The following is a 52,241-nucleotide window of genomic DNA, read 5'->3' as shown; positions in this document are numbered from 1 at the left end:
CTTCTCTGATGATATACTAAGAGGCATTGAATTTTATACTTTACAATGATGAATAGTGTGTGAATTATATCTCTAGAGATATTTTTAAAAGGCCATCTCTTTATGACTCCGATACTATCATGTTATCTAACATATAACTATCATCTAACATATTAACATGTCAGGTTGCCCTCCTATGAGGGATATTGAGGATGACCCTGGCTTAAGGCGGTGATAGTCCGATTCCTTCATTATAAGGCTATTTTCTACCCTTGCAAATGCTAATTTCCTAATTCTGTCATCCCTTTCTGTCTATAAATATTCACTGGAATTCTCCAGTAAAAAAGAGCATCCTTTATCTTCTGAAGCTACGTAGTTACCCTCAAATATAATTTGTACGAGAAAATCAAGACTAGAGTTTCATTTTCTTCCTTTTAATGACCAGTTTTAAGAATATGGAGTTCAGTAAGAATGTCATCTGCCACTGAAAGGAACCAGGGTCTTTGGAGATCTGGCAGGTCTAAGGTCCCAAGCAAGGACGGACAACACAAGCCAGGAAACCCTGTGTCAGCTCTTTCCAAGGCAAGGAGAGAGGACTATGTCTGCAGGATCAGGGAGCTGGCTTAAAGTGGTTGCTGCTGCTGCTGCTAAGTCACTTCAGTTGTGTCTGACTCTGTGCGACCCCATAGACAACAGCTCCTCTATCCTGGGATTCTGCAGGCAAGAATACTGGAGTGGGTGGCCATTGTCTTCTCCATTAAAGTGGTTCCTCTCATCAAAGGTGCGACCGTGTGAACAGCAAAAAGTCATGGAAGGATAATGGGCTGAAATACACAAAGTATCTAAAAATTAACAAGTCCAGAATAATAGGCAATAAAATGAAAACCAGAACAAAACAGAATAGAAGTCAATCTCACTAGGACCCAAGGAAGGTGAATGTTAAACTAACTCCTTTCCATGAAAATTGCGTCATTAGAGAGTTTGCATTCTTGAGAGGAAGGGTGAAGGTAGAATTAGCTGATTTCTTGGATAATTACATATAATCTGATGCTGCCCAGGGGAACCTCTTTTCATGTAGGTTGGATCAGTCACTTCTGGAAATTAGATCAAAGATAAAGACTTCGGTGCCCTCACTGATCTAAGAGAGCTGGATATGGCATACATAATTCAAGTAGTGGAGTCCAGCAAGTTAAGCAGCACAGGAATTCCCGACCAGGCATAGATGGGAGTGTGAAGAAGTTTAATAATGGCAGCGCAGAGGTTCTTCAAGCGGATAGAGGGTTTTCAGGGTGGTGAGAAGGTAGGGGAGCTTTCTGATGAGAGGAGCAACACAAAGTCAATTAAACTGAATTGAGTTTCATTTTACTGTGAGCCAAACAGATAGAGAAGGGAAAGGTCTAAACTAAGTAAGGACCAAAAAAGCAAGTTGTTGCAAACCCTTTCTAGAATAAGGTAGTCATTGAGATAAGGAATAATATCACACATACATACAGCCAGTACTTTGGCCACCTGATGCAAAGAACTGACCCGTTGGAAAAGACCCTAATGCTAGGAAAGATTGAAGACAGGAGGAGAAGGGGACAACAGAGGATGAGATGGTTGGATGGCATCACTGACTCAATGGACATGAGTTTGAGTAAGCTCCAGGAGTTGTGTATGGACAGGAGGCCTGGCGTGCTGCAGTCCATGGGATCACAAACATTTGGACATGACTGAGCAACTGAACTGACATAGCACTTGCTACATGGCAGGCCTTCACCTCAACCCTAATGAGGTTGGTCTTATAACTCTCATCTCCATTTCACAGGCAAAGAAACTGGGAAACAGAGAGGTTAGGTAACTTGCCCAAGGTCCCACAGTTATGTAGTGAGTCAGGAAGCTTTTACTACTGTACCACTGCCTCTTACATCACTGCATCATGTCAGTAGGAGAAACTGAAGAAGGCTTTCCATTTTAGATCAACGTGATGTACAAGAAACATACTTCTTCCTTATGATATTATTTCCTGCTTCTAAAGAAATCACAGTAACACAATTTTGATAAAGATGATCCTGCCACCCAAATTTCTTGAGATGTTGTTGGAATGACTTGGCCTGCCTTGTCTCCTTTGATCTTTCTATAAGCTCTCTTTACCATCATCCAAGCCCGTGGTGACCTGGAAATCCTGATGATTTTACATGTTCACATCTCCAGCTCAGACCTCTCTCCTGAGGGCTAGGTGTGAACATCCAACTCTATAATGGTGGGCAAACCAAGGCCAAATGCTGTTCATAGTCTGTTTTGTTAATTAAGCTTTACACATTCACATACAGATGAAAATGGTCATTGACATGTTGTCTATGGCTGCTTTGTGCCACAAGAAGAGATTTGAAGAGATGTGTGGCAGAGATCATGTGAATTTAAGGCCTCAATATTCACTATATTTACAGAAAAAGCTGGGCCTCTTTGATAAGAAGTCTTATTCCCACCCCCCGCACCCCAGCTTTATCTCTCTTGCAATGGTACTCCACTCCAGTACTCTTGCCTGGAAAATCCCATGGGCAGAGGAGCCTGGTAGGCTGCAGTCCATGGGGTCACTAAGAGTCGGACACGACTGAGTGACTTCACTTTCACTTTTCACTTTCATACATTGGAGAAGGAAATGGCAACCCACTCCAGTGTTCTTGCCTGGAGAATCCCAGGGACGGGGGAGCCTGGTGGGCTGCCATCTATGGGATCACCCAGAGTCAGACATGACTGAAGTGACTGAGAAGTAGCAGTAGCAGTAGCAGCAGTATATTCATAGAAGTATACATCCATCTCCATAATCAATTTTAGAACATTTTCCTGACTCCCAAAGAAACCCCACAAGCCTTAGCCATCACCCCCTAGTCCCTCCATCCTCCCATGCCCCAGCCCTATGTAACCTTTAATGTACTTGTCTATAGATTTGCCTGTTCTAGGCATGGAATCATGCAATATGTGGTACTTTGTGACTGGCTTCTTTCACTTAGCATACTATTTTCAAGGTTCATCCATGTCACCACATGGATCAGAACTTCACTCCTTTTTATGGCTGAATCAATATCCCATTGTATGGAAAGATCATGTTTTGTTTATCCCACTCATCAGTTGATGGACATCTGGATTGTTTTCACCTTTTAGCTCTTATGAATAGTGCTTTTATAACATAAGAGTCCCTTGGACTGCAAGGAGATCCAACCAGTCCATTCTAAAGGAGATCAGTCCTGGATGTTCATTGGAAGGACTGATGCTAAAGCTGAAACTCCAATACTTTGGCCACCTCATGTGAAGAGTTGACTCATTGGAAAAGACTCTGATGCTGGGAGGGATTGGGGGCAGGAGGAGAAGGGGACAACAGAGGATGAGATGGCTGGATGGCATCACTGACTCGATGGACATGAGTTTGAGTGAACTCCGGGAGTTGGTAATGGACAGGGAGGCCTGGCGTGCTGCGATTCATGGGGTCGCAAAGAGTCAGACACGACTGAGCAACTGAACTGAACTGAAACATTCACGTAAATTGTTTCTCTGAGTACCTGTTTTCGATTCTTTCAGCTATATACTTAGGAGTGGAATTGTTGGGTCATGTGGTAATTTTGTGTTTAACTGAGGAACTGCCAAACTGTTTCCTAAAGCAGCTGTACCATTTTACCTGCCTTCAAGCAGTATACAAGGGTTCCAATTTCTCCACATTCTCACCAACATTTGTCACTGTCTTCTTGACTATAGCCAAACTAATGGGTATGAAGTGGTATCACTGTGGTTTTCTTTTGCCTTTCCCTGATGTCTAATGCTGTTGATCATCTTTTCATGTGTTTATTAGCCTTTTGTTCATTTTCTTTGGAAAAATATCTGTTCAAACCCTTGGCCTATTTTTCTCATTCTTTTAATGGACTTTTTTTTTTTTTTAAGAGCAGTTTTGGGTTCACAGTAGAATGGAGTGGAAAGTACAGAGAGTTCTCAACATACCCCCTGCCTCTTCAACTATCAACATTCTGTACCCAAGTACTACATTTATTACAACTGATGAACCAAGGTTGACATGTCATCCTCAGCCTAAGTCAGTAGTTCACATAAGGGTTCACTCTTGGTGTTGTGTAGTCTATAGGTTTGGACAAATCTATAGACATGTATCTACCGTTATAGTCTCATACAGAATAGTTTGCCTAAAAATGTCCTAAAAATCATCTGTGCTCTACCTATTAATTCCTCCCTCCACCCAGCCTCTGGCAACCACGGCTCATTTTACTGTCTCTGTAGTTTTGCCTTTTCCAGAATGTCACCCAGTTGTAATCATACACTATGTAGTCTTTTCTGTTTGTTTCTTTTACTTAGCCATAGGCCTTTGAGGTTCCTTTGTATCTTTCCATGACTCCATAGCTCATTTCTTTGTATCACTGGATACATACTGGTATATAGTTTGGACGAACCACAGTTTATGCATCTATTGACTTACTGAAGGACATCTTGGTTTCTTCCAAATTTTGGCACTTAGGAATAAAGTTGCAGGTTCCTTTGCCCATTTTTGAATTATTTGTCTTTTTATTGTGTTGTGGTCATATTTATATGTTCTAGATACAAGTCTTTCATCAGATACATGGATTGAAAACATTTTCTCCCATGCTTTGGATTGTCTTTTCAGTTTCTTGACGGTGTCTTTCAAAGCACAAAAATGTTTAATTTTGATGTCCAACTTCTCTGTTTTTGTTGTTGTTGTTGCTTGTGTTTTGGCGTCATAATGAAGAAATCATTCCCTAATCCAAGGGCCTGATGTTTTCTTCTGAGAATTTTATAGTTTTGGCTCTTATATGTAGGTCTTTGATCCATTTTGAGTTAATCTTTGTTTATTGTGTGATATCTATATCTTTTTATAGATGCAGACTAAATAATTTTGAGGTCAGTATGCAATGACTGTAATGTAGAACACTTCAAAAAAAAAAAAACAGATGACGCAAATACAGCAAAAGTGTGACAGCTGCTCAATCTAGGCGATCAGTTTGTGGGTGTTCAGTATTTAGAAAATAGTCTTCTTTAAATAATAGAAAGTAAAAGGAAAATATATCAAAATAAAAATTGGAAAAAATACTTGATTATGAGTGAAAAATACCACTACTCGAAAAATAAACTTACATTCATTTAAACTTATACTTTGTTATTTCTAAACATTGGCATTTTATGATTAGCTGTAAATTATTTGTCAGACCCCTAATAAAGACACAATAGAATGGTTGAATCAGTGTGTCTTGGCACTGCTCTTAGGAATCAGTGTTCTAGAGATTCTCTCTCTAATATGGCAACTACTAGTCATGTGTGGATATTGAGTACTTGAACTATAGTGAGTCTAAATTGAGATGTGCTATAGGTGAAGTGTATGATTATACAGTGGAAGTGAGAAATAGATTTAAGGGACTAGATCTGATAGATAGAGTGCCTGATGAGTGATGGAATGAGGTATGTGACATTGTACAGGAGACAGGGATCAAGACCATCCCCATGGAAAAGAAATGCAAAAAAGCAAAATGGCTTTCTAGGGAGGCCTTACAAATAGCTGTGAAAAGAAGAGAAGTGAAAAGCAAAGGAGACAAGGAAAGATATAAGCATCTGAATGCAGAGTTCCAAAGAATAGCAAGAAGAGATAAGAAAGCCTTCTTCAGCGATCAGTGCAAAGAAATAGAGGGAAAGAACAGAATGGGGAAGACTAGAGCTCTCTTCAAGAAAATTAGAGATACCAAGGGAATATTTTATGCAAAGATGGGCTCGATAAAGGACAGAAATTGTATGGACCTAACAGAAGCAGAAGATATTAAGAAGAGGTGGCATGAATACACGGAAGAACTGTACAAAAAAGATCTTCGTGACCAAGATAATCACAATGGTATGATCACTCACCTAGAGCCAGACATCTTGGAATGTGAAGTCAAGTGGGCCTTAGAAAGCATCACTATGAACAAAGCTAGTGGAGGTGATGGCATTCCAGTTGAGCTATTTCAAATCCTGGAAGATGATGCTGTGAAAGTGCTGCACTCAATATGCCAGCAAATTTGGAAAACTCAGCAGTGGCCACAGGACTGGAAAAGGTCAGTTTTCATTCCAATCCCAAAGAAAGGCAATGCCAAAGAATGCTCAAACTACTGCACAATTGCACTCATCTCACATGCTAGTAAAGTCATGCTCAAAATTCTCCAAGCCACGATCCAAAAATCTGCAAGCAATAAATGCTGGAGAGGGTGTGGAGAAAAGGGAACCCTCCTACACTGTTGGTGGGAATGCAAACTAGTACAGCCACTATGGAGAACAGTGTGGAGATTCCTTAAAAAATTGCAAATAGAACTACCTTATGACCCAGCAATCCCACTTCTGGGCATACACACGGAGGAAACCAGAATTGAAAGAGACACATGTACCCCAATGTTCATCGCAGCACTGTTTATAATAGCCAGGACATGGAAACAACCTAGATGTCCATCAGCAGATGAATGGATAAGAAAGCTGTGGTACATATACACAATGGAGTATTACTCAGCCGTTAAAAAGAATTCATTTGAATCAGTTCTGATGAGATGGATGAAACTGGAGCCAATTATACAGAGTGAAGTAAGCCAGAAAGAAAAACACCAATACAGTATACTAACACATATATATGGAATTTAGGAAGATGGCAATGACGACCCTGTATGCAAGACAGGAAAAAAGACACAGATGTGTATAACGGACTTTTGGACTCAGAGGGAGAGGGAGAGGGTGGGACGATTTGGGAGAATGGGAATTCTAACATGTATACTGTCATGTAAGAATTGAATCGCCAGTCCATGTCTGACGTAGGGTGCAGCTTGCTTGGGGCAGGTGCATGGGGATGACCCAGAGAGATGTTGTGGGGAGGGAGGTGGGAGGGGGGTTCATGTTTGGGAACGCATGTAAGAATTTAAGATTTTAAAATTTAAAAAAAAAAAAAAAAATTTAAAAAAAAAAAAAAATTCTCCAAGCCAGGCTTCAGCAATACGTGAACCATGAATTTCCATATGTTCAAGCTGGTTTTAGAAAAGGCAGATGAACCAGAGATCAAATTGCCAACATCCGCTGGACCATTGAAAAAGTAAGAGAGTTCCAGAAAAACATCTATTTCTGCTTTATTGACTATGCCAAAGCCTTTGACTGTGTGGATCACAATAAACTGTGGAAAATTCTAAAAGAGATGGGAGTACCAGACCACCTGACCTGCCTCTTAAGAAACCTATATGCAGGTCAGGAAGCAACAGTTAGAACTGGACATGGAACAACAGACTGGTTCCAAATAGGAAAAGGAGTACGTCAAGGCTGTATATAGTCACCCTGCTTATTTAACTTATACGCAGAGTGCATCATGAGAAACGCTGGGCTGGAAGCACAAGCTGGAATCAAGATGGCTGGGAGAAATATCAATAACCTCAGATATGCAGATGACACCACCCTTATGGCAGAAAGTGAAGAGGAACTAAAAAGCCTCTTGATGAAAGTGAAAGAGGAAAGTGAAAAAGTTGGTTTAAAGCTCAACATTCAGAAAACGAAGATCATGGCATCCGGTCCCATCACTTCATGGGAAATAGATGGGGACACAGTGGAAACAGTGTCAGACTTTATTTTTTTGGGCTCCAAGATCACTGCAGATGGTGACTGCAGCCATGAAATTAAAAGACACTTACTCCTTGGAAGAAAAGTTATGACCAACCTAGATAGCATATTCAAAAGCAGAGACGTTACTTTGCCAACAAAGGTCCATCTAGTCAAGGCTATGGTTTTTCCAGTAGTCATGTATGGATGTGAGAGTTGGACTGTGAAGAAAGCTGAGTGCCAAAGAATTGATGCTTTTGAACTGTGGTGTTGGAGAAGGCTCTTGAGAGTCCCTTGGACTGCAAGGAGATCCAACCAGTCCATTCTAAAGGAGATCAGCCCTGGGTGTTCATTGGAAGGACTGATGCTAAAGCTGAAACTCCAATACTTTGGCCACCTCATGCGAAGAGTTGACTCATTGGAAAAGACTCTGATGCTGGGAGGGATGGAGGGCAGGAGGAGAAGGGGACGACAGAGGATGAAATGGCTGGATGCCATCACCAACTTAATGGACATGAGTTTGAGTGAGCTCCAGGAGTTGGTGATGGACAGGGAGGCCTGGCATGCTGCAATTCATGGGGTCGCAAAGAGTCGGACACAACTGAGCGATTGAACTGAACTGAACTGATAGGTGAAGTGTACATCATGTTTCAAAGACTTGGTATAAATATGGAAAATATCTCAATAATTTAAATATTGATTATAAGTAGTAGTAATAATATTTGGGGAATATATTTGATTAAATAGTGTATTAAGACAACTTCAGTCATTTCTTTTTACTTTTTTTACACATAGCTACTAAACATGTAAATTACATACATGGTTTGCATTACATTTCTTTTGGACAGCACTGTTCCAGAGCACAAAGGACTGAGCTAGAAGGCCTGCATTCTAATCCCCTTGCTGCCTTTTACTAGCCATGTGACTTGAGCCATTTCTTCCATTTCTCAGCCTTAAGATAGTTGAAAATAAATTCATTCAGCAAATACTTAGAGCTCTCATTATATAGACAGAAAATGGCTAAAAGATTGGCAGGAAATATAAGGTAAGAAACAGTTCACAAAGTCAAATCAGTGTTTTCCCATTTCAGCCCTATCCATGGGTCAGTGAAAATAGAAGTCAGCAATGGAAATATCTTATCATTTTAATTTCCTCCATTAATATTTTATCCTAAAATAATATTTTACAATATGTTTGTTGTCTGAGATCATATGTAAACATAGTTGATGTTCTTTTCATCCTCTGAATCTTGAATCTTTGAACATGCGTCCCATTTTCCTGGAGGCTTCCTCAACCCCACATTCTGTCCAAGAAGTCAGTGTACTGGAGTAGACATCTGGTGGACCTAGTATTCATGCCTTTATGTTGTCCCATACCACATGGATGCTGGTCTTGGCCATGTGACTTGCTTTGGCCAGTGGGACCTCAGCAAACAGGATAAAAGCAGAGGCTTGATAAGCTCTCACTCATTGAGAACTCTTTTGTGACCCATCTTGGAACCCTGCAGCCATGCTGTGAGGAAGCCCAAGCAGTTCCAAGAAGAGGTTCATGTGGAGGAAGAAAGGGACGGTGGTTCATTCAGACAAGTGGTTCTCAACCTGGGGTGATTTTACTCTTCCAGGGACATTTAATAGTGTCTGGAGACACTTTTGGTTGTCACAACTGGTGGGAAGTTGCTACTGGTAGAGGCCAGGGTTGCTGCTAAACATCCTACAAGGAACAGGAAAGAGCCTACAACAAAGAATTACCCAGTCTAGATGTCAGTAGTGCCAAGGCTGAGAGAGCTGCTCTAGACCAAGATTTACGCACAACCTGGGTGTTATGCATCAAGGATGAAGTGGCTTGGGAGAGAAAGTATTCACATTTAAATAAAAATCAGCTTTCTGGACAGTCTGCTACTCCTAGTGATTTTAGGTGGCTCAGATCCATCCCAGTGGTACATTTCCCCTTGTTTACGCTCAGCATTTAAGCAGAGTAACTCATCCAAGTGTTGTGCCCACAACCATTTTTATTAGTTGCCCCAACTCAGATATTGCTTCTCCCTGGTAGTATTGAAGTTGTGGCTTGTGACACTTCAATCATAGCTTCCAAATGCCCAACCATGAACAGACTTTGAGGACTGGGGCTTTAATTTCTCCTGTTTTATAAAGTCCATATGTTTTGTTATCAAAGAACTGCAGCCCCACCACGCTAACAAGAGGCCACTCTCTGAGAAGAATGTGTATATATTTTTGTCTGTGAGAGAAATTTTAAGGACATAAAAATTATAGTAATACTGTTGGTAGTAAATTTTATTAGGAGAGCTTAAAATAATTACATTGGCAAAGTCATTCAATGAAAACTTTAAACACATGGTTGAGTATGAGTATGAATCTCATTGCTACGGTGATTATCCATAAAATAATAGATACAAAGTCATTGCAAGTAGGGTTTTTCCTCCTAAAACAATAGAGCACATGCACATCTCCAGGCGGAATGAAAAAGGGGCAGAGGTGCTGCCAAAATTAGTGCTTTGGCCAATTTTTTGATGAGCAGGCAGATGCAGGAGTTTAAAAGAAATACTTGATGCGCTAGGTAGTCTAATTTGCAGAGTATATGGACCCAGATGAAAATTTCTGACGGTATGAATAATCCCAACAATCACCCATAGCCCAAGAGTATGAAGTTGAATTAGAGCAGGCTACCCTCTGCCTGCAAGTGGCCTTCTCTTACTGATGGAGAGTCAATTCTTGGCAACATAAGGTAAAACCTAGCCATTTATCCACCCTGTTTAATTTGTTTACATTGAGAACATTAAACTGACTAGCATCATGAACACATAGGCCCTCTACCTCTCTGTAACACACTCCTTTCCCCTGCATTTGGTTTGTGCTCAGAGGTTGGCTTTAGGACTGTATTTGCTTCTTTGCTTGTTGTTGTTTTGTTTTTAGAAATTTTGCTTTTTATTTATCTTTTTAAAATTGCAGTGTAGTTGATTTACAATGTTGTAGTAGTCTCTGATGTATAGAAAAGTGATTCAGTTATATATATATATTCTTGTTCACATTCTTTTCCATTATGGTTTATTACAGAATATTGAATATGGTTCCCACAAACATTCTTAAATAGTGAACTACTGCCATGTCCTTTAAAAAAATATTTTGTTATTTTTTAAAATTAATTTTTTGTTAGAGTATAGTTGCTTTACAATGTTGTGTTAGTTCTGTATTTGCTTCTTGAGAAAACCTTTCTTCTCTGTCTGCAGGGAGGGAAGGGAAGGCAGGGCCTCCAGGAATGTGGAGGGCTGTGGCTGGGAGTCACCTGGGCCATCTTGCTCCTGGGGTCAGGCCCTTGAGAAAGCAACAGATAGGAGGCTGTGAAGCTGATACGAGGGGCACCGGGTCGACCTAAAGATGGGGAATCTGGCTGGGCCTTGGCTCCATCCAACATCGAAAGCAACTTTGCCCCTTAGCTGCTGTGAGGGCTCAGATGATCATTGATACTGTGGCTTTTTCAAGGACCCCGGGCAATTCTGCTCTTTAAAGAAGGACTGAATGGTAAATAATTTACTCTTTGTGGGCCAAGAGGCAAAATGAAGAGGCTATTATGGAGGTACTTAAATATCAAGTGAGGAAAAAACTTCACAATGTTTTTATTGATGAAATCCAAACTATAATAATACATTTTTTTTTTTGCAGCAGACACCCATTAATGAGAGAAAGGAAAATACTTCTCTTAATTGGGGTTCAATGGCATGGTAGCTGTTATCAGGTACATCCAGAAATGGTCAAGTGTAAAGCGATGCTTAGCTCTCTGGTTCAAACAGGCAGGATGTGGATCTCGTCTGCAGGCCAGTGTGCAGACCCTAGTAAACTGCCCTAGCGATCTGCAACGGGTTTGGGGGTATTTCAGGTTGGGAGGCGCTCCTGCTGGGAGGCATCTCCCTCCCCCCTTCCCGCACCCTCCGTCTGTGCACAGTTCAGCAGGTTCACCGACTCTCCCCCGCGAAGCTGGACGGAAAGATCAAGATTAGAGCCTGGATCTCTCCCACGGAGCCAGGCCACCCAGGGTTTCTCATCCTACCGCCCTCGGTGTGCAGCAGCCTCTGCCTCGCAACACCCTCGGGGCTCTTCTTCCTGCTCTCCGCCCCCGCCCCGCCCTCCCTCCCTCGCTCCTCCAGCTACCCGGCCGGCTTCCATCCTCTCAGCGCCTCGCGCTCCTCCTTCCCCGCCCCTCTCCTCCAGTTCCTCCGCCTCCAGCTCCTCCTCCGGGTCCTGCCGCCGCACTTTCCCACTCCGCCTCCTCCTGCAGCTCCTCCTCCCTCAGGCCCGCCCCTCCAGCTCCGCCTCCGGAACTCACGGCGGTGCTTAACCCACGCTTCCCACCGCGCGACTCCTCCTCCTTCAGATCCGCCTCCGAGACCGCGGCTGCGCCTTGCCGCTCCTCCGCCCCACCTCCTCCAGCTCCTCCCCCGAAGACAGCGGCTGCGCTTTCCCACTCCTCCCACCCCGCAGCTCCACCCCTTGAGCGCCACCGCCTCCAGCTCCTCCTCCCCCAGGCTCCGCCCCTCTGCCCCGCCCCTTCCAGCTCCTCTTTAACTCGGCTCCTGGCCGGTGTCCGCCAGACGCGCTTTCCCGCTCTCGCCACGGGTTGCTGAGTGACCGCCGCCTCAGCCGCCCAGCGTCGCTCGGAACTCCGCGCCCGACCATGCCCAACATCGTGCTCTTCAGCGGCAGCTCGCACCAGGACCTGTCCCAGCGCGTGGCCGACCGGCTGGGCCTGGAGCTGGGCAAGGTGATCACCAAGAAGTTCAGCAACCAGGAGACCAGGTGGGGACCGGGCCGGGGAGGGCGCTGGGCGCGCGGTTGCGCGGCCGGGCCGGGGCCGGCGTCTGCCTGAGACCCCCTCTACAGCCGCCCGCTCCCCCTTCCGGGGCGGGCCGGCCACGACGCGGCCTCCGCGCCACTGCCGCGGCGTCCGTGAGAAGCCAAGGAGAGCGGCCCCGGCCCGGAAGAGCGACCCCCCGGGCGGCCCGCGGGGCTAGGTGGGTGCAGCCGGCTGGAGCCGAATCGAGTGCGGGGCACGCGGGCAGGGACATGGCCCGGGGCGTGCTCGCCCCGTGGTCCGCGTTCCTGCCTGCAGCGCTGCTCGCAAACCCAGGGTGCGCTAGGGAACGTCCCGCCCACGTCCCCAGTCCCGGCGGCGCGCTGGGTTCGCCCGGGGCTGTGGAAAACGCAGCTTTGCTGCGCTCGCGGAGAATTCTTCCGAGGGCTGTGAGGGTCCGCATGTTGAAAGCTCCCCAGGTGACAGTCTGAGTTGCTCGGGTGCCAGCTCTTGAGTTATCCAGCAGGTGTGGTCCTGCAAAGGGTTTAAAGAGCCTGAGAACTTCAGGGCTCACGTGCTGGGATCCCTTGTGCTAACTTTTCTGCCTCGGAGATGATGGACTTTTTTTTTTTCCTTCTCCAGCTTCTTCATCGTCCTGGGACACTGCATTGTCCAGCAGCAAGGCCATGGCTTGAGTGTAACTGCTGCCCCCCATGTCTCAGGTCCGCAAGAAGTGGTGACCTCCGTTCAGTGAGGTCAGGCTGGTGGCCCCCTCAGAAGCCGGGCCAGGGCCTCCTTTCTTTCCTCTTGCCGGCTTTCACGCAGCTCTTAATTCATTTCAACTTGGTCCCATTCCTTCCCCCTCCCCCCTTAAAATATCTACCACTATACTCCGGTACTGATCTTTTTTTTTTTTTTTAATTTACTGATCATTTTGATATCTTTGGCAAAGACCCAGTTCAGCCAACATTTCCAACAAGCAGGGCTGGAACAAGTGTTGGTGAGCTGCAAAAAACAAAACAAAACAAAACAAAACAAACCCTCAAACAACTCCATCCATACTTCCTACCATTTCAGAAATGAACTTGAAATCCTAAACCTAAATGTAAAACCTAGAACTGGAAATTTCTAAGAGAAAACACGGGAGAAAAATCTTGATGACCTTGGCATAGGCAAAGATTGCTTAGCTCCAGAGGAGTGGTTGTTATGACATAGAGAGAAGGTGGTGTTTGCTATTGAGTCAGCTTTTTAGGCTCCGTTAATTCCTTCTTCCATTACATGACCCTGGTGATAATATAAGAGAAGACACATTTGTGAATGAGTAGCAGGTAGTATTAATGCAGGAGTCTTTCAGCTAAAGAATTCCACTTTGCAGAGTTCCATACAGAATTCTCCTAGGATTGTCAGGGCTCTAGCAAAGGATAGTATATTTAGGTTTGAATGCGACAATATTTAGCAGTCCTGTTCAAGTTTCAGTAGCTTTCAGAAGAAAGGGATAACAGTTTGTGTTCCAGAGGTGGTGTCATATAGGTCAAGAAGAAATTATTGTTTCTGAGTATTTTATAATTACCAGGTAATTAGAAATCATGAGGTATCAGAAACCACTCACCATGAAGTCTGGGAATTGCTGTATAGTTATATTTTATGTTTTTAATATCTAGACTATCAGAGGTTAACTTCCTGACTTCCCTCTTTCCCATGAACTGTCTAGGCCCAGAGGTTGAGTTTTTACAAACAGGCCTCCCTTTAATCTGGTGATCTGGTTTTTACTGTGTGGTCCTAAAGATGAAAAGCAGAAGGGTGAAAGGAAGAGAAAAATGCTTCAGTTCAGGTCTAGGGGCCCCTTCCTAAATCTCTCCCTGAGCCAGGACCATAAATCTGGTTTGGCGTCTGCTGGTCCTCAACTCCTCCTATTACCCATTTAAAAAGCACTGTCTAATTGGACACAGAGCCTCATGATTTTACCTTCTCATCTCTAAATCATTTAAGCTCCACAGGGAGATGTCAGTTCCAGCTTTCCAGTTGACCATTGAAAGGCTGTGATGACGTCCTAGAACAGCACTGATGATGGCGTCTGTAACCCTTTCTGCTGGTCAGTTAACCTGCCCAGAGTGGCTACCTGGATTGTAAGACCCAAAGTCCTGGTTATTTATTGTGTACGATCGTTATTTCTTTGACTCTCACAGTGACTTGAGCAGGGCTCAGCACGGAAGGCTTCTTTCTGCCCCACGTGTTGGCATCTGGGGCTGGAGAATCCACTTCTGAGCTGGCTGGCTTGCATGGCTGGTAAGTTGGCAGTAGCTTTGGCCTGAGAGCTTGGCTGGGAACCTCTGTACCTCTCCCCACAGGGCTGCTGGAGCTTCCTTATTAGAGCGTGAAAACTAGCGTCCAAGCACAAGGACTTCAAAACACAGGAAGTCAGAGCTCCCAGTCTGTGAAGGCCTGGACCCCGACGTCAGGGCATCGTCACTTCTGTCACGTTGTGTTGTCAAGCACAGAGTCCTCCCAGGTCCAGGGGGAGGGGCCGTAGAGTGCCCTTCTTGGCGGAAAAAGTGTTAGTCTGTGGCTGTCTTTTTAACTACCACACCCATTCGTTGTTGGCTCAGATAAACTCATCAGCCTTATTTCAGGATCAGTGAAGAGCAGTGGATGCTGCCTTCTGCTCACAGTTTTTGAAAAACCTAGAATAAAGATCAGTCGTGACCATCTATACGAGTAGAATCAGGAATAGCTTTGGGAAAAAGTTGCCATGGTGATCGTACATAGTTTCTGTCTTCCCCATGGGGATTGAGCTTGTTCCTTAGGAAAAATAGGGCAAAGAAGTTTATCCCCCTGAAATTTGGGGCTAAACAATCATAACATCAGGAGTTTTTGGCAAACTTTTTCTGTAAGGGGCCAGATAACACTTTAGGCTTCATGGGCCCATAGCAGCTCTGTTGCTGTTGCATCTTACTGTTCTGTGGGTTAGAAATCCATCATGGGTCAGTGTTCCTTCTGGAGGCTCTAGGGCAGGATCCATCCATTGCTTTCCCAGCTCTTAGAGGCTGCCTGCTTTCCTTGGCACTTGGCCCATTCTTCCATCTTCAGGGCCAGCCACATAGCACATCTCTGACCCTGCTTCGGCCCTCAGATCTCTCTCTGACCTCTCTCCCTCTGCCATCTTTAAGGGCTCTTGTGATCACACTGGGCCAACTAGAATAGTCTAGGATAATCTCTCTTGTTTTCAGGTGACCTGACTAGTAGGCTTAATTCCACCTGCCAGTTTGCTTCTCCTTTGCCCTGTAAATGAACATATTCGAAGGTTCTGGGGATTGGGACATTGATGTCTTTGGGAGGCCACCATTCTGCCCACCACGCTATTCTCAGCTCACGGGCTGTAGATTGTCAGCCTCTGAGCTATAATACCGGGATTTCCCAATCAACTTCACCTCACATTTGATGCAATGTTCACAAAGGAATTACCTTTAGCTCCTTAGTACTTGAGCTCGAGAGGAGTACACTGTACTCTGTCACATGCTCATCCTGAGGCTGGCATTGTACCTTTTCCATCCATGGCAGAGCACAGAGTATGTGGGAGGCTGACCCACTATGATCAAAACTGTTTCCAGATCACGTCAAACTGAAAAATGGCATTTTTATCTTCTAATTATTTTACTTGAAGTTGGATAGAAGCTTCGTTGGTTCAGATAGCTTACTATATGGTATTCCAAATACCATTTATATTTCCATTTTCTTTAGAAATAATCAGCTCTTCCAATGCTATTGGGTATAATTGGCTTCTGATCGCAAGAGAAAGGGCACAGCTAATTGTATATGTTTGCCAGTGTTGTATTGACTCATTCTCTTGTTGAACCCCCAGAATCCTACACTTGGAACTTCCTGGCAGGCAATTTTCAAAGAGTTAAGCTCCTGTTTGCTTTTTTCAAGACACTACCAGAGGGTGTCCATCAGCAAAACCAGCAAGTGCACCAAGAAAGGGTACAGAGAGCGGGAAATCAAGGGCAGGAGACAAGGGCAGGGAATCCCCAGGAGGCAGCTGTGCACAGGGAGGAAGAGAACCCTGGTCAGCTAGCTGGGGGGCGAGCCTTGAGCAGGCCGCGGAATAGAAGTCACGCTTGAGGCCTTGACCTTGACATTGTGGGGTTTCGTTTGTTAGCTCAGTGTTGAGGCTGCCATTTGAATTGGAAAACTTAGTAGATGAAGAGGTAGGATCACTTCCTCCAAGGTGAACAACCCACCCCCCAAAATTGTGTAGAGAAAGGCACCGTGAACTTGGTTTTCAGTTTACTGTATGGCTTGGCTCTGAATGGCACCGACACAGTTAAAATGCAGCCCTCAGATTTGGTTGGCAGGTAACTGATCTGTGCTAGGAGGATGGCAACATGAGATGGGAGGGCTGCGCTTGATGCAGGGGGTGGGATGGGGAGGGGACAAGTCAGTCCTCATGGTCTGGAGTGAGAAGTCAACCCGTGATGCCTAAAATGAAAAATCCAGATGAAGCAATCCAAGCATTAGTGAGGGTCTTTGAAGATAAATATGTCAAAACCACATCAAGAGATGAAATTGGCTGCCTCTGGGCTTATTTTATTTGCTATAAGCCTTACAGAATGGTTGGAATTTTTAAAGCAATGTATACATGTAACAGTAATGAAAGTAAAAAACTAGAATACAGCCAAAAAAGAATTAACGTAACAGGCCAGAGACAGTTTCTAAAGAGCATATTAGAGTCCCTCGTATATGAAAAAGGCCCCTTTATAGGATGACCCTTGGCTGGCTTCTGGGAACTGAGTTTGCGCAGTTTCCCCCATTGCCCATGGGAAAGGGTCCCTGCTGAACAGTGAACCATGTGGTTAACACAGTCCCTGGCCCCCAAGAAAACCCAAGGCAATGGAGTCTCCGATGAGCTTCCCGGGGCGACAGGGCTTCCCCTATGATTGTGTTGTCACAGCTGGTCGCTGGGGGAGTTCACATGTCCTCTGCAACTCTACTCAGGTAAGAAGTGTTGGAAGCTTGTGCCTAATCTGCCCAGACCTTGCCTGTGTGCCTCTTCCCTTTCGCTGACTTTGCTCTGTCTCCTCTCAGTGGAAGATGCTCTACCTGCAAGGACCACCGCCTGCTGAGTACTCGCGAATCGCAACCCTTAGGGGTGGTCCCAGGGAGGCTTAGCTATTAACAGTGGCACCTTCCTTTCCCTAGCGTGGAGATTGGCGAAAGTGTGAGAGGGGAAGATGTGTACATCATCCAGAGTGGCTGTGGCGAGATCAACGACAACCTGATGGAACTACTCATCATGATCAACGCCTGCAAGATTGCGTCGTCCTCCAGGGTGACCGCTGTGATCCCGTGCTTCCCCTACGCCCGGCAAGACAAGAAGGACAAGGTATGCGTGCAGGACAGCTGCTGGAGGAACCGGCTCCGGCTTGATGGCTGCGTTTATTTTCTCACTTCATACCTCCGACTCCCTGGGAAATGTTGGCCTTCTACTGTCGTGATGGAGTAAACATGCTTTCTTGCCCTTATCCAAGGTTTATCTTTGAATCAGTCGTCATGTTTGTTGATATAGAAACAGGTTAAAAGTATTTTTGCAGGTCTGAAAATACTCTTACTATAGTCTTTGTGATGAAACTGGTGTGTGTCTTTGTGGTGGGGTGTAGAACTAAACACATACACACACACACACTCTCTGGCGAGTGTAAAACGCTGATGGAGTCCCAGGCAGACCCCTGGATTGTATCCATGTCAGCATCCCGGTTTTGATTTCCTCCCTTAGGGCTGCAAAATGTCACCATGAAAAGCTGGGGTAAGGACGCACCATCTCAGCACTGTTTCCTACAGCTGTGTGGGAATCCTCAGTTCTCTCAGGATACCAAGTTAAATTTACACCAGTATCCTTTTTAACCCCCCCACAGGAATGAAGTTGGTATTGTTGAATTATCCTTTTTGCAACACTGGCATTGTAGGAGGCCCTGTGAGGTTGTAGAAAAAACTGAAGAAGATATGGTCTCTGCCCTCAAGAAAAATCAGGGAAGGTGGAGGGGAACTCGAGAAGGGATCTTATTACTCTGCTAGGGCTGCTGAAATAAACTGGAAGGCTTAGAATGATGGAAATGTGCACCCTCATCGTCCTAGAGGCCAAATGTCAGAGGTCAAGGTGCCAGCAGGCTGCACTCCCTCTGAAGACACCAGGGGGAGCCTTCTTTGCCTCTTCCGTTTCTGCGGGCTGCTGGCATTCCTTGGTGTCTGGTAGCGTCATCGCCATCCCAGCTCGTCTTCACATGGCCACCTTCCCGTGTCTGTGTGTCCTTTCCTCTTTTATAAAAGGATAGTCATTGGATTTAGGGAGCCCCCTAATCCAGAATGATCTCATCTTGATCGCTGTCTTCCTTTGAAATCAAATTGCAAAGACTTGATTTCCAAATGGGGTCAGAGTCTGAGGTTCTGGGTGAATGTGAGTTTGGGGGTTACCGTTCAACCTTCTATGGGAACAACACTTAAGCTGTTGCCCTCCTTGTGTTTTATGAATAGATGGTCAGTTCCAAGTGAATCCTTTTAGTTCATCAGCCACACTGTTGTCCTGTGATGGGATAACTAGTTATGAGAGAAACTCTTCAGTGCACCTCCATTTGTTTCCAGAATTGATTTTCTGAAACAATGCAAATTTCTCAACAGTACATAAGATTCCCCTCATGTGAAAAAAGTCTGTTTATAAATATGGATTCCTGTAGCAAGGTCCCTGTAAATTTTAATGTCAACTCCTTCAGGTGTGGTTTCCAGACTCTGCTGAACACAGCTTAGTCAGTAAATTGCCCACTAAAAATTTGATCTCCAGAACTCCATTCTGCACTTGAAATGTGACTTAGCATATATGTTAGAAAGGGTCAGCAAGCTTTTCCTGTGAAGTTCTGCATGGTCTCTGTGGTAACTACCAAGCTCTAGTTTTATGCCAGAGACAGGATGTAAATGAATGGACCTGGCTGTGTGTCTGTAAAACATTTATTTATGGACATTGAACAGCAGGTAATTGCCATTGCCATGAAATATTGGAGTGTGTGTAGTATGTGGGGAGGGGTGTGTGTGTGTGTGTGTGTCTTTCACTTTGTGACTTGGCTTTAGGGGATGTGTAGGTCTCATCTGTTCCGGTGAGGCATATGACCTCCCACGTATCATTTGTCAAGCTGCTTTTATTCCAGACTTGATTTGCAAGTTTTATGTTCGTTTTTAGCTGCTAAATTTAAATTGATTTCTTTTGTTCCCTCAGTGTAATCTGTTGTCCTAGCTCTTCCTCCCATTTGTGCGTTTCCATGGGATTATTCAGCATCTTCATTCTTATCTGTGTCCTAGAGAAGCTAATATTCTGCTACCATCTCTCTTCTACATAACAGGAGGTTTAGTAAATTCTGTATTCTGCCATTTGTCATCAGATTTTCCTTTTATTTCTAGTAGCCTTTGCACTTGACACTAAGATATTTGATACATTACTGCTTTTTCAGTAAATTACTCCTTTTATTATTACTTGGCCACCTCCCACTGTGTTAACAGTTTGGAACCCTAGCTGGTTTTTTGGTTTTTCGCTTTCTGTTTTTTACCCTAACTTTCTTTTTTAACTGATACAAATGCTGAGACACCTGCATTTTTTGTTTGCAAGTATCTGATTGGCAGTTACCTCTTGTTCCAAGATTGTATTTTCAAACTTTGTTTCTTCCATTTGATCATCATGATATAGAGACACCAGCAGGGTCTGTGTGGCTGATCGCCTGCTCCCACAGGGGGTGTGAGGTCACTCCTGGCCTCTGGCCTCCACTTGCCATCATGCTGGCAAAGAGCCCTCCAGAGCCCCTAGTGGGCTTAACTATCCCCTGAATCTGCTTTGTCCGACTGTCTCTTGATCCAGCTTCCATTGTTGGACATTTAGATGGGTTTTCTTGTGGAGGCCATTTTGAACACCAGTTTCTTTCCTTTCTTTCACTGTTACTTAGTCACTTTGCTGTCGGTACATTTCTTGGAAACAAAATGGTGGGCACTTTTCTTTTTTACCTCAATCAGACAATCCCACGACTTTCTGAACTTAACCACTGGTAGAAGAGACAAAGTGATCACTGTCAGCAACACAGAAGCAAGGCCACGATAGCAGTTGAGAGTTGACACCAGTAGTAGTAGAAGGAACCCAGAATTCAGAAATGGTACGCTGTATTGTTGGAGAAAAACTGATAGCAAAAAAGGAATCACAGAGGGCTGTTTTTCAAAATTTTCAAAGTTATGATCTATTTTCAATGATCACATTGTTTCTTTTGATTTCTTAACTGGAAAAATTGAGGACAGTTGTGCTGACACAAATTCTATAATCTTGTCCATTTTTAAAGCTTGTGAAGTTTACGCTTTTTATCAGCAGCTAATATGCTGAATGAAATCTGGACTCTCTGGAGAATCTTTGTCCAGACTGGTCTGGCTCACAAAATATTTGATTTTTAACCATTTTTCATTAGAGGAGTCAACCGTTTTATTTGCAGTGGCTGTACCTTGACTACCTTTGTTGAAATGCCATACTAATGTTTTCTCTTTCTTGGCCATAAAGTCAGTTAAAACTTGTGAATCATTTTTCTTGCAGAATGCAGTTGGGTGTTAAGGCAAATTGTGAAAGATGGTCTGAAAATTAACTTCTAAAACAGAGTTTGAAGGAGAGCAGAAAGTATGGATTTAGAAATTGCTCCTGTGCTCTAGCTCTCAGAAGTAAGAATGGCTTGATGCCGTGGAGGGACAGAGGAAGGAAGTTGATCAGCATAGTGAATCGCATTCCCAGCGATGGATTTGTTCTTTTACTTACCCTGGAATTTTGTTAGACTAAATAACTCTCTCAGTCAGTGAGGTGAATGACTAAGCCTTGGAAACTCGGTGTTCTAGAGATCCTGTTATGAAATATTTATTGAAGAACTGTCATATGCAAGGTACAGAGCTGGGGTTGCAGGTGATGCAGAAATCTCCAAAACCAATCCTTTGCACTTGAGGGACACATAGTCTAGTTGTGAACTATGCGTTCTACGTAAACTATCTTCTGATGTCCATCTTTAAGCAGGTGGCTTATGGTGGTCCCATGTGGTGGGGGCCAAATGCTGTGTCCCTTTATAACAGACAGATCATTCCTCTCTGGAATTGTCCAAGTGCCTTAAAGTTTGGAGACTGGAACCAGATCTGGAGGATCAGACATACAGGGTCTGCAGAGATGGGGGCAGATTAAGGGTAAAGTGGGAGTGTGGGTGTAGACAGCAAGGCTTACAGTGTTCTCCAGAAGAGAGAGAGAGGGGGCCCAGAGCCCATTCTGGGGAGGACCCCTTCTTCAGGCTGAGGGTGCAGGACAGACCACTTCTAAGTAGCTAGAGCCACACTGGCGGGAGGGCTTTTTATCTCGAGGACAGTGTGGAACAGAGCAGGGGGGTTACATGATGAAAAAACCTGAGTGAGTTGAGCAGGTTGAATGATTCACAAAAAATTAGAAAACTATTTCCCCATCATCTCACTTTCTGGAAACATTTACTGTTAACATTTGGGATGTTTCCTCTCATTCTTTGTGTGTGAAAAAAAAAAGTGTGTATGGGAGGGGTGTGAATTATCGTAAAATATAGTTTGTTTTTTTAGAAAAGAATGACACTAGAGAAAATAAAAATAATCGGTTCACATTTTGATTTAATTCCTGTGTATGTTTTTACAGAAATATGCTGTGTGCGTGTCTATGTATGTTTTTACAGAAATATACTGTGTGCGTGTCTGTGTATTTAACAGAGATCATTTATTACTATTTTGAATGAAATCTTTGTTTTCAGCTTTGAGATATAATTGAAACTTACATAACATAGCATTGTAAGTTTGAATTAAATCTTCTGTTAAGCTTACATTTTCTTTTTTGTTGTATGTAGGAATGCTTGGTTTATAGCAAAGTACTGAACTCTTTCCGTAGGCCTAATCATGCCTGTATAGTCCCTTGGATTGTTTTGATGTGGGCAGAGTTCATGTCCATCACTTATGGTGTGGCAGCTAAAGCTATGAAGAACTTAGCTACCTTCAAGAAGATACAGTGTCACACTGCGGTCTGTTTCTCTAAATATCGGCTGATCCATCACCTTAAGCTGTTCTTTCTTCCTTCTGGTTGTTGTTGAATTCGTAACAGCCTTTGCTCCTAGCTGTAGTGCAGAAACTCAGCTTTCAGGACTGGCCTTTGGGGCTCTGAAGGTGTAGCCCTGCCTCCCTTCAGGTATCCCCTTGCGCTGCATCCTGGCCCACAGGTAGCCACACTAGGCTCTGTCCGTCCCTGGATGTGAGTGACCTCTCAGCCTCCATGACGTCACATGGGTTCTTTCTGCACCGCTAGTCTCCATCTCTGCTGGCCTCGCCTTAAGAAGCACTTTCCTGTACAGCCGTGGTGGATTATGTTGATGTATGGCAAAACCAATACAATATTGTAAAGTAATTAGCCTCCAATTAAAATAAATAAATTTATATTAAAAATTTAAAAAAATTAAAATTGCTCAGTTGTGAACTTAAAAAAAAAAAAAGCAGCACTTTCCTTAGAGGGGCCTCTGACAACTAATGTCTGTTGACTTCTTGTCCTTCATGCTGTTGTCTGTCTCTGTCTCTCTGTCTCCCTCTCACTTTCTCTCTCAGTACCTTTTATTCTACCTAGTTGTCACAATTGGAATTACATAAATTGTGATATTATGTGTATTTATCTTTAATTATTTGCTTCTTTGATATTTGTTTTCTGTATCCAGTGTCAGGCACACTGTCTCCCAATAGTAAATAATTAGTATTTGGTGAACAAAACTGGGATGAGTCTCTTTTGCTGTTATAACCTATAACTTTTTTTATTAAATAATTTAAATTTCTTAGTTCAAATTATTGAGGAATTAAATTATTAATGTTACTTCTCTTCACGTGTAATAACCCATCTGTGATCCATCTTTCTCCTGTAGATCTCAGTGGGAGAAATCTGGATGTCGCCATCTCTCCCTTATTATAAAAGTTGTGCCTTTGTATTTTAGAGTCGTGCTCCGATTTCAGCAAAGCTTGTGGCCAATATGCTCTCTGTTGCTGGAGCGGATCACATCATCACCATGGACCTGCATGCCTCTCAGATCCAGGTTCCAGCATTTTCTTTGTTCTTGGTTATAGTGAAGGCTTAATGCAAGTGGTTAAATCCTAACTCTCTGTTAGGTTAGTTTTCAGAGGAGGTAACACTACTTGTGTTTTTAAGTTTGTATATGGCGACTGTCTGGGATTTTCTTCTTTTTTACTGAACTTAGATAATTTAACATTGATATTGCCTGTCTCCACCACCACCTTGCCTCCACTCACTTTTGGAGGAGCGGGAATGGCTTCTTGGTAGTAAACTCTGTAATTCTACCTCAACTTCTGCCAATAATTCGAATGGGAGAGTTGTTAAGATTTTCAATACTCTTCATAACTTAGTTCCTTCATCTATAAAATAGGCCAAATTACAGTATGCCTGCCCTGTAGTACAGTGGGCTGTGAATTATTTGGCTTACAATGGGATGCCTAAGATTGGCTTTAAGCAAATCTTTCCCCCACTGATCTACAAAGCCAGTCTCCTCTCTTAGAATAGAGGTGATCATAAGGTAATAGACCGTGTCCCCAAAGATGCCAGCTGAACTGAAATCTGCTTCTGGAACATATCTGTCTTTTGATTTAATTCCATTTGAATTAAGAAAAGGGAGTCTGTGCAGACATAAAAAAGAAACTTACAGTTACCAAAGGGAAGATGTGGAGGGAAGGATAAAATATAAAATAGATACACAACAAGAACCCACTGTATAGCACAGGGAACTATATTCAGCATCTTGCAGTAACATATAACAGAAGAGAATCTTAGAATATATATAAATATGTCTGAATCACTTTGCTGTATACCTGAAACTAACACAGCATTGTCAATCAACTATACTTCAGTTACAAAAACATTTTTAAAAAAGAAATACAATGTATACTTCAGTTGAAAAAAATATTTTTAAAAAGAAGTAAAAGGGGAATCTGTTGAAAAGGCTTCTTTTGAATAAAAAATTCTAATTTTATTTCATGGCAGAGAAGATCTTTTTTAAAAAGCTCTGTTATAACATGACACCCACTTCTCCCCTTAGGGCTTCTTTGATATCCCCGTGGATAACTTGTACGCAGAACCTGCGGTCCTGCAGTGGATTCGGGAGAACATCACCGACTGGAAAAATTGTATCATTGTTTCACCTGACGCCGGGGGCGCCAAAAGGTATTGCACAGGCTCAGGTGGTACGAGGCAGGTTTCTGGGTTTGCTAACTGCTTTTTCCTTGCTGTATGTGTTAGGTAAGGAAGCATGTCTTAAATGACTTACCAGTTTATTTTGCAGATGACCAAGTAAGTAGCCAACAGGCTTCACCTCCAGAGCAGAGAGCTGTCATCTTTAACATTTCATCACTAACGAAAGAAAAAAAAAAAATACACATAAGCATTTATTTTCAGCAAAGAATGTTCTGAGTTTTTAAAAAAAATTTATTTCTGATGACAGAAGCCATGAGCCTAATTGGAAAATAAGGCTTTCACTTCACAACACAACTGACCAAGCTCGGCCTTCTTACTACAAACACTTAGCAATGGAAGCCAAAATAAAACAGTTTTAAAATCCCAGTCCGCAGAGCAGCCCGAGAGAAAGGGAGATGAGTGAGTGAGTGAAAGTAGCTCAGTTGTGTCTGACTCTTTGCAACCCCATGGACTATAGAGTCCATGGAATTCTCCAGTCTAGAATACTGGAGTGGGTAGCTTTTCCCTTCTTAACCCAGGGATCGAACCCAGGTCTCCCGCATGGCAGGTGGATTCTTTACCAGCTGAGCCCCAAGGGAAGCCCAAGAATACTGGTGTGGGTAGCCTATCCCTTCTCTAGCGGATCTTCCCGACCCAGGAATCAAACCAGGGTCTCCTGCATTGCAGGTGGATTCTTTATCAACTGAACTGCCAGGGAAAGGGAGATACCTGTGGCCAAGAAATAAAAAAGGCTGAGAGCTGTGCTCAGGGTGACCTGGGTGATGGATCAGATCCAGGAAGAGACGGGTGGCTCGGCAGAGGCTAGCACCCACAGGGGAGCCTCCGGAGAGAAGGGAGAGGGCAGGGAGAAAGGCGCCACCTACGAGAGCGCCAGCCCAGGGTCTATGCCACGGCTGGATGTGTGGTGGGATTTGCACTTGCACCCTGGTGTGGGGGTCCCAGTGCTGGGAAAATGGACTGCAGGCTGCACAACGGCAGAGGGAGAATTCCACAAGCCCAGCTGTTCAGGAAATACTTCCTGCCAAAGACCACCTCGTGCAATGAAGACCACCTGATGATCCAAGTTAGGAAAGCAAGAGGGTGCAGCCCCCGGAGAGCCTGTGCTTGCAGATGACTGGGCAGCAGGCAGCCCACCTCGTGGGGCACAGAACAGTGCTAGGCTGGAAAAGGAGGATGCTGGCCAGAAACTGGCTTGGCACTGAAAGCACCAGAGCGCAGGCCCACTGAATGGCCTCAGGAAGGGTACTGAGCAGTCAGTAGAGACAGTTGAGGATCAGGGTGAAGGTGGTGGAACGCCGATTCGATAGAGTGCTGTAGTGTGCGCCGAGCCTCCAGACTCGGTTCCCGGATAGAAGTGCAGTTGCTTATCTGGTGGGGAGAGGGCTCTCTACCAGGAAGGGCGAGGTGAAGAGAGCTCCGTCCACAGACTTGTGTGGCCTTGTTTTTTCCCATCCTAGCCCCCTTCCGTTTGTTTTTTTATTTTTGGATGAGGTGAAGTCTTTCCAATAGCATTTGGAAATGCTATTGAAACATGTATCTCCCTTTTTATTTCACACAGATGATAATACGCTGCACATACTTCTTCTCTGTGTTTTTTAAAAACGTGTTCCACCTTAGCAAGCACTCCACAGCTGTGCAGGAGCTCGGCTTTCTTGGTTTTTGTGGCTGGGTAAAATCCCAGGGATGGGGGAGCCTGGTGGGCTGCCATCTATGGGGTTGCACAGAGTCAGACACGACTGAAGCGACTTAGCAGCAGCAGCAGCAGCAGCAGCAGTAGGTCCTTGTGTGTAGGCGTAGGGATTCCTTTGGCCAGTCTCTCATTCCTCTTGAGTTGGTGCTGTTGTTGGTGTTCTTAGGCACGTTCCTGCAGCACGACACTCACTTTCACATTTCCTATACATGTGCAAGTAGTGGAAGTACAAGTGTCCCTAGAACTACTGTCACCAAGTCCAAGAGCATGAGCTATATTTCGGTTTTGATGGACAGGGTCAAAATTGGGTCTTTCAAAGAAGAGAAAACATTGGGATCAGCAGATAAAACTACTGTGTATAAAATAGACAAGCGAGAACCTACTGTATAGCACAGGGAAGTATATGCAATATCTTATAATAAACCATAATAGAAAAGAATCTGAAAAAGTATACATATATACACATATATGCATATATACATATACACACACATATGCATTACTGAATCACTTTGCTGTATACCTGAAACTAACACACCATCGTAAATCAAGCATACTTCAGTTAAGAAGGGAGCGGCCAGTTGGCATTCCCGACTATGCATGACAGTGACTTCGTACACAGGTTCACTCGCTCAGCGCTTGATCAAACTTCTTTTACTTTACAGATCAGCTGAGTGGCACAGAGCATGTCTTCCTGTTAATTCCAGTTGCTGTGCATAAGGTTGAGCGCTCTTTCCAGCATGTTTATTTTTTGTTCGTACCTTTTGCTTGTTCTATCAGCTGGAGGCCTCTTCCTCTGGTTTGTTAGAAGTTCTATGCAGGAAGTGACATCTTTGCTTCTCTGTGTAGCAAATAATTCTCCAAGTTTTTCACTTCTTGTTGTGTTTTTCTTCTCTGCAAGACTCTTAAAACATTCTTATGTAGTCATATTTATCTCTTTTTCAAATTATGGCTTCTGGGTTTATGAAAGATTCACCCTTAACATTTTTCCTCTCCTCTGATTTTACATATTTTAAGGGTTGCTTTTTTCCTTGTTAATATTTTGATTTTTCTTCCATCTGAAACATGTTTTGGAATAAACAGTGAATGAAGAATCCAAGTTCCCCTGTCCCCAGCTATCTAGATTGTCCCCAAACTGTTAAGTAATCAATTCTTCTCCCTTTGACTTGAAGTACCATCTTTTATGATATGCCAAGTTCCCTCATGTACTTGCTAACCCCTGCTAAAAAAAGAATAATAACAGAATCAGCTAGCTAGGCCAGCAGCAAGATGTTGTTTTTGTTCAGAGCCCCTTCAGATCAGTTCCACTCAGACTACCCTACTGCTCCCTCTCTGCCGGGAAAGGCAAACTTTTTAAGGGCATGCATTTCGGAGTTCTTGTCACCTCTGTCTTTTCCCTTAAATTTTTGCTACACATCTCGCATATCCTGGAGTAAGCTGTTCCCCAACCAACAAAATAGCCTCGCAAGTAACACATGATACCTGCAGTTGACATTATCTGTGACTTCTTTGCTGGATGTGATTAGTTGTTTTTCACACACAGATAAAAATAGGTGTCTGAGAAATTGGGACTTGTTGCTGTAGAAAAAACTTTGAAGCTTCATTTGTTCCAGGTAAAACTTAATATCACCACAAGAGGTCACTTGTGGGTAGTCTTTGAAGCTGAGAAAAAATACACCTTAGGAAGGAAGCACGCCACTGTTGAGATGGTCAATATTCACATAAAACTGATTCGGGAAGTTGGTGCAACTAATTCAGATTTGCCTTTTTTTTTTCTTTTTCTTTGGTAAAGACTGTAATGGTGTATCCAGAAGAAATAGAAATCAAACTATGTATTTTTGTTGTTGTTATTCTAGCTTTTTCCACCTGAGATTTCTGTATGATACCCTGTCTCAACAACCGTATGTTAGGAATAGGCAGTAAGTCACAGTTGTACACCTGGAAGAGAAGCGTTGGAACCTGTGGAGAAATAGAGATATTGTCGCAACCCTGGAGCTTTTTTGCAGGAATAGTTTCCCTGATTGTCTGCTTCTGATGTTACCATTGGGTACCTGAAGTGGCTGGGGCTCCCCACTCATATTCCATGCCTTCCTCTGTCCCCCTGACGCCCACCCTACCCACCAAACTGCATAGCTCAGCTTCCTTCCCACTCAGGCCGCTGCGCCCCCTGCTGGTGTATTTATTCGCTGGCTCAGGAGAGCAGATCACCTGGCAGACATGTGAATACAGGTGATGCCACCTTCAGCCCACGTGGTGGCGCGTCCTCGTGTGAGGCTGTGGACCTGGGCCCTGCCGTACCGAGGTCTTCCTGATCCTTACATAGAAACAAAATTTTAATATATATGCTCATACGTAAGGTGTTCAAGAGGCTTTTCTTGGCAAAATCTGTCTTATGTTCTGAGAAACTAGCTTTCCTTAATTGGAGTTTAAAGGGCATATCTTTTATGAAATTGGCATGCAGAGAGTAGTATATGTTTTAAGGCGATTACGGGGCAAAATTTTTGTCAGCGTTCAAATTCTATTAGGTATACATACCTCTATGTATATAATATGTATAACTTTTTCTACCACAGTTAAAAATGATACCAGTTGTTGAATGTTCTCAGAAACAAGCAGGGGTAACCCCTGGTACACAGTCCCCTTGTTCTATCAGCTGCTGTCCTCTTGGCCCCAGAAAGTGGGTTCTTCTCAATGATTTGGTCAGGCTCTACTTGGTCACCATTTTGGTACCAGGGCTTAAGCATCCAGAGGTTGTATCCTCTAGTCACTGCATACTAAATTGGGTTGTGTCTGAGTCTGTGTTTTGGTCCTTCAAAAAATTTTTTTTCAGCTGCATTGCATAATAAGAGACTGTCATTTTAAGAAGTGAAACAGGATATTTCATGTTCCCTTATGTCAGTGGGATTATTTTATGCTAAGTTTCATCATTGAAGTCTATTCTTCACAGGAAAAATGTAGAATGTCCCGGGCTCAGCAGCAAGCCTAGCCTGCCAACTTCTCCTTTAGCCAGTTCAGGCCTTTCAGGGCTGATGACTGAGCATTTGCTGTAGATGGGCAGAGGCCTGGACTGCGATTACAATCTCAGAGGCCTCAAGTGCAGCCAAGCCCTTTGTCATAAGCCTGCAGCTTACGTGGCTTCGCTAAACAAGACTTTGTCCCTCATGGCTGCTCCCCAAACTAAGCAGTTAGTAGTTTCTAAATAATTTACTTTCATTCGGGCCTCTGACTTTAAAAGATGCCCGTAAACACCAACCTGTTGAGTGTCAGGAGTTTTAGACCGTGGTCAAGGTGCCCTGGCTTTCTTCCCCAGCTGCCCCCAGGCACAAGGCCGTGTCCTGGCACATTCCTCCCTGTCGGTTGCTTAACACATACCCCACACCAGTCCCAGCTTTTCAGGCAAGGCCTGATTCCTGCATTATCTTGAGTGGGGCTGGTTACAATAGTCCTAAAATACAGCTGTGAAGAGCACAGTCTTTTTTGTTTTGGCAATATTTGACACATCTATGTTTTTTTTTTCTTTCTTATTTTGTAAACTGAGAGTTTTCTAACGTAATTTTGGGAATGTGTTTTCAGACTTCAGGTGTAATTCTTTTCCTTCTTTTCCCTATGTATCTTTTTAACTTTAAATTTTATGTTGGAGTATAGTTGGCTAACAGTGTTGTGTTGGTTTCAGGCGTACAGGAAAGTGATTCAGTTATTTATTTACACGTTTCTATTCTTTCTCAAGTTCTCTTCCCATTTAGTTTGTTGCATAATATTGAGCAGAGTTCCCTATGCTATACAGTAGATCCTTGTTGGTCATCCATTTTACATACACCAGTGTATATGTGTCCACCCCAAACTTCCTAACTATCCCTTCTTCCCAGCCTCCCCCCAACCCCCCGCAATAACCAGAAGTCTGTGTTCACTAAGTCTGTGTTTGTATATGTCTTTGAGCAGGGTCACGTCAATTGCGGACAGGTTGAACGTGGAGTTTGCACTGATTCACAAGGAGAGGAAGAAGGCGAATGAAGTGGACCGGATGGTCCTGGTGGGCGACGTGAAGGACCGTGTGGCCATCCTTGTGGATGACATGGCCGACACCTGTGGCACCATCTGCCATGCTGCGGACAAGTATGGGGGTGCTTCCGGACCCTTCAGGAGAGTGCTAGGCCATCTCATGAAGAAAAGAGAAGCATCAGCTGCTAAAAACCAGGCTCCATCCTCCTAATTATTACTGATTGCTTAGTAGTGGATTTTCAGACCGAAGTTAATTTCTAGGCCCATTTCTTTTTGTCTTGGTAGGGAAAAAACCATGATCCTTTATGGCCCAGTGTTCCTTTTCAAGGTTTTACTTGCAGTGTATTTTTTAAAAAGTTCAGAGAAGCTGCTTCTGAAACTGAGCACAGAGGGGAAAAGATAGTCTTTCGGCCTCTTCAGGCCCTCCCTTCCTTGTGCTCGGTTTCACTCCAGCTTTCTCAGCTGTGGGCTTCCAGAGACTTAGAGCTGGGCTATCCTACCTAGGAGCCTCTGCCCATCTGTGCATGGCTGCAGAATGCATGGACTGTGATGTGCTGGGAGGGCACAGTGCACAGCAGGTTTCTAAGACAGAGCAAAACTAAGAGTATAGAATAGCTCACCTTTTTGTATTGATTGTATGTCAACATGTGACGTTTTGGCTTTGCTCTTTTAAACCTGGGCAGTTTTGTTTCCTGGGAGACATTTGACAATGTTGGGAGACATTTTTGGTTGTGACAACTGACGGGAGGGGTGTTGCTATTGGGTAGAGGCCAGGGATGTGTGCTTCACAACAAAGAATTGTCTGGGCCCAAAGCCAAGAGTGATAATCCCTGATGTAAGGAAATACAAAGTGTTTGGTCAGCACATAGCTTAAAAGATCATGTTTTCGACTAATAAATGTGAGTGAAATTGGTTTCATGTTTTCCTATATGGAACACACTGTTGCTTCTAAATTCACACAAAGGGGAGAATGTTTCAAGAATATTTGTGTGCACTTGACTTTTTTATCTTTTATTTTATAGACTACTCTCAGCTGGAGCCACCAAAGTGTATGCTATCCTTACCCATGGGATCTTCTCTGGGCCAGCTATTTCCAGAATAAATAATGCTGCCTTTGAGGCTGTTGTTGTGACAAACACTATTCCCCAAGAGGACAAGATGAAACACTGCTCCAAGATTCAGGTACTGGCTATACTGCTGGCAGAGCCATGCAATGAGACACTTAGCTCACATCTCGAAAAATAGCATTGCATCTTGCATGTGTGACCCCTTGCTAAGGCAGATGTTGGCAGAGGTTATAGCTTCCTGTAATGGGAAGGTCTGATACATGTCAGATATCTGGGAAAAGCTGGGGTCAGCAGAGGTCAAAGTTATAAATAGTAAGTGAATAAAGCCACAGTAAAGACCATTAAGAAACAGACTGTGCTACAGCTAAACAGAATTACCATGTGATCCACCAGGTCTGCCTCTAGGATTATTCCCCTGAATCTGAAAATGGGTGTTCAGCAAAACCTTGTACACAAACATTCATAGCAGGCCCTAGTTGCAGTAGTCAAAAGGTGGAAATGACCAAACTGACCACCGCCAGTTGAGTGGGTAACCAAAATGTGGTCTCTTCATACAGTGAAACATTCCTTGGTCTTAAAAAGGAAGGAAATTCTGACACATGCAGTAACATGGATGAACCTTGAAAATGGTATGCTAAATGAAAGAAGCCAGTCCAAAAGGACAAATGCTGTGTGATATTTAAACTAGATTCCACTTAACCTGAGGGCCCTAGAGTAGTCAGATGCATAGAAAGGGGAAGTAGAGTGGTGGTTGCCAGGAGTGGCATTAGGGAGTTAGTGTTTAATGGGTGCAAGGTTTCTGTTTGAAATGATAAGGCTGTACCAAGGGTTTACTCCTAGCCCTCCTGACTTGGGGGCCCCCAGAGAGGTGGCAATGATTGCTGTATACCAGTTGGCTTGAAATAAGTCAAAGGGTTTGAATTCTTGTTTGGCCTCTGTACCTTGGTGAACCTTGGCAAGTCCTTTCATTGCCGGAAGCCTCCATTCCCATCATTAGAGCATGAAGATGGATCAGAGCGATCTGCCTTGTGATTTTTCATCTATCAGAGAGCAATGCAGTTCATTTGGCCCCAGGAGATTTGTTTGAAAATGGTCAAAATAGCTTTGCCTTAGATTTTCATGTCTGATTCTCAGTAGCTGAGAGTCAGTAAATTAAGGCCCGCAGGCCCAATCCAGCCCACTGTCTGCTTTTCTAAATAAAGTTTTATTGTAACACAGCCATGCCTATGCATTTATGCATTGTCTGCTGCTGCTGCTGCTAAGTCACTTCAGTCGTGTCCAACTCTGTGTAACCCCATAGACGGCAGCCCACCAGGCTCTGCCATCCCTGGGATTCTCCAGGCAAGAACACTGGAGTGGGTTGCCATTTCCTTCTCCAATGCATGAAAGTGAAAAGTGAAAGTGAAGTCGCTAGTCCTGTCCGACTCTAGCGACTCCATGGACTTCAGCCCACCAGGCTCCTCCGCCCATGGGAGTTTCCAGGCAAGAGTACTGGAGTGGGGTGCCATTGCCTTCCCCATTGTCTATGGCTGTTCTAATGCTGACCTTGAAGTTAGGTGATTACAGCTGTATTGTTAGATGCTATAGTATCTGTGTTTTCAGAAACCGAGAGACAAAAATCTTCCATGTGATGATTGAGTAAAAATAATTTAAAAACAACAAACACCCGAAGAAAAGGATGTCTCTGGTTAACAGCAGCCCTGAACAGCCTTTGAAGTATCTACACTGAAAAATCTCACTTCCAGGATCCCTCACCCAGGATCGTACTCTGAAGACAGGCACAAACTGTCCTCTCAGAAGACGTGCATGTGGGGTGGGAGTTTACTAGTAGCACATCTTATGTGCTGGAGAAAGCTTTTCTAGGCTTTCTGGCTTCTACATTTCTAATTAAACGTCACTGAGATGTCCCACTTTCCTCTCCCCTTGTCTGTCTTTTCATTGGTGTTTAGGTTATTGACATTTCGATGATCTTGGCTGAAGCGATCCGAAGGACCCACAACGGTGAATCTGTGTCTTACCTGTTCAGCCATGTCCCACTGTAAAGATGTGAGGTGTGGAGCAAGCCTGCTCTGGCTTCTAACTTGCGTACATTTGTCTGATTTTTTTAGCTTTGGGACTGAGCAGTTATGTTAATGCAAAAACATCAGGTCTGTGTATACTCCAAGGCCACTGTTTTCCCCCTCTTAAAGATTTCGACCATTTATTTTCACTTTAGTGGGGAGGGCAGTGGTTATTTGATCTTTTAAGTGAACAATCTTAAAGGAGAGATGTTTTTGTTACCTTGACTTGTTCTGATAAGTGACCTTTTTCTCCCCCCTTTGTTCTGTCAGTACTTTGAGGCCGCAACTTTCAAGTTTATAATTTCATTGTGGAAGTTCATAGTTTAAGAATTTCGGGGCTACCAAAGGTCACTTCAGATTAAAGCCTTTTTGTAAATATAAAATGATAATGTCTATGGACATTTGGGTGAAACCCTGTAGAAAATTAGTCTTTCACTTTTGAGTGAACCTTAGAGAATTAATAATACCCTGAATTTTGAATATTTGTTTTTAGTGCTCAGGTTTCCAGGAAACCATTTTAGTCATTATGCTTAATTAGGACAAAATGCATCAATAGCTGAAGATGGCCACTGGCACGTTTATTTTTGGTAAACAATAGACACCTCAGAAGCAGTGTATTTTTTTATTGCCACTTCTGAAAAGCATGACTGTCACTTTCGTGAAATACACTGTTCTAAGATTCCAGAAGTTTGTTCAGCAGTAGATCTGACTGAGAAACTCTTGAGATAATCTCCAGGTTCACAGTCACGTTCAAGCTCTGTCCATCCGGATGCGCCTCATGTTCTGCCATCTTGTGCTTTCTAACATCCTGTTTTTAGCTCTAGCTTTTACTCTGCCTTTTCCCCCAAGAAGTTTCATGTTGTGGATCTCCACCGCAACAAAGACTTCTTCCCTAAGTCCTCTCAGCTTTACTAGTCCCATCTCTATTTTTTTTTTTGACATGATTAAAGGGTACATTTTTGGTGGGTGCCTCCAAATACACGTTTAAACGTTATTTCCTTAGTGGTGACCTCGCGGTCTTTGGTCTTTTGTAATCACAAGTAGCAGACCTTCTAGGCAATAGATTATTTTAGCTAGAGCTGTTACATAGGTGAGAAGGGCCTACCAAATAAAGCACAAATAGGTAAGCATTAGTTGCTCCATGAAGTGAATGTTCAGTGGTGGCCCAACGAGATGGTGGAGGGAAGAGAGCTTTATTCACAGGTGACCTTTGACGGCTCCTGAGTGAGGTGCCCCCTCCTCGGTGGCAGGCAGCAAGCAGCAACTCTGAATTGTACTAAGGGCACGTTGGTGGACAACCAGCTGAGTGCTTCCACCCACAAAAAAGAAAATGTGCCTACATAGACAAAGCCCAGGAGAAAGAAAGAAAAGTCTCCTCCTCCTGCTGGATCTCAAAACTCAGAGGAAAGTCTCGGATCTAAATTCAGCGGGTGGAAAAATGAGGTCTCTTTAAATGATTAACAAACCTGAATAGCAATCTTTAAGATTTCAAACTTCATCACAGCAGAGGTTAAATCAAAGTTTTAAAGGATTGTTTTAATCATTGCAGAAACTAGCATTTTGCTGTACCTTAAAATGGCTAAAGTCAGCTATGCGCTACGATGGACTCTATCTAGACAGAGTTGATTTGAGATATATAAAGAGTCTATTGAGATGTATGTAATTTTTCTTTTTGACAAATGAATGATAATCTGTATTTCTTCAATTTCTGTGGAGTGAAAATGTAGTTATGAATGCACGCAACTAGACATCTTGGCATCCCATCATAGACATGTTAACAGTGACTAAAACCAGTTGATTTAAAGCAGTGATTTCATCGAAGATTTAGTCCAACACATAGATCTAAATGTGTTATAGAGCTGACATATAATTTTTAAATTCATTTTCAAAAATGATATTCAGATAAAGATATTAAAAAAGTGATATTGTCATTCTCTAAGAGCTGATTGTTTCCATGGTTATTTAGCTTCACTTTTGTATTTTAAAGTACTTCTGGTACATCTGTCAACTAAGTAAACTAGACTTAGCCCTACGCAGTGGCATTTGATGGTCCAATTCAAAGAAAGAGGATGAAGACGGCCTTGAGAGCTGCTTAATTTGAGCTCATGCAATCCCTTGCTGCTCGTGCAGAAACATTTCAATGAAACCACCAAACATACTGGTTCTGTCCAACTCTGCTGAATGGCAATTGACTTGGTGTACATCTAGCCAAAAAGGGGATCCAGAGAAATACGAATATACCAGAGTTGTTCCATTGTCAACTTAAATTACATCCATCAGCTTCAAGAGATTTGTATGATAACTTTCCTGTGGTAGAGATGTCGACTAGATTCAGGAACTACATCATTTGCAGTGCTTGTATTGCTTTAGAATATAGGATTCGAAGATCTTCCAACACTGTACTAAAAGATTTCAATAAAATCATGCTCCTTTTTTCTTTCATACCTTGTATAATCATTATGGAGTAATATGTTTTGATGGAGTGACCTTTTTTTTTTTTTTATGGGGTACCTTTAAGTGTTTGCTACAGCATGGCTAGAGCCCAGCATATAAAATTATAGAAAAAGCAGAAGTTCATTGAAGTCAGCTCTTCTCCATTTTGAAGGTGTTTCTGAAGAACTGGTGAGCAGTTTCCTTGCCCCAAAGCATAGTATCTGGGCCACTTAAGAATTCTAGATGTTTCCTATGAAATTGAAGACTGCACTGTGTGTTTTCACATCAGAGTAGTGGTGTTCATAGTTGGAACTGATCAAACCTAAATGTAGGCCCCTTAAAAGTTTTTCACATGCTTTGATTTCAGAAGCACCAGGAAGAGTTTTGTTCTCACATAAAACAACTACCTGTTCTGTGATGCTTTAAGTTACTCTTGTGGGGACAAAGTAAATTTCTAATTATGGTTCTCCCAGGAAAGCTCAGCTTTAATGTGTGGCTAATGCTGAGAGTGGCACCATTCTGTCTTAAATGGTGCCAGTGAAATACATTCCCAGTGAAATATAAAGAACTAAAACTAAGCCCGCTGCAGAAGATCACAGTTTAAGACAGAACAGGATAGAATGTACTAGAAGGGAGAAAGAAAATTGAGAGATGGAAATATCAAAATCACTTCACCAACTTGCCAGTTTCACTTCATTAATGCTGTCACACTTCTTTAGAAGTGTTTGATTTCATGTGGTAGGTCCTATCCAACCCACTGGCTGAGCTCCTGGGTGAACGGGCTAAAAGTCAAAGGGAAAGATGCAATACTAAGAGGTTCAGAGGATCAAGTGAGGCTGGGGAGCTGAGAAGGAACTCTGTGAAGGGATTGTTACCGATGGTACGTCATGGTGGGATTTTCCAGTACCAGTGGCTGTACTCCAGCGTGGACTGATGCAGGACAGCATAAGGTGTTTGGTACTTACTATGGTTAAGTGAGGAGAGCCGATGAAGATGGAGGTCGGGCCGGAACATACTACGTTTTCCTTTGTGTGCACTGCACGCAGAAGTCAACAGAGTTGCTCCTTTTACTGCAGGTCGTCACCATATTGGTTTATCTCCTGCACCCCAGGAACACAGCCCTCTGCCTTTCCCCTTGCCTTCCAGAGTCCACGTTCTGGATTGGTTTGCTCTCCTGAGCTCTTGATTTCTCTTCTGAAAGAGCATGAGACTCAGAACCCTCCACTACTTACTAGAGTTAAAACAACAACAACAGAACCTTTGGGGGCTGGCTAATTACCCCGCTATGCCTCAGTTCCCTTGTATGTGAAATGGGATGATAGTAACTCAGAGGAGGTGATGAGGATTAAATAAGATGATACCTGTAAAGTGCTTAGAACTGATTGTTTTCTACCTTAACCTCAACTTTGTAGAACAGGCATCTTATGTCTTCCCCCTGAAAGAATCTAAGGTATGAAGAAGCAAGATTTTCATGCACTTTGTAGATGCTAATCTGTGTGTCTGTGAGCTAGTCACAAACCAGCCGGTCACCCAGGGGTACATCGTCCTGGCATGTGACCATCTCCACCAAGGGTGGTATCTCGTGATGACTAGTGTTGAAGATTTTTCACTGGGCTGTAAAATGACAGGAATGGATGCCGTGTAGTAATGGGAATGGCCAGTTGAGGCCAGTTACAGCCTCCTGATGCCATTCACTATCCCGACATGAAAAAAAAAAGTGTTGCCCAATATAAACAGCAATTTTCACTGTTTTAAAAGCCAAGTCCTGTAAGAAAATTCAGATGAACTCATTCTACAAGAGCGATAAGAGCAAAGCAAAAAATGTGATGCAGTGGAAAGTGCCCTGTATTGGGAGTGTTGCATTCCAGGATCTGGTTCCTGATATACCAGCAAGCTGTGTGACCCAGGGAAAAGGTTGACAACCACTCTGAGTCTGGTATCTTTGTGAAAATGAGGAGGTAGATGATTGGTCAAGTCCCAGCTATTTTAATAGGCTGTGACTTCCATGCTAGATTTAGCTGGACTGTTTCTACTAATTGAAGGCTGTGGTACTAATGTAGCAAAGATGGTTCCTTCCCCATCAGGTGAATAGCATGTTTGGGTTTGCAGGGGACTTGCTCAGTGTTAGCTCTGGAAGTCCTACATCCCAGGAAATCCTGCAGTCCTGGGCATGCCAGGTTGGTCACTCGAATTCTCTTTCTTCTGACGTGGATGGTTCTGGATCCCCAGCATCACCTTGGCTAAAGGATACCATGCTCATGGCTCTGAACTGGCTTTGTGCCAGTTGCAACAAAAAGGAGGCTATATGACAAGCCTAACAATGTGACCTGTGGCATCACAGTTTTTTAAAAAACCCATTGTCAATTACCTGTAGAAGCTGAAGGCTTTAGTCAGAAGTAAAAGAGGGACAAAGGGGTACTCTTAGGAAAAATATTCAAGGTCTGACTTGACTGCCAGTCCTTTGGCAGAGCTGCCTTTAAAGCTGTAAGTGACCTTTAGAGACCCCGGGGAACAGTCCAGGTAGAAGGCAGAAAATCCCAAATGTTCACTGACGGACTTCACCCTCCCCTGCTTTGAAGGGAGTATTCAATGTAGTATCTTCCTGCCTGGATGCCAAGACTGACCGTGAATTACATAAAAATAGTGAGGCCTTACACTGAATTTGTGTCAGATCATCAGAGTGATCCTTTGGGGGCACATTTTCACATACGTTTGCTATAGACTGAACTCATGGGAACTTCCCTGGTGATCCAGTGGTTGAGACTTCACCTTCCAATGCAGGGGGTTGCGGGTCTGATCCCTGCTTGGGGAGTTAAGATCCCACATGCCTTGTGGCAAAAAAACAAAACAAAACAAAACAAAAAAACAACCATCAACAACAGAAGCAATATTGTAACAAATTCAATAAACACAAGTAAGTAAGTAAGTAAAGTGACTCAGTCGTGTCTGACTCTTTGTGACCCCGTGGACTGCAGCCCACCAGGCTCCTCAGTCCATGGGATTCTCCAGGCAAGAATACTGGAGTGGGTGGCCATTTCCTTCTCCAGGGGATCTTCCCGACCCAGGGATCAAACCTGGGTCTCCGCATTGGAGGCAGATGCTTTAACCTCTAAGCCACCAGGGAAGCCCCACACTAAACAAAAAAGAACTCAGAAAGTGCCACTGAAACTCATCCAAGGAGCCCAGGAAGGGTCCCAAATTTTTTGAAGTCTCAGAATATCCTGTTTTTAGGACCAGGTCTTTGGAGCAACCTCCTAAAGTACTGAAAGGGACAGACCCCACTCCCCGGTAACCGTGCACTCATTTCCCCTGATGGTTTTCATAGCCTACAAAGAGCAGCACGTCCATGAAGACACAACTCATGGACAATGTCATGTGAATAAAAGAGCACATGGAGGACAACCAGTTAGCACAAGAAGGCTGGTGTTTGCAGTCAGTAATTCCTTACTGATTTGCGTTGGTGCAGCCGTAAATGGAGTCTCAACCTTTGTCACTGGAGATGTTATATTTGTGCAAGTTATAGGAACTATAATCCATCTGAGAAATACGTCTTACTTCTCTGTGTTTTGACTCTTAGGAACATTTCGTTTCAGACGGATGTCAAATGGAAGATTTGTATCTGGAGTCCTGCGGCCTGCCTTGATGGTTTCTTCCACCGGCAAAGTGAAGAAGGGGTCTCACTCACTCACCCATTCATTCTTGGTGGAGCAGTTGCTAGAAGATCACTGTTAGGATGGGCTTCTGATGAAAGTACCAGATAAATGGAACGTGTCATGGACTGTTTCATACACAGGCGTGTGATGTGGGCAACACGGAAGGATGATTGCCTCACCCTGATAGACGTGATCCTTCATTTGGAGCAAGGGCAGTGCTGTGGGGTGTTTTTCTGTTTGTTTTTTAATATTGTTGGTGTATTTTTCTTCTTTCAGTATTGTAAAAAAACAAATCTGCCATCAGAATTGTTTATGTTGAGCCTACCAAGATGCCCATACCCAGCATTACATGTAAACAGAACAAAGGCAAGCTTGTTTCAAAGGTGCGTGACTACATCTCTACCAGGTTAAAAACCTGCTTCAAGATACTCTGTTGTTTACGTAGCCATTTCTGTTGTGCTTCTGCCGCTAATCATTTTTTCCCTGTGTTTATTAGCTTCTTATGTTTAGTACGTATTTTCCTCAGAACCAATTTTAACTTCAATCAATGTCCCTGATGGAAGCATTTCAAGATGGGGTGGTGGAGGGAAGCCAGATGTACAAAGGAGCACAGCCTTTCTCTGGGGTCAGACACCTCCCCTCAAGGACAGAGTCTGTCTGCTTCTGCCCCTCTTCATCCCTCTGGCCATTTCCTTTTGCCTCCAGAAAATCTATTTCTTTTCTTTTTTGAGGGGGCAGGGGAATTGCACATATTTATTAATTTAAAATTATTTTTATTGGAGTATGGTTGATTTACAATGTGTTAGTTTCAGGTGTACAGCAGAGTGAATCCGCTGTACATATATACATATACATGTACCTACACACACACACACGCACACACACACACACACACATATGTGCTTCTCTGGTGGCTCAGTGGTGAAGAATCCGCCTGCCAATGTAGGAGAGATGAGTTCGATCCTTGGGTTGGGAAGATCCCCTGTAGCAGGAAATAGCAACCCACTCCAGTATTCTTGCCTGGGAAATCCCATGAGAGGAGCCTGGTGGGCTATAGTGCATGAAATCACAGAGTTGGACACAACTGGGCAGTTGAGCATGCACATATATATATACCTATATATATATATATACACACACACACACACACATACATACACACACACATGCACACACACACACCCACTCTTTCTCATATAGTCCATTACAGAGTATTGAGTAGAATTCCCTCTACTGTACAATAGGTCCTTACTAGTTATGTATATCAGGATACATTTATTTCAGGGTTTCTCAACCTCAGTGCTGTTGGCATTTTGGACTAAATAATTCCTTGTTGCGGTGCTGTCCTTCCCATCATGGGATGTTTAGCAGCATCCCTGGGCTTCTGCTGTCTGGAAGCCAGTGGTAGCCTGCCTCCTTCCTTTGGGGCCAAGACACACATTTTTGACAACCCAAAAAATGTCACCAGATATTGCCATGTATTCCCTGGGGGCAAAATTGCCCCTTACTGAGAACCATAGATCTATTTTAACCAGGACCTTCTTTGTTAATCCTCTGTCCTGACATTAAGGTCAGAATTCCAGAGGAGCTCCATCCCTTCCCCTGGTTCAGTCTCAAGTAGAAAAGCATTTTAAAACAAAGTGGATAAGACAATGGTAGTCATAAGTCACACTTTTGAAATGTCTTTATGAATTTGTTATAATATTGCTTCGGTTTTGGTTTTTGGCTACAAGGCATATGGATCCTAGCTCCCTAACCGGGATTGAATCCACACTCCCTGCATGGGAAGGTTAAGTCTTCACCGCTGGACCACCAGAGAAGTCCCCATAAGGCACTTTAAATATATTAACACCAGTACTTGCTACGACGTGAAATTTACATCAAAATAATTGCATTATCCTTTTGACGCAGGGCTTCAAACAGTGATCCCTACGTCGGCCATGAATTATGGTGATTTTAATAAATCATGAAGTGCTTTCTCACTCCCTCCACTTCCTCTCAGAATGGTTTCAGCTTTAGAATGGATCACAAGGTGTGTTTGTTGTTTTTGTTTCTTGAGTCAAGAAACTGGTTAAGGTAAGCTTTAAAGAGGTGGCTGGATGTTAGTCTGACTTCAGTGACATCCAGAGAGCAGAGATCCCTCTTCACTGCCCAGGTGATGGGGGTCCTGGGCCTTCAGTGATTGAACTCTCATGTGACAGGTGGCCAGAGTCTTCCGTGGTCACATCCTAGAGCCCATCACCTCTCTTGTCAAATGTCATGGAACTGATAAGATTTCGGAGTTAGATAAAACATTCTAGACTCATTTTGCAGATGAAGAAACTAAGGCCCAAGGATGAAGTGACTGGCTCAGTTAAGGCCATCCTGTTCCTTAGAAGAAATGCTGGAGTTGGTCAGTGGGCCTCGTGCTCTTCCACTGGAGGCCTTTCCTCTCACCCAGGTGTTTCCTCCAACATTCCCATCACAAAGTGACAGGTAAGAAGTGCATTGATTTATTTGGAAAGAAACACACTCCACAGAGTGTGGGCCATCTCAGCAAGTGTGTGTCAGTTGCTGGAAATATGTGGGCTGGGTAATGAGTGGGAGGATTATTCCTGCTGTTTTGGGGAAGGGGTGGAGATTTCCAAGCATTGGGCCACCGCCTACTATTTGGTCTTTGATGGTCCTTGAAGGAGTTTATCATTAAGTCTCAGGGCAGTAAAAAAAAAAAAAAAAAGCACCAAAGAGGGTGTGGTAACTTCCATCAGCCTGGGATGCTTGCTTCTGCAGATTTGGTTGTTCACTTTCCTTCTTCCAAAATAAAAGGTCTTCATTGCACACATGGCATTTGCCTGGTCCTTTCTCAGAGTCATGCTAATATGGGGAGATTTGAAATAACCACCCTGGGGGCATGGATGTTTTTAACAAAACCATAATTCTGTAGGGAGTGGGTCTCAAAGTGTGGCCCTGGACTAGTGACATCTTTATTGCGAGGGAGCTTAGGAGAAATGCAGATTCTTGGGTCCCTCCCCAGACCTATTGGATCATAAACAGATGTGGCAGGCATGAGGTTCCATACAGTAAAGTTTGAGAGCTATACCGCAAGGCTAAGTCCTCTAGTTTAGTAGTTGGCAACTTGGTTGCATATGGGACCCCCAAGGAGCTTTTAAAATATTGTTTAAAATGAAATTAATTTTAAAACTGTGTAGCTCTGTGTGGTGATGGATGTTGACTACACTTACAGTGGTGATCATTTGACAACATATACAAGTATTGAATCATCAGATTGTATAGCCGGAACTGATAATTCTGCATGTCAGTTACAAAAAAGAAAGAAATCGATGCCTGGGCCCTTGCCCCTGGAGATTCTGACTTAATTGGCCCATGGAGCATCCAAATATTAGGATATTAAAGACCTTCAGTGACTTGATTCCACTATGCAGTCAAGCTTGAACCATCCCTGATGACTGAGTTCATGCATTGCGTAGAAGGTCCTTTCCTTCTTAAAGAAGATGGTTCTGACTCTAGTAAGTTACAATCAATTTAATTATATTTAATCGTGATTCATATATTCAGCTGAAAAGTTATGCCTACTCTGGACATTTATACCTACTTATGGACATTTGGAAAGAATATCAGCTTTCAATTTATCTGAAGATTCACATGTACCTAGATTAGAAGTTTTTGATACTTGTTTTCACTTACCTCCAAACTATAATTGTCAGGCACTTAGTAGCTTGGAATATTTGAGTTGTTAATGCTTTAGTTTTATGGATGGAAAAAAGCAATGCTTATTTTCTAGAAACACAAAGTATAAGATTCCATTTGCAAAAATACAGTTATTACCAAAAAAATGTTAAAAATTACCAGTACTTAATCATTTGTAATAATGGGTTCAACACACACTTCTTAATGTCTAAGGAATTTCCAATGGTTTTATTAATATGGGAATCTCTTTTACAAGAGTGTTGTCTTTAGAAAGGAAGCTGGAACCAAGAGAAAAATAATAGAAGCAGTTTTATTGAATACTATTTTTTTCAATACTGTTGGTCAGTTCAACAACAACAACCAAAAGTCAATTAAATCAAGGATTCTTTATTTTTTTATTGAAACATAGTTGTTTTGCAGTGTTGTGTTAGTTTCTGGTATAGGGCAAAGTGGTTCAGTTTTATAGATGTGTGTGTATATACATATATTTTCAGATGCTTTTCTATTATAGCTTATTATAATGATATTGAATATAGTCCCTGTGCTCTACAGTAGGACTTTGTTGTTTATCTATGTTATATAAAGCAGTGTGTATCTGTTAGCCCCAAACTCTTAATTTATCCCTCCCCCACCATTCCCCTTTGGTAACCATAAGTTTGTTTTCTATGTCTGTGAGTCTCTTTCTGTTTTATAAGTTCACTTGCATCATGTTTTTAGATTCCACCTATAAGTGATATCATGTGATACTTTTCTTCGTCTGGCTGACTTCACTTAGTATGATAATCTAGGTCCATCCATGTTGCTGCAAATAGCACTATTTCATTCTTTTTTATTGCCGAGTAGTATTCCACTGTATACATGCACCACATCTTCTTTATCCATTCAGCTGTTGATGGACTTTTAGGTTGCTTCCATGTCTTTGTGATTGTAAATACTGCTGCAGTGAACACTGGGGTGCATACATCTTTTCAAATTATAGTTTTGTCTGGATATATGCCCAGGAGTGGGATTGCAGGATCATATGGCAACTCTTGCTTTTAAAGGAACCTCCCTACTATTCTCCATAGTGGCTGCAATTTACATTCCCACCAACAGTGTAGGAGGTTCCCTTTTCTCCACACCCAAGGCAAGGACTCTTATTAAAAAAGGATTCATGTCAATGTATGGCAAAACCAATACAATATTATAAAGTAATTAGCCTCCAATTAAAATAAATACATTTATATTTTTAAAAAAGGATCTATATATGACTTAAATATTGTGTTTTAACTTGAATTATATAAATCGACTCATTTGGGGATACAATTCTCCAGAGGTCTCTTGCAGTTCTCTACATCTCCTTAGCAGAGGCATTGAGAGCATTGGTTCTGGATCATCTTGTCAAGGATGTTTGTATAGCAAGCAGAGGATAGTGGCTAGTTTTGGAAGACAGACACAGCATCCCTTTCTGAGGCAGATGGCAGGTTTGTTTGCTGTCCAGTCTAATAAGGACAGCATTTCCCTCTGGGCAAAGTTCAGCTAGGTTTGCTTTCAGTCCATCATGAACGTTAGGGTTCGCTAGACTCGGGGGCCCTCAGCTGTTTTGCAAACCCACTTCATGTATGGCATCCACCCGGGGCCACTCTGGCATTGGTGGGATAAAGGGAATCAGTGCCTGCTGTGCTATGAGTGCTAAAGTCCTTGTCTCTGACCTCAAGTCTCATATTCCCTCAGCATCCAGGAACCTATGGCAGATGAACTTGTTAGCTGGCAAGTACAGCACCACCTCCAAGCTTTCACAGTGCCTGGCGGTTATATTCACCACTTGTCTTCAGGTACAGCCAAGACCCCTTGAGTACAGGTCCGTGATTACCTGTCTTCCACAAACTGTGCCTGGAATACACTAGCTATTATTTACCTTTACTTTTTAAAATTTTAACTGGAGTGAGAACTTAAATACATGTGTACAACAATCTGAGTACAGAATCTTTCCAGATACTTTCCCCTTTTCATTTATCTCACCCACATCTCATTTGACAGCTTTTAGTCAGGATTCTTTGGAGACTGAACCAGTAAGATAAATAGATACAGATATGAATTTGCTGTAAGGTGTTGGGTCAGATTATTGTGAGTGCTTGCGAATCTGAAATTTTCTAGGCAGGTGGCAGGCTGGAAACTCAGGCAGGATTTCTGTGTGACAGTCTTAATGCAAAATTCCTTCTCCTCTGGAAAAGCTCGATTTTTGCTCTGAAGCCCATTCAGATTATCTGGGGCAATCTCTTACTTCAAATCAACTGATTGTAAAGCTTAATCGCACCTACAAAGTACCTTCACAGCAAGATCTAGACTAATGTTTGACCAAACAATGGATCACTGAAGCCTGGCCAAGCTGACACAGAAAATGAACCATCATGAAAATAAATTTTTAAGAAGAGAAGAAAAAATGAACCATTGTGGTTTTCTTTTCTAAGCAGCTTGCTTTGGCTGCCAGTCAAAAACAATTAACTCTGTCTCTGCTTATACTCATATTTATTTAAAAACATGTAACTGGCATAAAAAGATTTAGAAACCAGTACAACTGAATCTTGGAAATAACTCAACTGGTGACACATAAGAGCATACATACTAGTAGCCGACTGACTTGAAATGTTAAATAGTTCCTGGAGATGAGTCAACATTTTTTTTAATAGAAAGGAGAATGCAAGTCAACCAATCATATTTTAAACATAGGTCAATTCAGAGAATTACTGTGCCTGTTGGTCTCAACCTTGTCTGTCAATTAGAAATGAATCGGGCAGCTTGGAAAACTCTGGGTAACCTAAACCTCACCCAGGAGTAGTGAAATCCAAATCTTTGGGTGCCAGACATCCGTCACTTTGTACTGATCCTTTTCCAGTGTGTAGCTGAGATTAAGAACCTCTGGTTTAATGTCACGGCCACAAAGAAGCTCTCAAGTTTGGCTGGCTCTTCCTAACACGTGAGTGTAACAGCATTTATACATTTAGAAAATATAAAGAGCAGAGGAGAGTATATAAAAGAACAAAGCACCACCATTAATGCCATAAATCAGTACAAGCTAGCTCGTACATTTTGGAGAATTTTAAAATATTTTATCCTTGTTAGAATTCCTATGAATTAGAATTGCTCCATCAAACCAATTCCTGTTTTAAATTATAATATATTTCATGCATTTGTAGTAATAAGTCAAATTTGTTCCTAAGTCCTACAAAGTTAACTTAGATACCCAACTAACACTGTATAGTACTGTACTGTTATAAGTTTATAATACTTTTCACACAAATAATACATAAAAAACAGAAACACAAAAAATAAAACATTTTTAATCTTATAGTATAGTGCCTTGAAAAGTACAGTACAACAGCTGGCATACAGGAGCTGGCATCAAGTGAACAGGCAAGAAGAATTACTGACTAGGGGAGGGAGAGGAGGTGGGAGATGGTAGAGCTGCAATGTCACTTACGCCTGATGTTGATGGCACAGGTTCTGACTCTCTGCTGGATTCAATTCTATCTGCCCTCTTGAAAAAACTGATCCAGTGATTTCTGGATGGTGGTGGTGGTGTTTAATCATTAAGTCATGTCCGAGTCTTGAGACCCTATGGACTATAGACTGCCAAGCTCCTCTGTCTGTGGGATTTTCCAGGTGAGAAGACTGGAGTGGGTTGCCATTTCCTTCTCCAGGAGATCTTCAAGATCCAGGAGTCAAACCAGAGTCTCCTACATTGCAGGCAGATTCTTTACCGACAGAGCTGTGAGGGAAGTAACTCCTTTTCTCTAGTCATAGATGACACGGAAGAACTGGACTACATTCTGAACAGCTGCTACAGCCTTTGTGTACTGTTCTACATTTGGGTTCTGTGCCTCAAAAACTAACAGTGCCTCTTCAAGTAAAGAAAATCCCCTGGTTGTGAATCTCTTTGGTTCTTCAGTTACTCCTTCCTCTAGCCCGTCTTCGTCCTTTCTCTGGGCATCCAATCCCATCAAGTCCTCATTAGTGAGCTCCATGTTTTGCATTTTTGAAAGTTCGAAACTTGAAGGTTTGTATCTAGGGGACTTACTGTAAATAAAATATTAGGAAGGATGATGCAGACAAGGCTTAGTAGTGCTTGCATATTAGGGCTTATCTATACTGAAATGCTTATTCTTAGGACCTAATACTTTAGCCACCTGATGGGAAGAGCTGACTCATTGGAAAAGACCCTGATGCTAGGAAAGATTGAAGGCAAAAGGAGAAGAGGGTGGCAGAGGATGAGATGGTTAGATAGCATCACTGACTCAATGGACATGAACTTGAGCAAACTCTGGAAGATGGTTGAGGGAAGCCTGGTGTGCTGCAGTCCATGGGATCATAAAAAGTTGGATATGACTTAGCAATGGAACAACAGCAACAGGACCCAATCACCATGAGAAGCAGCCCAAGCTAGCCACATGGAAAGTAAAAGAGCAAAAGGTCACAGCCTCCCAACCGTCCCCACTGGGGCACCAAACTTGTGAACAAAGCCATCTGACTCCATCCACATGAGAGACCTCAATTGAGACAAACAGAAGAATAGCCCAGCAGAGCCCCAGCCAAACGACAGAAGGGTAAACAAATATAATGGTCACTGTTTTTACGTTTTGGAGTGGTTACACAGCAATAGATCATCGAAAGATGACCTCTAATATGAATAGTTACATCACATATGGAAAATAAACTCAAAAATCATACTTTTTGTTCTTATCTGGTTAAATTGCTGAGGTCTTCACTGTTTAGATGACTTTCAGAAAGAACATGGGCAGTGGAGTCAAGAAAACATGAATTACAGCTGGTTTTGCATATTAGATATATGATTTCTTGGAGTATCAGCTTCCTTGTGGGCAAACCAGGTTTTAACAATAGCTGTCTCTCAGGTGTTTTATTCTTAGACTTTTCGAGTGATGGTGCTTCTGACTCAAACATGAAGAAATGTATAGGTGTGAGGTCACATATTTACTACAAAGCTATGTCTCGAATCCCAAGCAAGTATTCTTGCCACTATACCTCACTACTAATGAATCCACTTATGAATCTGTGCAAACCAGATGGTGAGAGGGATTATCTGTGATGCCCACCTGGCAAAACTGCTTCTGATTTTCCAAGGCAGCAGGCAGAACTGCTTAGCGACCACTACCTCCATAAATAGCCTTTCTCTTTCTAACTAAGCCATGCCGTCCAGTATTTCCATCAGGGCCTTCTTTCAAAGCAGTTGACCCTTTGGACTCATCTGGTAAACTAATATTTACATGGGGCGAGTCCTCAACGTGAAAGAAGGTTTTTGTTGTATGAATTTGCATATCCTGTCAAGGACTTTTTCAGAACACTTTCATTTCAAGATAAAATGAAACTTACAGGACTAAGCAGAGAACTGCCTCACATTTCAGTTTAAAGGAGAAGGGGGGATGAAACAAAAGACAAGTTTAATTATGACACTGGGACTTTACAGTACTAAAAATATACTATATACGAAGGAACTATGGAGGCTGTGTTCTGTTTCCACATGTCGTTTCTAAAGAGCACATTCACGGTATCTTCAAATTCCTAATAAAGGTTTTTATTTGAAAGACATTCATGGCTATATCTAACTGAAAGGGTTAAAATTTCAGCCTTGTTATAAAAATACTATGACACTTGTCGCTTGTTGTTAAAAGTTCTTTTGCTCAAGCGAGCCCTGAGTATGCAAGAGTGGAAACAGGCAACAGAAATTGGGGAAGCGCTGGGGTCTGTCACTCCCATCCTCGCCCAAATAAAGAAACGTTAAGACGTTCTACTTCTCCATGCTGGGACCACAACCTTAGGTGGACTGGAGCAATTGATTTAAGGATTTATTAGGTTCTCATCTGCTTTAGGAAAGTATGTATGTTGTTAAGTTTCCACCCAACCTCTTTGATGTTCTACATCCATCAAATGGCAGCCTTGGGGCTCAAACCTTGGGTTTCTGTCGCCAGCTGTATACCTGTTCACTGAGCACTCTGGATGCTGCAGAAGTCTGGCCTGCCTTTTCATTTCAGAAACTTAATCATCAGTATTTAATTCTCTAGATGAAAGTATGACACAAAGCTTGGACTGCCAGGTAAGATACAGGATACCCAATTAAAGTTGAACTTCAGACAAACAACAAATACTCTTTTAATACCACATGTTCCAGTTTGCTACATTTACCAACCTTTTGTGGCTCAGCTGGTAAAGAATCTGCCTGCAATGCAGGAGACCTAGGACCAATCCCTGGGCTGAGAAGCTCCCTTGGAGAAGAGATAGGCTACCTACTCCAGTATTCTTTGGCTTCCCTTGTAGTTCAGCTGGTAAAGAATCTGCCTGCAATGTGGGAGACCTGGGATTGATCCCTGGCTTGGGAAGATCCCCTGGAGAAGGGAAAGGCTACCCACTCCAGTATTCTGGCCTGGAGAATTCCATGGACTGGATGGTCCACGGGGTCGCAAAGAGTCAGACACAACTGAACAACTTTCACTTTACCCTAAACCTTAACTACCCACCAAGGGCAGTTCCATCTTCTTTTATTTCCATCTGAAAGGAAAAAGTAGATTTTTTTTCCTTTCAGATATAAAAAGGGCTTCCCAGATGATGCAGTGGTAAAGAATCCACCTGCCAGTGTAGGAGATGCAAGAGAAGTGGGTTCAGTCCTTGGGTAGGAAAGATCCCTTGGAGGAGGAAATGGCAGCCCACTTCAGTATTCTTGCCTGGGAAATCCCATGGACAGAGGAGCCTGCAGAGGGCTACAGTCCATGGGGTCACAAAGAGTCAGACACGATTGAGCATCCAAAAGGAAAAAACAAATGTGTTGAGACTTAGAAAACCAAGTAAGAGGTGTCCTAGCCAATGAGAGGCCTGTTCTTGCAAGATAAATAGAAGCACTCTATCCCCTTCATCCACAAAGAATCAGACACAACTGGAGTGACTTAGCATGCACAGCACATCCTCATCATCTAGTTGTTTCTCTTGAGCTAACTAACCTGCGGGAGCCTGGGCCCACGATGTCGCCCAGATGCGGGTAGCTCATGGGGGCCACCCTGACTCCTCTCAAAATTGACTTAAGAGATCGAATTATGCGGGTTTTCATGATCACTTTCATTTTATCATCATGAAAATGATTTGTAAGTACCAATTATGGATGAGATGCTGGGGACAATGCATTCTTGACTCAAGGGGTCTTCAGTATCACTGGGGACCTAGCAGATAGAATCAAAGATGAATAACAATACAAGAACACAGAATTGTATCATAATCTCTCAAGATCTAAGAGTATAAAACATGAACGTGTGCCCTTACTGATCACATGGCCTCATTCCTCACTTTATAGATAAGTAAGCAGATATATTTTTTGTAGCTAAAGTTTTTGATGTTTTCTTTCAGACTCTGGTGTTGTTGCTATTGAGTCTTTGTTTGTTCTTGTTGTCATGCTTAGAATGGCTTTACTATATCAAGATTATAGAAACATTTATCTGTGGTTTCTTCTAGTATTTTTAATATTCGGTGTCTTGTTCAGTCGCTTAGTCATGTCCAACCTTCGCAACCCCATGGACTGCAGCATGCCAGGCTTCCCTGTTCATCACCAGCTCTCGGAGTTTGCTCAAACTTGTGTCCATTAGGTCAATGATGCCATCCAACCATCTCGTCCTCTGTCATCCCCTTCTCTTCCTGCCCTCAATCTTTCCTAGCATTAGGGTCTTAATATTTAAATTTTTGAGCTGTATGAAATTAATTTTGATGTAAGATACAAGGTAAGACTACAGCTTAATTTTTTCCCAAACTTCAAGCCAGTTGCCCAATGTTATCTTAATATTTCCTTTTACCATTGATGTGACTTTAATACCCCAGATGTGCTTTAAAAATTTTTTTTATTTATCTATTTGGCCACGTGGGATCTTAGCTACACCATGCAGGATATTTTGTTCTGGTGCATGGGCTTAGATGTCCTGTGGCGTGTGGGATCTTAGTTCCCTGATCAGGGATTGAACCCACGTCCTTGGCATTGGAAGGTGGATTCTTTACCTCTGGACCACCAGGGTGGTCCCCCCATATATGCTTTTACTAAAATTTGCTGTCTCATCCCTTTCACTGATGTGCCGGCACTATGCCATTGTAGGCAGTGCAGTATTATGAAGCATTTAGAGATCAAAAAAAATCCTCCCCTTGTTACTTTTCCATTCTGGCTGTTCTCACTGGGGATCTTAACCCAGTCAGACCCAGTGGCTCATTTTTATAAGAGCTATCTGGTCGTGTACCCTTTACTATCCAGAGGAGATAACATTTATGGATAGCATAACCCTAATCTTTGTGATGAACCAAAAATGCCTCGCTGTGACCTCTAGCCCTAATAATGATCTATTTCTCTTTATCTTTTTACATCTTCTCTGTGTCTTCCAGGGTCCTGACAAGAAAAATATGTGGCACACTCAGAATAAGAAACTGATGAATTGGAAAAAGTCACTATTCTTGATAGTGTGCACAGAATATAGGGAAATCAGAAACAAGGGTTCATCATTTCAAGGATTGAGTCTTTACAACCCCAGGCCTAAAACGGCAAGGTGAGGAAACGGTAGAATTCACAAAGAGTGGCCCTGGAGCATCACCTGATGAGAGCCTCATTGGAGGGTTACAGCCAACCCACAGCCTCAGAGAGGAAGGGAGCCCAGGGCTACTCTGACCTCTCTCTGCATTGGCCAAACTCAACCAGAAGTGTGCCAGCTAGTGATGAAGTTCATGCAACTCAGCCTGCCCAGACACACAGCTGGGTAGGAAGGCATGGAGTGTGGATTCGGAGGGGCAAATAAATGGATAGGAAGCAGCCTGCAAGGTAAGGCGTCATTGACTCCTGCCCATCTACCACCTTCTTCATTCCCAAGCATTTCATGTCAGTTTTCTTCCCAAATATTTCATATTTTTGTTGCTCTTTTACATGGAAGTTCTATTATGAATCTGGATTAGTTACTATTTATATGTGAGAAG

The 52,241-nt window shown here is 42.9% G+C and overlaps 1 protein-coding gene across 2 annotated transcripts; it reads left to right on the top strand.

Moving 5' to 3' along the window:
- The first annotated feature begins 12,130 nt into the window (after positions 1 to 12,130).
- PRPS2 (phosphoribosyl pyrophosphate synthetase 2) lies at positions 12,131 to 39,811 on the top strand. Of its 2 annotated transcripts, XM_018043944.1 has the most exons (8): positions 12,131 to 12,377; positions 17,569 to 17,752; positions 23,403 to 23,501; positions 24,516 to 24,640; positions 30,300 to 30,473; positions 31,382 to 31,541; positions 33,376 to 33,477; positions 39,513 to 39,811. In XM_018043944.1, exons 1-7 carry the CDS (start codon positions 12,256 to 12,258, stop codon positions 33,466 to 33,468), a joined length of 957 nt encoding a protein of 318 aa, XP_017899433.1. In that variant the 5' UTR covers positions 12,131 to 12,255; the 3' UTR covers positions 33,469 to 33,477; positions 39,513 to 39,811. The 2 variants fall into 2 exon arrangements, with proteins under 2 accessions (XP_017899433.1, XP_017899432.1); XM_018043943.1 differs by lacking the exon at positions 39,513 to 39,811 and having other exon boundaries at positions 33,376 to 35,928.
- The last annotated feature ends 12,430 nt before the right edge of the window (positions 39,812 to 52,241 follow it).

Source organism: Capra hircus (genome assembly GCF_001704415.2).
Source record: "Capra hircus breed San Clemente chromosome X unlocalized genomic scaffold, ASM170441v1, whole genome shotgun sequence".
Lineage (NCBI taxonomy): Eukaryota > Metazoa > Chordata > Mammalia > Artiodactyla > Bovidae > Capra > Capra hircus.
The sequence above is the reverse complement of the archived record's forward strand: the minus strand, read 5'-3'. Positions and strand labels throughout refer to the sequence as shown.

What these genes read in the sequence shown, in the direction of transcription:
- PRPS2 (XM_018043944.1), top strand. Translation starts at nt 12,256, where the DNA reads ATGCCCAACATCGTGCTCTTCAGCGGCAGCTCGCACCAGGACCTGTCC. An exon ending in GACGCCGGGGGCGCCAAAAG is followed by an intron (nt 24,641 to 30,299) that starts GTATTGCACAGG and finishes GTCTTTGAGCAG; the next exon opens with GGTCACGTCAATTGCGGACA. An exon ending in ATCTGCCATGCTGCGGACAA is followed by an intron (nt 30,474 to 31,381) that starts GTATGGGGGTGC and finishes TTTATTTTATAG; the next exon opens with ACTACTCTCAGCTGGAGCCA.